Source organism: Triplophysa dalaica, chromosome 20 (genome assembly GCF_015846415.1).
Source record: "Triplophysa dalaica isolate WHDGS20190420 chromosome 20, ASM1584641v1, whole genome shotgun sequence".
Taxonomy (NCBI): domain Eukaryota; kingdom Metazoa; phylum Chordata; class Actinopteri; order Cypriniformes; family Nemacheilidae; genus Triplophysa; species Triplophysa dalaica.
Window position 1 is genome coordinate 13,580,389 of NC_079561.1, and position 66,780 is coordinate 13,647,168.

The 66,780-nt window shown below is 37.4% G+C and overlaps 2 protein-coding genes across 2 annotated transcripts; both read left to right on the forward strand.

Annotated features, from left to right (window-relative positions):
• The first annotated feature begins 4,206 nt into the window (after positions 1–4,206).
• Positions 4,207–24,717, forward strand: LOC130409171 (alpha-2,8-sialyltransferase 8E-like). Its single transcript, XM_056732915.1, has 7 exons — positions 4,207–4,737; positions 18,400–18,471; positions 18,769–18,858; positions 20,826–20,970; positions 21,662–21,774; positions 22,110–22,190; positions 23,855–24,717. Exons 1-7 carry the CDS (start codon positions 4,637–4,639, stop codon positions 24,315–24,317), a joined length of 1,065 nt encoding a protein of 354 aa, XP_056588893.1. The 5' UTR covers positions 4,207–4,636; the 3' UTR covers positions 24,318–24,717.
• A 10,904-nt stretch (positions 24,718–35,621) lies between these two features.
• On the forward strand, positions 35,622–60,097 carry LOC130409445 (alpha-2,8-sialyltransferase 8F-like). Its single transcript, XM_056733428.1, has 7 exons — positions 35,622–35,842; positions 50,675–50,746; positions 51,366–51,452; positions 53,859–54,003; positions 54,758–54,870; positions 59,217–59,297; positions 59,520–60,097. Exons 1-7 carry the CDS (start codon positions 35,742–35,744, stop codon positions 59,980–59,982), a joined length of 1,062 nt encoding a protein of 353 aa, XP_056589406.1. The 5' UTR covers positions 35,622–35,741; the 3' UTR covers positions 59,983–60,097.
• Positions 60,098–66,780: the final 6,683 nt, after the last annotated feature.

Consider the following 66,780-nt stretch of genomic DNA (forward strand, 5'->3'; position numbering starts at 1 on the left):
ATCAAAACATACCTATCCCAGCATATGCAGTTTTTTTCAAGATGGTGACTTAATATAAGCAAAGAAAATGCTCATTGGGCAGTTTTTTAATAAGCAGCCCAAATTTTGTTAACATCCAAAGCATTTTTCTCCGGTCTAACCCGTTCTAAAGAAGCCAAACACTGGCTGCTGCAACAACGGCTTTCATTATTGTCAAAGTGAATAGGTACATTTATTCTTTTGTTGCATATCGTTGGCTTATCTTTGTCACTTGATATTGAACATATTGTGAGGTGTCTGCATGCAGTCACTAAGCAACTCTCATTATTTCAAATATAGGCTAGGATAAAATATTAAAATAGCATTTCTCACCCAGAAACTTTACACTGGGTGTGAAGTTAGCATTATAGAAACAAATATAAAGCACAGTGAAATCAACTTGAGCCAGTGCTTACCAGTGATTAAAATGTGTGAACAACCATGTTCTATAGCTTGTGATGCTGATGGGCTCCAGCCCTTCTGCCTACAGAGGACATGGGATGGGGAAAGGATAGATGGATGTTAACATCTAATATTTCATTGATATTTTTGCACAATGCATTTATAGACATCAAATGAAAATGAGTATGGCAGAAACCTTTGTAATGTTCAACCAGCTGTTAATGTTCACAAAGTAAATCAGGCCTACTATGAATATTTATCTCAGTTATAATTTTAAATATATTATCTAAATTTATCTAAATTATATTGGATGAATTCAGACAACTAAATCTTAATTCAATGAGATGACCATAGCATGACTTGTCAAATTCAACACATTTTCCAACTAAAAATAATTAGTTCATCTTATTCCTAAATAGTTAAACTCTTTCAGTTGGACTAACATTCAAAAAAACTCAAAAGAACCTTAACAAGTTTCTTATTCTTATCCCTGTCTGTATTGCTTTGTATTTTTTTCACAGGGTGTGCCAGAGGTTGCGATAGACTTTTTATAGGCATGTAAAAAATTGTCACGTCAGCATACTGTTCTTGCGTTTAGGCTACTCTCTGAACTTAATATATTTTAATGAAACTGAATGCCCAATAAAGCCGTTGTTGTTAATTACAGACAAATGTTTATGTTCACATGTCAATTGAGTAACTAATGATCGGATGTTTTTATTTTTTAGATATTCTTTCGAGTCAGTTCGTTCATTTCGTTCATCTGAGCAGAGATAAATGAATGTTTCATCTTAATAGCCAAATTACCCCATAAAGTTCATTTATGCTAGATTTGATCAGATATATAATTAGAAATAACTTATATTGTAGTTAGGGAAAAGTTACGAGAAACAGTACTTCAATTATTTCCTGACAGCCATATAGCTCTGAAATCTGTACATGGTCAACTTGTCAAAAAACTGTTTTCTAACAACTTTTCTTAGTCTCTTATCGGACAATTCTCCCGGAAAAGAACGCGGGATGGCCATACGGCAGCATGGAGAGCAAAAGAGAAAGTGGATGCGCAGACATCACTTTCACTTGTAAACATGAGAGAGAGAGAGAGAGAGAGAGAGAGAGAGAGAGAGAGAGAGAGAGAGCGCGAGAGAGAGAGCTTCCGCTTTAAGCATTTAAATATCTACAACAGTGATGAAAACAAGAAGTATTATAAACTAAACCCTGAGGATGGCGACATTAAGCATAAAGTGGCAGTAGCAGTTTTCACATCCAAGGATGAGAAGTGCAGATGAGATCACAAGAGAAGAAAGGATTCAACAGTAGAAGAGTTCCATCTTTCCAGACAGGATCCCTTGTTTTATGTTGGAGGGAGAATATTTTGGCACCTATTGGTTGCCATACTTTCTCTCGGGTCTTGTCATTGTTCCTGCCCTCTTGTTTCCTAGTTAGAGTTAATAAGTTTATCCCCTGCACCTGTCCCCTCTTGATTTGGTTCCCTGTATATTGACCTTGTGTCTCTTTTCTTGTGCGGGTTCATTGTTTCTGTCTCTTATGTCATGTGGGTGAGTTCCTCTAGTCTAGTTTAGTCTAGTCTAGTCTAGTCTAGTCTAGTCTAGTCTAGTCTAGTCTAGTCTAGTCTAGTCTAGTCTAGTCTAGTGTAATTTAGTTATTTGTAGTTATGTCTTATGTTTAACTTTAGTCTTGTTTAGGTGTAGATAGCCCTTGGCCTGCTGACCAGGAGACTGCATTCATTCATTTATTTATTTATTTATTTAGAAATTAAATGTTATTTATTAGAATGAACTTACTCGTTGTATAAATACCATGCACTGTGCTGTGTTTTAACTTTTCTGTTTTTCCTGTTTGCCCCTGTAAAGCTGCTTTGAAACAATACACATTGTGAAAAGCGCTATATAAATAAACTTGAATTGAATTGAAATTGAATTCCTGTGTCCCTTTACGTTATGTTGTTTAACCCCCTCGTGTGCTTTTGTTTTGTTTTGTCTTGTTATTATTTATTATTAAAGTCTTGCCCTTACCTCCCTGTCTGCACTTGGGCCCTCTGTCTCTCACCTCACCCACCCCGAGAATTCATGACAGAAGAGAAGCTGTTATATTGTATAAGTAAAAAAAGAAATAAACAAAAGACGTCGCCTTTGACACATTACCATAAGAATGCAAAAACTGTGATGAATACTGTTTGTGGAAATTAACTGATCTGTGAGATTATAGAAGAATCTGGTTGAACCTGAACTGGGATGGAATTTAAAATTTAAATAAATAAAAACTATAATCACTTTTTTACACTAGATGCACAAAGGGTGACTAACTTTTTGTTTACTTTTATTAATGATTTAATTACTTCCAATAGTTAATCATAACCCGAAAACTTTTTTTTTTTATAGCAAAACAGGATGCTGACTCACAAGGCTACATCTCTGACGTGAGTCCTATATTTAGAGGTATTGACAGCCCATGAAAGCGCAGTTTAAAGAAAGTGTATAGCTGAGAAGTATTCATTCACAACTTCAAAACACCTTACTCATAAAGGTTAAGAGTTATAAATGTTAGCAAAAGATGAAAAGTGTGCCTTAATATAGTGGATTCATGTTAACCATTTAATACTAAGTTACGAACGTAAGTAACCTGTGAAAATGAAATATACAATAATAAATATTGTATAGTTTGTTATAGTTTAGGTGTAAGCTAACACACCTGTTCCAGCAAACAACCTGTTCAAATTCTTTAGTATTACAAGACCTCCAGGCAGGTGTGGGTTGGAGCTAAAAACCCAGAAGTGGTTTGACACGTGTGATCTACAGAAATGGTATTTTCTTAAGATGATTTTAAACACTTCATATTCATTTTAAATTTCACCACCTATACTAGTATTTACTTTATAAATTTAGCTCACCTCCATAGTTATTTACATTCACAAAATTACAGCAGCAGTTTAGTTGTGATTTGTTATTTTACTGTATGTACGTTTTTGTTTATCAGGAAGGGTTTAGATGCAGTTAATGGCTGGAATACATTACAAAACTTTTTAAAATCTGAACAGATTTTTTTTAAACTAGACATCATACACTTGCAGACTTTTTGAAAGTTTTAAATATAAACACACCAACTGTGTTGGCACAGACTTGGAACTGAAAAATTGTGTAAAAGTCATGTAGTGAAATTTAGCTTTAAGGGAGTGTAATCTGATCTGCCTTTGACTTGTGCTCTTCAACAATGACCTAGGCTTTGCATGTTTTACATTTTTCTTTATGTTCAGTAATCATTCAGATGTAAACCCACTGTGCACCTTGCAACCTACACTTCTTTCTGTATAAAGACAGACCCTAGCAAATCGTGTTAATCTTTAATCTTTATGGCCCACTAATTTCAATGTTCATTTCAAACCAGAAAAATATGTCAAATCATTGGCAAGATAAACCTACAATCACGGCCATGTAAATCTATGTAAATATCTGTAAATCTGATGACAAATAGAAAACTTTAGGACACACAGTAACTAAACAGAGTAATTAATTTTCCATACATGGCTGATTTGCATGTATTAATTGCCACAATATTACAAAAAACACTGACTTCTGTCTTGGTGTGGAGAAATATTTGTAAAAAATGTAGGGCTACTCCTCTAAGTCCCCGGTTGATCACCCTTCTCTACTTCTGATTGGCTGATACTCCTACTGCCTGCTCTCTGATTGGTTCACATTGCAAAAGCCTTACCCCTAACAAGAAACCCCCAACCACATTATAGAGAATTACGGCGTAGAGGGTTGAACAAGGAGAAAAACTAACCGTTTCATATTTTTCGGTCGTATGGAATTCTGAAGTCAGTTAATACGAATCATACGTGAATTTAATGATCATTGTCGTACCTGTTAAGTGTTCGATTTTCAAGCAAATTATCATAATGTTGCGGCGGCGTTAAGGAGAAGCCTATTAGACACTCCTTACGTTACCGTGTTCTTCAGGAAATCCAGCCATGGGTGATTAATTTTGGATTGTATCACCCATCTCAATTCCATACGGACAAGAACAAACAGTAGTGCACGTTTAACACTGGCATAGCTGTTGCGTCGCTCCGCCTATCTTCTTTTCCGGTCGCTCTAGTGATATCCCCTCAACCCTATAAACGGACTCGTAAGTCATAGAAGAAACTCTGCTATTCTGTATCAGTGTCCACCAATTCCTCACTGCAACGTTTCAGATGGACCAGAGGTGTCTTAAACGGTTCTTGGTACTGCTCTCACTTTTAATAACCTTTACAAGTCTATATTTCGTCTACTTCGAAATAAACACGACCACAAGGTAAGAGATAAATTCATTATGTAGCCTATGTCATACTTATTCGTTCAATATTCGGGCAATGTGGTCGATGTAGCACAGAAATAACAGGGAATGAAATGCTTGTCAAATACTTGAAATGACCATCAGTGAGAGCCAGGTGCGTCAGTGAATATTCGGGGCTTAGCCAAGAGATATGTGTCAAAATACACAATACACTGGCTAAGTGGCTTTATTTTCATTATTTTATTTTTTGATTACAGAAAATATCATAGTAGAGAATAAAGTAATTTATAAAGCATCTTTACCCTTTAAAGAGCTCTTAAGGTCCAAAATTGTTACGTGTAACGAGAAGGACTTTTAAGAGACTTAAGAACTTCTGACTTGAGCAGCGGAGAAAATAGACATAACACGAAAAGTGAGAAGAATTGTGGTTTAATGCATGACTGTGTCAATATAACTTTTAAGGTTTATCAGATTTAAAAAAAAAGTGTGTGTTTTTTTGTATGTTCAAATGTTCTCTTAAATAAACTTTAAGGGGTTCTTGAACAGTTGTTTTGATGCTATACAAATTGTAAAAGGGCTATAAAATTAAATGAATGAATGACAATGAGTTAATAAGACACAACACATTAGATAATATAATTCTATTTGAGACACGTTCACATGTCCAAAACAGCGCAGAAATGCCATAGCACCAGAAATAGAACAATAGAACATATTTGTCCACTGACGAAATTAAACTATGCAGCAGAGATGATTTGTTTTTTGTCACAACTGTCACAAACTGATCAAACAAACAATTTCAACACTTACAGAAAAAAGTGTTTTATTTTATTTCATGACAAAATATAACATTCAAAACAGGCCCATAAAGCTTTTTTCTGGACATTTTGTATAAGAAACATAATAACTGTCCATCAAATTAATGCTTCTTCACTATAGATTTTTCTGAAAAAAAGTAGCTGATAAACATGGTGTGACCTAAGGCAAATTCTTTGTGCTATAATAGTTCAGCAGCAGTTGAAAAACTTGCTTAGCAGGAACACTTGTTCCCAGCACACAGAGATACCTCTTTGCTTGTTGTGTTAAAAGAGGATGCTCTTCTGCATGCATCTTCCACCAGATTAGTGGGTTTTCAGAGAGTATGACAGGCTTGACTTCCCTGTTCCTTGCCACTTCCTCTATTGCCATTTCAGTTACAGATTTCTTAGAAGCTGTACCTGCTGTTTTGTATGATGTGCAGACATCTTTGGCTTCTTGCTGCTGTGGGGGCTTCTGTATCTCCCACCTCACCTGGCGTTCTGCTGAACAGAAACATTCTCTTCGACCAAGCACTGTCACTTTCTTGCTGCTTAGAGATAAACCAAATAAAAAATAACATTCAAAATATATTAAGAATATCTGATCACAAAGAAAATAAAATTTGCATGTTCTGATCAAAATAAGCGATAAGCACAGTTTTCATTCTATGTTTACATTCTGTATTTTCATTCAGTCCAGACAAACAATCTCCCTCATCAGTCTTGAAAATGTTCTCTCACAGTCCTCTTCAGACTAAAAGGGAAGGGCCTTAAAACGAGGATCTAATGCCGAAGCTATATACAACGTTTCCTTCAGGCCATCCTATCTGAAGGAGATTCAACACATTTCAATTACTTTTTGTCAAATGCAGTTATACATCCATACACAAAATTCTAATTCACATATTAATTTACTTAAAAGTGCCTGCTGATAACATTGTACTTGTTTATTTTTCATCTGTTGTACATTTATTTAATATATGTAATATATATTTAATTTATATAGGGTCTTTAAAATCAACACTACTACAGAATGAAAAAGATCTATAAACATACCTTGAACTAGGTTGTCACGTATAGTGGGTTTTAAGTCCTTGATGATTGTGGAGTCGCATGGTGCAATTCTCATCTCCTGTAACAGTTGTGCATGCAGAGGACTGTTAAAGTTGGTGTGCACTCTGCAGACATGGCTAGTGTGGCAGCTTTCATGGGTTTCAGAGCCTTCACTTCATCTTCTGCTGTAGCTTTCTCAGTCTCCGACAAAGTGAAGAGATCTTTCTCACTTCTGCAAACTTCAGGTGAGAGCAGCCATGCGCATATGGTTAGCTGCTGCTCTAGCATCTCCAATGCGCTGTTCCATCGCGTTGCAACGTCAGACTCCAGCTTATGTGAGGGTAGATCCTGTAGCTTTTGTTTGACGCCATTTGGTCCGGTGTCGTTTCCCTCGCCATAGTAGAAAAAACGTGATCTCTATATAAGATTAACGTTTGCATATGCACAAGGAGACCTCCGTTACACTTCGATCGATCCGCATGTTTTTAATTGATGAAGTAAAGTTGACGCCATTTGATACTGTTTGTTGCTAAAAGCCAAAGCTTATGAATTCAAATGCACTGAAAGGGGAACCGACCAATCATAACAGCTTGAGGAGTGAAACTCGCTAATATTGTATGGGCGGGACATTTTCACACACACTCTAAGCGGGGAACCAATCACGACAGTCCTGGTCAGATTTACCAATCAGAGCGTTTCGTTAGGTGAGACTTTGAAGAAACCAGAAGAAATCCAGTCGTTTCGTGAGAAGGGAGACATCGGTAGAGGATAGACTTGAAATATGTTAAATATAAAGGGTTTATATTGTTATGTTCTGCAATTTTAAAAAACCTATACCTACAGATGCGTTGTGTGTTTATATGTTTGCATTGCGATCTCATTAGGTGTTGCTGTGTTTCGCTGTATGTGTTGTAAAATCAGCTCAAAATATCTAACATGTATTGAAATCCTCTGACTGGAGTCTGCAGATAAAAAATTGATTCTATACCCATCATCAACTACACAACTTTATTTAGAAAAAGTCTGCGTTGACTGTCCAAAATACAAAATGCACCAACTGACGACTAGCCCAGACAGGAAATCTGGGCAAAAATGTGCATAAACGTTGGTTAGTGTATTTCAGGCTTATCTGGTATTGTAGTAGTCATAATGGTTTACAATAAACATTTTTTTTTCAAATATTCCTTTAATAAATCCCAAGGGGGCACATCAGAAATGGGTCTGTAGTGAAGGCTGAACCAAAAGGCTAAACTTAATTCTGCTCAATATTGAATTCATGCCTTTTAAAATGCAGTAAATATCTGATCTGATCTAACTCTTTTATATTTAAAAAAGAAAAACCACCACCACTAATACTTGTCTGCACCTCTACCCTTTGTACATATCACTGGTTATACTGTACATACCAATGTGAAACCATAGGTGTGATATAGCTTTCCTGTAGCTCAGTGGTATGAGGATTGCGTTAACGTTTTACATTTACCCATTTGGCAGACGCTTTTATCCAAAGCGACTTACATTTCATTATCCTATACATTTTTCCTATACATTTTAACATAGGTATGTGCAAATACCTATGTAAAATGTATAGGATAAAGCAATGTTAGTCGCTTTGGATAAAAGTGTCTGCCAAATGCATAAAATGTAAATGTAAAGAATACAGTTCTTAAAATAAAACATTGAAATATTGCAATACGAGTTAATCTTTTGGCATTACAAACAGCTCTCAATTAATTTATATCCATTTTAAGTGATATTTGCATTATTCTGGTTCTCAAATCTGATTGGCGGAGAGCCATGCAATATTTCACCAGTATCACTTTAGTGTGGGGAAGGAACATGTCAGCATTTATCAGCTTGAACACAATTTGACAGGACTTTCTCCTTCATTCTGTTCAATAAGTATTTTGCCACTAGGAGCTCCTCTGACTGCAACTCAATGTTTTAATGTGGGGCAAGAATCTTGAGGGATTCATCATGGAAAATGTGTCTACTATTCAATTAGCACTTTTAGACTCCGTACACTTAAAAAAAAATCCTTTTTGGTCAATGACCTCATCACCAGTAAGAAACTGGACTTCATGTTTCTAAATGAAACTTGGTTAGATGATGTTGTAGTGCTACAATCCTCAATGAATCTGCCCCCCCCCCCCAAACTTTACTTTTATAAATGTTTGCAGAGCTGTTAGGAAAGGTGGAGGAATAGCTGCTCTATTTAAAGATCTCTTTGACTGCAAGCAAGTTTTACTTGGTGACTACCTGTCCTTTGAATACTTGAGTATTGCTTTAAAAGGTGCACCACGCATTCTGTTTACAATTATTTACAGACCTCCCAAATACTCCCCAGTCTTTGTTGATGATTTTTCAGAACTGCTATCAGCTTTTTCCTCAGAATTTGACTGCTTTGTTATTGCTGGGGATTTTAATATTCATGTATACAAGACGCCCTGCGATGGGTTGGCACTCCATCCAGGGTGTATCCTGCCTTGATGCCCGATGACTCCTGAGATAGGCACAGGCTCCCCGTGACCCGAGGTAGTTCGGATAAGCGGTAAAAAATGGAATGGAATGGAATGTAGACAAGACAGAAAACAACACTGCAAATTAACTTTTAAATGTTTTAAACACTTTTGATCTGATCCAGCATGTGCAAGGTCCCACACACAATCGTGGACACACTCTGGATCTGCTCATTAGCAAAGGTCTAAACATTTCATCCACTATTATTAGAGATGTGGCACTGATCATTTTTGTATTTTCTTTGATATATCAATCAGTCCTGCCTCCAGAGGTGGGTAGAGTAGCCAAAAATTGTACTCAAGTAAAAGTACTGTTACTTCAGAATAATATGACTCAAGTAAAAGTAAAAAGTAGTCATCCAAATAATTACTTGAGTAAGAGTAAAAAAGTGCTTGGTTAAAAAACTACTCAAGTACTGAGTAACTGTTGAGGAATGTCTGATTTATTTTTTAACAAGCATTCAATCAGACAGACAAAAATACAAAATAATAATGTTTAAGCAAATTATAGTTCATCAAATCAATAAAATAAATTAAAATTAATTAATTAATTACAAAATAGCTTAAATTAAAATAATCCAGGTAAATTCAAGTACTTAAAAAATAAATAAATAAACACAAGTAAACACAAATTTCCAAACCTTTATACTTTTTTACCAGGCTTTGCAGACAGAACTAGAACAAGGCAGCCCATAAACTCTCATAAACTGTGTGTGTGAGAGAGAGATAGAGTATGTGTGAGTGTGAGAGAGTGCATGTGAGAGAGAGAGAGAGAGAGAGAGAGAGAGAGAGAGAGAGAGAGAGAGCGAAGGAGAGAGAGAGAGAGAGTGTGGTTTTGTGTGTGTGTGACAAAACATATAGAAACAACTACACAACAGCTTCTTTTGAGTGGACTTAAATTGTTAAAATGTGTGTGTGTGTGTGTCTGAGAGAGAGAGCGTGTGTGTGAGAGAGAGCGTATGTATGTGTGAGAGAGAGAGAGTGTGTGTTTGTTTGTGTGTGTGTGTGGCAAAACATGCAGAAACAAACAACTTCACAACAACTTCTTTTGAGTGAACTTAAATTGTTAAAGTGTGTGTGTGTGTGAGTGAGAGAGAGCGTGTGTGTGTGAGAGAGCATGTGTGTGAGAGAGCGTGTGTGTGTGTGTGTGTGTGTGTGTGAGAGAGAGAGAGAGAGAGAGAGAGATTTTTTTTTTATTTTTCAAACATCTTTATTTAACAAAAATAATTGGTCCGATCATAACACACAACTTTTTAAAAGGAGAGTGTAAAATAAAATTATTTTTCATTGACAGAACACAAAGCTCCTCTATGACACCAATTTCCTTCAAAAATGTGTAAGGAGTCCATAGCTTTGTAGAAAGAAAAATCAATTAAAAGCCTTGATTTTACCATAGCTATAAATACCCATTCAACATTATAATCAACTCCTCGCTCAATCTCTTCTGCTAATGTAGATGGCCATTTTGGCTTTACCCAAAATAAAATTAAGCAATTGACATTCATCTTTTCTTTTTTTAACATATTTAAAGCTCCAGTATGTAATAATTTTGTAATAAAATTTCAGAAAATAACTTGCACAGTGTGATATATTTCCTCCAGTTGTGTACTTACAATATTTCAAAAGTCTCTAAAGATTTTTTATTTCAGAGAAATTCCGATTTTAAATAACTGGCCGTCCCGGAAAAGAAATGTCGCCTCTCAGTGACGCAATGTCCGCTCTATACTTTGTTCCGGTGTAGACCAGAATATCACATGGTCAAATGCGGAAGTGGTTGTTATGGATCACGATTACTCTTTGGCGAGTATTGAAGTGCCAGTAAAACGGAAGCGTCCATATTTGGATACACGCAGACTGTGTGACAAACGGAGGAATAAAACCAGGATAAATATCGGCCAGGTGTTTTCGAGATGGAGAGAGCTGCGCGACAATCTTGGACTTGACAGAGACTCTGCTCTCGCGAGTGTATTGATAGACAGGTAAGCAAATCAATTATTTATTTTAGAACGATTGGTTTGAGCACGTTAAACAACACGGCATTAACCATAAACACGTAACACTGCACAACATTAACCCAACAAATCATTTAACAAATAGCTGTAAGTTGTAACGGGATAATATAGCATAACATTTCACGTTCCTTGCAGTTCATTAATTATGATGACATAAAATAATACGATCAGATATACAGGTAATACAGAAACAAATAAATTACCTCATCCGTGATCATGATTCGTTTATCCAATTTAGATACATCGCTATGGCGAAAACGCATTTAAAACGACATCTCCCATCGTCACCTGCTTCATAGCGTCATCAAGCTTCGCCTTTGTTATTGTTGGAAATGCGCCCTCTTGTGGTCAAATACCAAGGTTACATACTGCAGCTTTAAAACCCAAGATAATAGTTTGCATAGAAAAATCTTCATTAAAACATTTAAATAGGTTTTGCAAACCATCAAATAACGGCTTAAGCCTTGTACAATGTAAAAAGGTATGAAAAACAGTCTCTCTTTGAAGACAAAAAGGACATCCATTACTTACATCTGGATTTAAAACAGAAATAAAAGCATTAACGGCGATAATACCATGCAGAATATGCCATTGTAGATCTCCAGCTCTTTTAGTTAACGGTGGCTTGTACAGTGCTCTCCACTCCGGTCTAATATTATTACTCAATTTAAAAACAGTATGCCACGGTGTGTCAACCCTATCATGTAGTCCCTTTTTATTAAGAGATTTTACACAAGCTTTATACAGCGTTTTCCCATTGCTTTCGTCCAAATCCATATCTGACACATTTCCAGATTCCAAGGAAAAAAAAATTGTGCAATCGCCAAAGTTTTGTGAAAGAACCAGATTAGGAAACTGGTCATTCTCATTAGGGATGAATTCCCCTTCATCGTAACCTTGAAGCATTTTTAATTCTTCTATTGTTAACGCAGATTGTAATTTCTTTAGTACTTGTGTAACAATTCGATTTCACTCCTAACCGAACACCTACATCATCGGCATTTCCAAAACTTGGGCCAGCCACTTTGACTAAACATCCAACAGTTAAAATCTAAGCTTTAATTAAAGCTGCAGTCATTGTCCCATATGCACCCAAACAGTCCAAACGTGATCCATAGATCAAGGGTTCCTTCAACAGCCGGAATAGAATTGAACAAGTTCTCTTTTACTCAGTGATGTCACTATTAAGCTTCAACAGTAGTTGGCTCTCAAGGTTCTTGCTGTGAAGTTGTGATCGTTTAGCAGTGAACAGGAGTCCTGCATGACTGAAAAGTCTCTCACAGGCTGCAGATGCAGGAAGACCTGTGTTGAGTTTGAGTGACAGGCTTCTTGATGTGAGGAAAGGAGTGGAGTAGATCCATACCTGCAGGGGACATACATGAAAGGTACCTCTCCAGCACAACATACTAAAGCATTGCAATGCAAACGCAGCCTGCTTCAGAGCTAAAGCGGGACTACAGATTAAGTGTCCTTAAAGAACCCACGTATCTAACAGTAGTTCTGCATTATATTAATTAATTTGAACGCGAGTTTTATTTATTTTTATACCGTGTAAGTTATTCTCTGTGTAAGTTAAATGTATGCACCGAACCGTGACGCCCATACCATTTCGGTTCAATACAAATACATGTACCGTTCCACACATAATATATATAGGAAATGTTTAAAACATATGTTACCTAAAAGACAAACATTTGTCTATCCACAGCAAAAAAAAAAACGATTTTAGAACACTTACCGCTACATATTTCCTCAAGTTAGATGTTGAGTTTTTTAATGCTGAAATGTCCGTTTGTTTTGGGAGACACAGAAGACACCGCATAATGTAGCTGCTGTTTCGCACTTTTACTAAGGCTGCGCAACTACGTTTGATTGGTGAAACACAGTCACATGGTAGAACCTTTGGCAGAAGTCTCACTCTCTGTCAAAATAAAACAATGACGCGTAGAATATCAAAGAGGTCGAAAGAAAAGTAACGAGCTTATTGTAGCCTAATGTTGCGGAGTAAGAGTACAGTTTCTTCTTCACAAATCTACTCAAGTAAAAGTAAAAAGTATAGTGATTTAAAACTACTCCTAGAAGTATATTTTTTTCAAAAACTTACTCAAGTAAATGTAACGGAGTAAATGTAACTCGTTACTACCCACCTCTGCAGACAGACCTGTCTCTATAAAAAAGAGATTCATAAATGAGAACACCAGTGAGCTATTTATGAATGCTATGTCTTTGTCACCGAGTATATCTGCAGACTCTATGGATGTTCTCCTCGATAGCTTTAACGCAAAAGTCAAAAATGCTATCGATGCCAAGTACAAAGTATGAAAAGAACATGCAGAAAAGCATAGCGTATGTGGCGAAAAACCAAACTTGAAGTTCACTATAACATGTATAAAGACTAGAACAAAAGCTAGACAAACTTTTTTCTCTAACATTATAAACTCCAAAATAAATAACACTCGCACCCTTTTTGCTACTGTAGAGAGACTAACAAATACCCCTAGTCAAGTTCCAAGGGAAATGCTGTCTGATGACAAATGCAATGAGTTTGCAACTTTTTTCCTTCAAAAGATCATTAATATCAGAATGGAAATCGCCAAAGCTCCATGCGGCAGTCAGGTCAGTCTGACTTCAGTACATCAGAAATTAGTTACTTTGTCTGAATTTCAGACAAATTGATCTCAAAACCCTGGAGGAAACTGTACAGCATCTTAAGGCATCAACTTGCAGCCTTGACACACTTCCCACATCCTTTTTCAAAAGAGTGTTAAACTGTGTCAGGAACTCTGGTGTGAGACAAGGCGTGAGAACCCAAGTGCAGGCAGACGACAAGGCGGATGAAGGGGTTAACAAATGTATTTATTAAACAAAGACAAAAAGGCAAAACAAAACCCACTATGGGGAAAACAAGACTGGGTAAACTAAAACAACACAAGAACACGGACAAACTCAACTAAGAAAACAAAGACTTGACACAATAAACTAACACTTACTAAGACACGTTGGAAACAGGAAACAGGAAACAGGAAACAGGAAACAGGAAACAGGAAACAGGAAACAGGAAACAGGAAACAGGAAACAGGAAACAGGAAACAGGAACAACAACTTGGCATAACATTAGCAGGAACGAGTACAAGTACATGTACCTCAAACAATGCACGAGCAACGAGAAAAAGAAACATGAGGACTCTTTATAGGGAAGGTAATTAACACAAACTAGGAAACAGGAGGGTTGGGCAATGACGCGACTTCAGGAGAGTATGGAAGACCGCAAGGGTCAAAAATATCTCTCCTCACATGAAACAGAGGATTCTGTATGATTCCACCTCTAAACCAAGAAATACCTGACAAGGAGAGGTGGAACCATGACAAAACTGTTTGGAAGCAGATCTCCTAAAAATAGTTAATACCTCACTGCTCTCAGGAACTTTCCCAGAGTCCCTAAAAAATGCTGTTGTCAAACCTCTACTAAAAAAGGGCAATCTAGACAAAACCTTACTGTCTAACTACAGATCAATATCAAATCTTCCTTTTATAGGCAAGATAATTGAAAAGGTTTTCTTCAATCAGCTGACCAAATTCTTGAACTTAAATGGCTACCTGGACAATTATCAGTCTGGCTTCCGTCTGCATCATAGCACAGAGACAGTGCTCATAAAGATAATTAATGATATTCGATTGACTTCTGATTCAGGCAAAATATCAGTTCTGGTTTTACTAGATCTCAGTGCTGCTTTTGACACGGTAGATCACAACATACTCCTACATAGGATGGAAAACTGGGTAGGGCTTTCTGGATTGGTATTTAAATGGTTTGGGTCATACCTTAAAGGGAGAGGTTACTATGTGAATATAGGCAACCATAAATCTGACTGGACACCCATGACCTGTGGTGTTCCACAGGGCTCAATTCTTGCTCCGCTCCTCTTCAATTTGTATATGCTCCCACTTGGCCAAATAATCAAAAAGTACCAAATTGCCTACCACAGCTATGCAGATGACACTCAGATCTACCTAGCCCTCTCACCCAATGACTACATGCCTATTGACTCTCTTTGCTAATGCATTGATGAAATTAACAGCTGGATGTGTCAAAACTTCCTTCAGTTAAATAAAAACAAAACTGAAGTCATTGTTTTTGGTAACAAGGATGAAACTAACAAGTCAAATACATACCTTGACTTAAGAGGTCTAAAGACACAAAGTAAGGTAAAAAATCTGGAGGTCATTTTAGAGTCTGACCTAAGTTTCAGCAGTCATGTCAGAGCAATAAGCAGATCAGCCTACTACCATCTCAGAAACATAGCCAGAATCAGATGTTTTGTCTCAAGCCAAGATTTAGAGAAAATAGTTCATGCATTCATCACCAGCAGGGTGGATTACTGTAATGGACTCCTTACAGGTCTTCCCAAAAAGACCATCAGACTGCTGCAGCTCATACAGAACGCTGCTGCCAGGATTCTGACCAGAACCAAAAAATCTGAGCATATCACTCCAATCCTCAGGTCCTTACACTGGTTACCAGTTACTTTTAGAATCAACTTCAAAGTATTATTAATTGTCTATAAATGTACTTAATGGTCTAGGACCTAAATACATCTCAGATATGCTCATTGAATATAAACCAAACAGACTTCTCAGATCATCAGGATCAAGTCAGTTAGAGATAACAAGGGTTCACTCAAAACAGGGCGAGTCAGCGTTTAGTCAGTACGCCACCCTTAGCTGGAATCTGCTTCCAGAAGATATCAGACATTCACCAACAGTATAGCTACTTTTAAATCCAGATTAAAAACACACTTGTTTAGCTGTGCATTCACAACCTGAGCACTTGCTGGTTAACATCAACTGCACTTTTATTTCTAGGCTGGGGTAGTATGTGTACGAGTCATAATAATGGGTTCTAATGTGTTTCTAATGTTTTTTTGTGTGGGGTTGCGCCTGCCGCGTCCGGTGTAGCCACAGTGCCACAGAGTTATTTAGGCAAAGGTTCTTTAAAGAACCCTCTCTTTCTTGCCTTTTTATTATCTAAAGAACCTTCTTTCATCACAAATAACTTTTTGTGAAACAGAAAGGTTCTTTAGATGTTAAAGGTGCTTTGTGGAACCAGTTAGACGAAAAAGGTAATTCTATGGCATCGAATAACCTTTGAAGCACCTTTATTTTGAAGAGTGTTGTGTGAAGTGATTAAAAAAAGAAGACAAAAGACCCCTGATTTACAGTATATTGTAACACTCCCATTGGTCCTTAGTCTTGTTTTCCTCGTTTTGTCCCAATGATGTCTTTTTCCCTCGCTCCCTCACGAGTCCCTCATTGAATTTTGCACCTGCACCCCATCATCTAGTTCATCCCCAGCACCTGTTTAGCCCTTTTTATCTGTTCTATTTAAGTTCTCCCCTTAGTTCAGTTTATTGTCATTTATTATTTTTGTCATTTTTTACGTTTTCCGAGTTTCCGAACCGATTTTACCATTTAAACAAAGAAAAAGTCTGTTCATTCAACTTTTATTCATAATTTGTTTGTTCTTTATTCCTTTAGTTTTCTCTCTTTGAGAAGATGTTCAAAGTTTACAGAATGATAACTCAACCTCTGTTCTGTGCTTAAAATTTAAAGAGAGACAGTACACCTTAAATTGAAATCACCATTAAATTTTTTTATGTTTTATAACATTTTATCTATGCCTTAATTATGTTGTATATGGAATAGATGTATACTAGATGCAATATTTGTGTACATCCTTTATGACCTGTAAGTAAAAGCAAACAAATCAGTATAAAAGGAACAGAATACAATACATTTCGGAATTATGCGCGTTTGGGTTGAATAGGTGCATGTGCCTATACTTTAACCGCTTCTGAGGGTAGTGAGGGTCTCAAGTCACTGGCACTGTTATTTTTGGGGTCGGGGATGAAAAGTTTGGGAACCCCTGCTCTAGAAAACACAGAACCGGTGATCCGTGAGGTGCATCATGGGGATGCATTGGAGCAAGCTCTAAATTACAGCGTTGTATCCCAAGCGTGTCCGTTAGCGCCAGTCCCAGCCCCGATTTGATAAAACCCTTCACAAACTCCAGCAGATTACTTCCATGATCTGAATTGCAATCTTCTTCACAATTTTGAAATGCCAGATATGACTGAGTGGACTTTTTTATTTGCACAAAGGGCAAAGACATTAACATGTCCCCATCAAGATAAAAGTACAGAAGTGATTTTATGTCCATAGAAACTGTACTTTACGGTTTCAACTAAGTTTTTGGAGAATGAAATGTCAAAATTTGGTTGAATTAATTATTAATTATTGAATTAATTAACATTGTCATTCTGTGTAACGCATGTACAAATTCAAACAACATGCTTATTCTGACTTGTACATATTTAAATATATACAAGAATAAGGGAGCAGGTTACATTTAATTGTGCGTAAATAGGAGTATAAAATCCTTATTATTGACAAAAAGGCAACGTTCATAGGATGGTGGCAAACTTAAAAAAAATTAAATGACATTTTCATTTTACAGTCTACTGTAAATCGGGGGACAATGTATGACATTTATTTTTTTACTTTTTTAAATAATCACTAGATTGCATTAGGAGTAAGTCAAAATGTGAATTAATCCCTGATTAACTTGATTTAAAATTATAAAATTGTTCAAATATTCAAATAGTCTTACAAATTACTTTAATTAACATATTTTTTTAGCTATTAACAGAATTACACATATTCCAAACATCTGCATACATGTTAAGTGTGCATCATTGTCTTATGTGCTGTCGATGGCATCAAACTGCATCTTTACCTTCACAGCCCCAGTTACATCTTTCCATCGTTTGTTCTTATCTTGTTTTTCGACTGCTCTGATGCACCTGTTACTTATAACTATGTTTTGGGAGTTTTGTCGCCTGCTTGTCCTGAGCTACTTACTTTTCTGAACAAGAACATGACAAACATGTTTAAACATTATAAGTTAACCATATGCACAGTGGAGTGTTTGTGTTTTTTTGTGAGGAAAAAAGTACCTTGTTTTGTACTTCAATAGATGGCAATTTATACGATTACTTTATAAAGAAGATTGTGGAAATCTTAAAGATCGATCATGATATAAAATTGTCAGATTTTCCGCCCCCTATACACCCAATATTTAGTCAAAATTGTGCCAGGATGCTGCATGTTGTAGGGTAAATTGTATAATTGTGTAATGGTTTTTAATTGGTATAATGGTCCTATTCTTTCCTTTATTACTGAAAAATACTGTAGATGTACTTCTGCAGTGAAATACATAAATTTTATGTTTTTATTTTGCAGAGTGTTATATGGCATCCCACAAGTGCACTGCATGGAGCTCCGTCAAAAGTTTTCCGTCATCGCTTCAGATAGGTTTGTGCAATAATACAATAATATGGACATATACACTATATGGACAAAAGTATAGCAACAGTTTGTGCCGGGCCCTTTTCTATTCCAACATGATAATGCCCCTATTTATAAAGCAATATTCTACTTGTTTTAAAAACTGGTCTGCATAAAGCCAAGAGCTACACCCAGCTGAAAATCTTTGTGCCGAACATTCATAAGGGGGAATCCATTGACGAAGAATTATTTCAGATAAAAGCTTATTCATGAAACAAAAGAAAACAAACAAAAGACAGTTAATATATGTCTCTACTGTCTCAGCAACTTTGATATCATGAACTTCACTGAGGATCTTTCATTATTGATGAGATGTCCACCTGTGTCCAACATCACCATTAAAGAGTTACACAGGTTTGTTTTACACCTTACACCTTGTTCCCACAGCATAAAACTGATCAACAATCAAACAAATTATTTTAAAGTTATTATAGTTTTGATTTTTTTTTTAGTTTTATTTAGATTTTAAATTAGATTTTTAGGCTTTTTGTTAATTTTAGTTCAATGCTTTAACAATTTTGCTATATACTTCTGTCATTTAAGAATTTATTGGTTTATTTTTAATGTTGCCATAAGATTAACTCATCTTTTAAGTTTTTTTAATTATAATAATTTTACTTAAACTTTTCAAACAACATTTCAAATTTTAGGTCAATATTTGATTTGATTTCAATGAACAGGAACGCAAACTAACTAACCTCAAGCGTCACATTTAGCCACGCAAAACACATAACCTGTCAGATTAACCTGTGAGAGATATATACAGTATATATATTTTGCTTAATATTCAAAAGTTGCACTATTCAACAAGCTAACGTTAACTAGCTAAGTAACATTCTAATCGCTAACATAGCAGATTCATGGAAAAATACATCGGTAATCAGCATTTTTTTTGCCACAACTAATTTATTAATGTATCAGCATACATTATATACATTTAAAATAATCACTTAGTTTAAAATGAATAAAATAGCCTTCTTAGTGGAGACTTTCTTTCAACAACCACTGCTGAACTGAGCCGCATACATGTGTGTACTAGCGTGGGTGAGATGAACGGGGAAAGCAGGCAGTTGGCCAAATGACTGTGAGGCAGTGGAGGGTGAACTCAACTGTTTCTAAACTTAAAATATTTTTTTGCGTTTGTATTTTTTTTATAATTACACAATTAGTTTAGGTATACATTAATATATTAAGCACAATAGACAGTGTGATTTTTAAGGATTTGGGGGGGACAAACCTCGGATGAAGGGGAACGTGTCCCCCGTCCCCCGGGATTTACGCCCCTGTGTTTGAGTGCAGCTATCGTCAAACACACTAAAACTCCAAAGTCTACCCGGCAACTGGTCAAAATAAAAGTCCCATTAACTTGAATACTTCGACGAAAAAATACTGTAGAATTTGCTAAAGGAAATTGTAGCACCCTTAAAGTAAATGGATAAAATGAGGTAAACTCTGTAGTATACTATAGTAAAGTATCTAGGATTTTTTCTGCAGTTTACTATGGTAGCATATAGTATACTAAAAAAATTTATGTGGACAAATATACCTCTATTGCATAGAAAAAAATGAAATACACAGACTTATTAAACAAATTTATGTAAACTAAAAACGATATTGCCCTAATTTATCCATCTGTGTAAAACATTATTGTCATGTCACAGTTACCTGCCTATTCATGTGATTTTTTTATTGTCGAAAACAGACGTTTTATACTTGTGCTACAACTGTTCGGCCTCTGTAGCACCAGTGTACAGCTCAGACACTAATAATAATTACTGCTTGCCTCTCTCTTTCTTTCCGCATGCTCCTTCTCCCGCTGTCCTTGGTTGACATGTGGGTGTGCTCTTTTTTCTCGCTCTGGCAAATTAACTCGTGGGCGTGCTTTTTTGGGAGAATTGTGGAATAAGGGACTAAGAAAAGTTGTTACGAAACAGATTTTGATGAAATCTTCCGAAACCTATACGAATGCTGGGGCAGTGTAACAAGCACAGAAATACTACATCATATGTCTGACTCGTTTTTTGACAAGTTGACCATGTCAAGCATAAGAAGACAGCAAGTTTAACATTGATAGAATGCATGAAACGCAGTCTCACATCCCCTTTAATTTTCAGTGTATTCAAGATTATTTGAATTATTTGACTATTTCCCCAAGACACAGACAGGTACTCATAGAATTTGTCCCCCAGTGTTCTTCATTTCTTTGGACTTTTTTATTTAGTATCATGTTGCATAATGTTAGCCAACACTAGTAAGTTAAACAATACAAAAAACAGTATTGTGTATATAAATTTACTCACTCGTTTTGACTGTATTTACAGAGTCAGACTGCGTAGCTGTTGTAACGCAACAGGTGTTTTATACTTCACGAAGCAGAATACAGCTGTCAATGACAGTATTCCTTATGAGACTAACTCAAAACGGAGCTACAAAGTAAACACTGAAGTTCACGACATGCTGCCTGAGGTATGAGGTCTGTGTTTGTGTGCATGACAACTTTATCTGTTTTTAAGGATAAATATTGTTAACAAATATAAGTTTAAGTTTAGATGTTTAAGGAAACATAAGGAATTTATAAAGGACTTTATACTAACTAAATTAACAAAAGTTAATCAAAGGATATAAACATTTAGCTTATGACTGATTAAAAAAAGTAATCATCCCTGGTGTAGTAAGATTGAGTTTATGCTTTACAAAATAAGATAGTAATATACAAAATAAGCCACATTCCAGAAAGCAAAACAATAACAAAAGAACAAACAATAAATTATTTTGGTAACACTTTACAATAAGGTTGGATTTGTTATTCTTTTTTTATTTAAGTTAATGTCAATACAGTTAATCAAGTTAGTTCATGGTGCTTTTATGTTAAAAATGTATTAGTAAATGTTAAAATTAACATGAACTAAAACTGAAAAATTAATACTTCTGTACCATTTATTAATCTGCATTACCTAATTGTTTACCAATACAGCCCTTATTGTATAGTGTTACCAAGATACCTATTTCACCATCACTTAGTTGATTGGTAAGAAATATTTAAACTTTTAGTTGTCTTATCTTGTTCTACAGGTTGAACAAAAAATTTGTGTACAGTTGTTAAACATGGCCTGTGCAGTTCTGAAGGTTGAATATCTGTTTTTCTATTCTTTTAAAGGTGTTTCCATGGAGTAAGCGTCCTCTCAGTCATTGTGCTGTGGTGGGCAGTGGAGGGATTCTGAAGAACAGTAGTTGTGGAAGAGAGATTGACAGTGCAGACTATGTCATCAGGTTAAAATATTTCCCATGATGCCACATTATTGTTCATGCTGTGCAAAACCTTCCATAGAACAGAGGCTTTATCCACTAGAGCAGGAAAAATATATATAGGTAATACGGTATGTTTTGTAATAATGTTCTGTTTGATCTTGAGGAAAGAAGACAGAAAAAGATTATAGTGTGGCATATTAGGGCAAGTGAAGATTCTGTATTTTTTATGAGCTTAATGTTCTTGGGTGTGCATGACAAATTCATCCCTCTTCCTATAAAAAGTGTTTACTTAAGCTACGATATACAGTATATACTGTTTATAAATTTTTCTATTTATCTTGCTATTGTTTCCGCAGGTTTAACATGGCTCCCATTAATAACAGTGATGTTGGGTTAAAGACTGATCTGCTCACTGTTAATCCCAGTCAGCTCACACGGTGAGAATTCAATTGCACTGTTTTTTAGGCCTGTCACGACAGTCAATTAATTGACTTGTTGCGCGATATATATACTTGACGTCGGTAGCTTTTGGAGATGCAATATATCGCATTTTATCCGATCGTGCTGTCTCTGTTAGCTTTGCCCATGCAGTGTCTGTGTGTCAAAAGCAGGGCTCGCGAGCGCACACATAGAATCCCAGGGGCGTGCACAGTCACACACATGGACCGGACTGCGGCAGGTGGAAATACGTTACTCAAGGAGTTTTTTCTGATGAATGAAGCCAGTTTGGAATAGTAATCCATTTAGCGTCAAAACCACAATCCTCCCGCTCCGATATGAATACAAAAGAGCGTGTGATCGAGACATACTTTTTGAATGTGGAGGTAATGAAACAGCAACACAACTTACCTAAAACAGTTATCTAAAACAAATGCCGCATTTGTTGGTAACTTTGCAAAGGGGAAACCACACTAAATTGGTCCATTGGCAATTGTATTTTAAATGTCCACGTTATGAGATAGGCTACAGCTGCTCTATCCAGAATTCACATATCAAGGGCTCTGCTCTTCAAAAGGAGTAAATCTAAATTTTTCCTAAACGTATTCATAGAACAGCAATGTTATCATTACGTAATCAGTAGCATAAAATGGCAATAATATCGACTATTATTTCTGATGCAATATGATCTGATGGCGACAGACCTACTGTTTTTAAGAGTAAATGTAAAATAATTTATTTAAAATTTGCATAGAGATATGCAGATACTCAAAGCCTGAATTAAATATTTAAATTGGTTAATTTATACTGAAGAAATTTTCCAACAGAGCGATTCAGTTAGCCAATTTCATGCAACTCAGTTTGTGAAAGCGGATTTAAGAGAGCAGAAGATAAAATGAGTGAGGAGCAGTTTACACAAGATACATTCTTACATTCAGAGGCAGCTGGATGATAGTAAGTGTTGCAAGAAAAAACATACTGAATAACTAATAATAACTGATAAGACTCTGAGTGAACAAACATTTTGCTGTGTACGTCACCATCAATGCCATTAATTGTGCGTCATCAAACTCTTATTCTTGGATATTCTCTCCGGTCAACATCCTTGTTCCTGACAGTGATCATAATTTAGGATTAGGTGTTTTGTGGCTTGTACATATTTTATATCAACTTCATGTTTGCCTTTAGTTTAAGAAGTAGGTTATGATTATGCTGAGGGTTTAGCGATAAAATATGGATATAGTTATAATAGTCGAAAAGTGTATTATACATTTAAATGATTTCTATAAAGTATTACTACTAAGTAGTAATGTAGAAACATCAAACAAAATTATATTTTAAGATACATTTTATTAATGAGTACAGTTTTAGGTTTTGGGTTACAACTTATTTTTTTCGTAATAACTTTTTATTGTTGACCCAGGAACATTACATACTGGATTTAACAAAATCAGAAAACTGTAGAATAACTGGACACGACATTTAAAGATATCCATCTGCATGCGTACAAATACCAACATATATAATCATATGCAGAAATGTTCCCTTAGTTTTACATTTGTGATTAATTTAATAACTGTTAACTGATTAGCATATCATTTAGTTAAAATAAAAAATTGCTTAAGATTATCTTCTTATGTGTTTATTATTTGTGTCTCTACAGCTTTAAAATTGCGAAACTTGGTCCAGATCTATTAGTGCAGCGTTTGAATGTGTACGGTAACTCATCAATCATCATTCCAGCATTTTCATATTCATACAATACTCAGCTGGCCATCAACACGCTCAAAGTGCTGCGGCCAATCATACCTCACCAGCAAATCGTCTTCTTTTCACCAAACTACCTTAAGAAATTGGCTGGTCTCTGGAAGGGGCGTGGCCTGAAAGTGACCCGCCTCTCCACAGGTTTTATGTTAATTAACGTGGCACTAGAGCTGTGCGATCACGTGCATGTTTATGGATTTTGGCCATTTGACATCAATCTGCAACAGCAAGAGGTTCCACATCATTATTATGACAATGTTGGACCAAAACGTGGCGTTCACTCCATGCCAAAAGAGTTTCTTAACTTGCTGCAGCTCCACAGCCAGGGGGCGCTGACACTGCACATACAGCCCTGCTCATAACTGAAGATCTTGTGTGTGTTGCTCATCTGGCGATTGCTCATGATCTTGGATTGTTCGGCTCTTCGATGCTCATCCTGGACTTTTTGTTTTAGCAACAGGTCCGTTTGCTAAAACCTGCTTGGGAGCTGGATTGTTTAATGTAAACAGGATTAGAATGCAACCATGTCAAGTCGGCTTCATTCATACAAAAGCAACTTGTTTTGCGCAAGGCACAGGATTAATAAAAAGAGCTTTGCGAATTTAACATGTAATTAAAGCAATGTTTTGCTTTAAGAACAATATTTATTGTTATTTAATATATTAAGAACAATTTGTGTTTTTATTAAGTGTGAAAAGTCTGCGATGAGGACAGAAATGAATGAATGAATAAATAAATAAAATATATATTTTTTCAAGTGAAGGAGATTTTTGCCATATTAATTTGTTGGACCTTCATATTAAATATATAAAAAAGCTCAGACCCATATATGTTAACATGATGCAGGGATATTTTCTTTTAAATGCAGTCTGTCCTGCCATTTTCAAATTTGTTGTATTACAGTCTCTCAAGACCCATCTTGTTATGCTGTTTTTTCTACCAATAAATAAAAAATAAAAAGGGAACAAGAGATTCTACAGTCATGATCATGTCAATGAGCATTGTAAGTATCTTGATTGATGTCAAAACGCATCATAAGCCTCTGAGGCCTTGGGTTATTTTCTGAAAATAAATTATAATATTTGCAGGTAATATTCATTTGAACATTAGTAATAGTATTAAGCAAAAAGGAATTGAATCAATAAGGAAGCTGACTGATTAAATATCTTAGATGGTGTGTGACCTAATGTTGACCTAAAGATTTACCAGAACTGAAGCAAAATAACATGAATCTGCATGAGTCAACAATCTGAAACTACACTATAAAAAATGTCCCCGTAAATTTACAGTAAAGTACTGGCAGCAGTGGTTCCAGCCATTTACTGTAATTTTAGAGGCTTGCAACTTTTTTCATTTTACAGTTGTGCTGTAATTCCACAGTAAAGTACTGGCAGCTATTACCGCAATTGTATGTTTAAGTACAGTTTTCTGTTTTATGGCAGTACTGTAATTTCACAGTAATGGCTATGTCATTTTATATTTACTCTACTGCCCAGATACCAAATAAATACTTTATTTCTCCCAGAGATGTATAATAATATATTGAATAATTGAAAAAAAAAAAACAGACACCAAGCAAATGCATGTATTGTGTTTAAATGATGCTAACAATAAAATCTACTTAAATGCATTAAAAAATAAATGCAAATGTAAAAAAAAAGAGGTGACAAAAAACAATCAAACTAACATTTAGACAACAGAAAAAGAACAACAAAAACAAAGTCACACAATACAACAGAAACATAAAAATACAATGGGTTAGACAATACAATGGAAAATTCTTAACAAATAATGTCAAACAATATACAAAAAGCAACACATACTCTAAATAGTTACACAATACAAAAAACTGAGCACTAAATTCATATATTAAGGATTAAATTTAAACAATGTAAAATATTTAGTGCATAAAAAATATAATAAAAGAAACCAAGAAACAAACTGAATAAACAAACAAGAGAAAGTAAAGACAAAAAGTATGTTTACAGAGGTGCAAATATATATTTGTCAAATAAGTTATAAACAACACTGTAGAAGATGAAAACAATTAGATGAAACCCAGGTTTAGGAACTTTTTTTGACCTCCAGTTCAGTCATCTGTGCATATGAAGGACTTCTTATTGCCTCTAGAATAAAAGCATACAAATACAGAGTTAAAATGTGATTAAATAAAATGCATAATAATTAGAGACATTTCACACTATAATACACCATCAGGCCTGAGAGTTTTACATTTAATAAATGATTTTTTTTGTAGATTTAAGAGTTCCAGGCTCTTAATGCTTACCAATCACAACAAAATTGGGAATCCTATTTTCCCATGTACAGCACTCCAGTTCACAGTTTTGGCCTGGGTTTTTTATTGCCAGCTTCATTCACCAGTTTACTACAACATGCTTTTGGAACTAATACTAATATTAGGCAAATAACATTACAAGACCAATTAGAAACATATTATTTTCAAATTGTTACACATTCAGTTGAAATTGTACAAAAGTACATTGACCTGTTAGAAAAATGTTAAAGAATTAAATCATTTACAGTCTTACTTTGTTTTCCTTTTTGGTGGCCTCAGGGAGTCCATCTTTGACTGGAGATGAGTCTGCTGTTCAAGATGCGCTACTCTTGTGTTCTTTTTTTTTCATTTTACTCTGTCAACGACATAATTTCAAAAATCAAAACATACACATAGCTTTTAAATGAAGCGTATTAATGAAAATCACTCTTTACCCAGATTAAGCTCAACATCCACTTCTTTAGTGCCAACAAAGCTGACAATGTTTTCTACAAACAAAACTCAATCATGGATAAACTTTGAAAAAAATTGTTGCATATGAACAGAAAAAACAATCGAGTAGGAAACAAAACCTGTTAGTTTAGATAAAAAAAGTTTCAATTTACCGAACTGTATTGAAGATCAACAAAAAGGCGGTAGAATTTGAACTACGGACTTCTGGTTCTTTTAGTGAGAGGATGCATTCGGGTAAATGAAGTCCTTTTTATAGGCCGCATTTAACACTGTATTCGCAAATCGACAACAACTTCCAAGATGCATGGCAAACTACATCATCGTATCTCCAAAGACATCAGGCTTGCTCTATTTCATGTAGCACTGCGAATACTGCAATACTGGATCAGTGATTAAAAAGCAGTGGAAGCAGTCGGCTCTCAATGATCAAACTATACCATTTAGTCTCAAAAAACACCAATACAAATAATATAAAAAGATAATATAAAATCTTTTCATGATATAATTTTTTGTTTAATATAACATCACATAAATATTTCCCTTCTTAAAATTAGCTGTTGTATTCCTGATTTGATATAAATGGTTTTTGATGCGTCTGCCTAGAGTTTTCATAATAGTATCATATTATTAATATATAATATTTATTAGAATGATCTTGCTTGTTCTATAAACACCGTGTTTTACCTTTGTGTTTTTCGTTTTTTCCTGTTTGCTTCTGTAAAGCATTGGAACAATGCACATTGTGAAAAGCTCTATATAAATAAACTTGAATTGAATTGAACATGTGGGCCTGTAAAAGTTAAGGGGTTTTAAATATACTAATTTCTCTTTGAAGATAAGTTGCACATTGTTACATTCCACCCCATCAATACGGACAAAAGTAACACACCTATATAAGCTAGATCATTTTTAACTGAATGTGACATTTTTAATATGTAACTGCAAACATATTTTGTCCTTTATCTTTTCAAACAAATATTAAATTACATTTTAATTTAAAATTTCTGTTTCATCAAATGTTTTAAAAGAAACCTGACAGTTCAAACTTTAATTGTTTGGAATACATTTTTATTTACAATCTCGATATAAAAAAAAAAAAAAATTAACCTTTTTTCACTAATATAGTGATTTATAAATTAACTTAATTAGAATATAAACCTCAAATGTACAGGGGGAAGTGGTGACATACAGAAATATGAATGTCAGAAATGAATGTCAGACAGAGGTTTAGTCTGAACAAGAAGTTCAGATAAAATTTAACAGGAAAACATAAAACAGGAACTTAACAAAAGATATTATCACATAGGCGCTCATTATCACGTAGTTGTGACGGATATAATTTTCTGCACCCTCAGTGCATGCCTCATGTTACCAGAGCCTGCAAAAGAGACACTGGACCCACACTTCCCCAGGCAAAGATGAGTTGAATGTTTCCCCACATACAAGACATTCCTCATCCTTATGCCGGGAAACTGTGGGTGCAGAGTATTCGATATTGAGGAGCCTTTTCTTTTGTGCGGAATCCTTTTTGTGGATCCTCTTCTGTTGCTCTTCCTCCAGAGCAGCCCTCACCGGAGAGTCAGTAAGGATTGCCGTTGACCTGTAAGACCTGTAGAAAAACTGTTATTACATTATATATAAATTTACAGGAAGTTATTGCATGCTACTCAGGACAAAGCGAAAACCAAACACCACTCTCCTCCTTTTGCCTTTTCGTTTAGTGTCCTTTCTCGGACCAGCCTTTGGAAAGGGACGTACAACCGCTGGATTGAATTTCTGGACGGACGCCTTAGAACTCAGGTCTGGTGTAGTGTGCCTGTCGGTCTGCCCTGGAGCATCAAGAAGACTTCTTCCCCCTTTTTTTCCGCTGGGACAGCTTAGTCAGTGGACACAAAAACTATATGAATATTATTTGCAGTTCTATTTTAGTCATTATTTGACTCAAATGTTTTTGGATTAACCAAGTTCTTGTTTTATTTTACCTGAATAGACAGCTTGGTGGTCAGGGATGGCAGACTCTAAACATGCATCCCTGGTTGGACCACCTGGAGACCCTGGCAGCAGCCCTCCCTCAGACTGGTTCTGGTTGGGTGGGTGTATGTTGGAATTTGGTGTTTCACCATTTGGTACCAGTGAAGTAACAGGGTGGTCAGTGACATAGGCAAGTCTTTCTCCTTAAAAATATCTGCGTTAAATGGGCAGATGCCAGTTCACACAAAACCAGATGTTATGTTGCTGGGTGTTGCTGCCCGTGGCAGAGATGTGGCCACTAGTCCTGGAACATCACAGATGCTCAAATGTTTTTCCAAGGTGTGTGTACGTCCAGTCATCTGCTGCTTTGTTTATGTATTGCTTAAGTGGACTGAAGACGCTCCTATCGAGTGGCTGGAGACGATGTGAGCAGTGGGATGGGAAAGAAAGTAGGACTATGCTGTTAGAACAGAAAAAAGTCAATTGCTTCCACAGAAAGGTGTGACCAATGATTGTTTAGGAGCAGCAAGCACCTTCGACTCCAAGGTCACAAGAGTATATCTGACAAAGTACTGGAGAAAGGCCAGGAAGTCTACGTCCTGCATCCACCCTGAGCTATTTGCATAACCAGCAGAGCTGATGTGACCACTCCTCACAAAGAGGTTACTGCACCAGCTTGCCGCTTTACCTTGGTGGCGATGATTTTACCTGGCACTAGGACCGTTGTGGTACCTGAAAATTAAATAAGAACTTTGATGAGCTTTCATGAACATTTTTAGGTGTTTGTACACCTGTATTTATTAAAAATGTATTTTATTTATTTGTATATCAGATGTCTGCAGCCATATTTACCGGCCAATTCATATGCAAATTTGCTCAACTTAAAACATAACAAATAGATTTTTTTATTATACGAGTAAGGTAAAATGGGAATTTTATATGTTGCTACAACTTCAGAGATCCTGGACAAAGTAAACAAGATTTAGAACGATTTTTAGTGCACACTGACCTAGGAGACAGGCCAAAATAAATATCAGCTGCCCTCTTAATCTAAGCCTGCAGCGTCCTCTCTTGGTCCACAGAGAAGACCTTTTAATGTGATCTGTACCCTGTAGGTCTAGTCTTCTCCCTACTGGTCTTTCCCCATCTCTTGCAGTATCTGAGAAAAGTGCGCTTTGCAAAATGCCCTGAGATAGATGTTCCTCAATGATATGTCCAGAAACGCTCTCTCATAAACGTGTTGGTGAATCAGACCCCTGTCTGTCTGTCTGATCCTAACTCTTGGCATATTCTGTTTTTAGGTGATGACACAAAAAACGTGTTTTAATAATACTGCCATATTAGCAGCGGCACAAAAGTAACTGGTGTTGCTTCCATTCCGACAGGAACTCCTGCCCTTTAAACACAAAATGCTATTTCAATGAAAAACTCTGACAATGCAAACTTCAATATGTATTACACGACTAAATAACCTGTAAATTGATCATCACTATTATACATGAAACGAGAAAAACACCTTGTAGTTGGAAAAAAAGGCATTGTTTCAAAAATTTACTCTCCGTGCTCCAGAACAGTTTTACGAACCAAACCGGGGTGACACAATGACGAAATCACGTGATATTCGGAAGCAAAATATTAAAGCTTGGAATTCAAATGTTGCCAGGGCTCCGAGTAAATCGTAATATTACTTTTGTTCCACGTTACTTTCGTCCCTGCTTTCCCCCAATTTGTATGTGTTTCTTGTTCACACACATTTTTAATTTGTGATACTGACATAAATAGGTGACTCTTTGTCATAACTTATTCCATTTGTGTTGGGACAACCTGAATCATTTTCATTGACTAACTGAAACTACACAGTGGACTGAGTTCCCAGCATGCATCACCCTTATGACTGGATTTAGGTAGTAAATTTCAAAATTAAATGTTATTTATCTGTGTTTTTGCGCAGGACGAAAGACAAAGTATCTTGTTAGTGTCTACTGTTCTGTAGTGTTAAAATTTATATGATTTTCTGTTGTCTGTGATTTTCGAGGGGTAACCATAGTGGTGAAGGGTCAAGATTTTACTAAGGTTGGGGACAAGCACATTTATGCCATTTTTGCATGTATGCAGCTTTACTCGGTGAGTAAATAAAATAAACTATCTGGTGCTTCCTGCTCGCACCATTAATTAGATCTTGCTTACATCACTGAAGCATTTCAATTTTATTGGCTCAACTCGAAGTTGTTACATTCAGCTGAAAGTAAACAAAATAAGTTGATGAACTTAAACTGGGTGAATTATGCGGTCAAGTAAATCTTGAATTCAAATAAATCAATTCAATTGTGTGGAAATGGGTGTCATAATAAAATTAAGATAATCCAACAACAACGAGGGTGTATTTTGTCATGTCGCGTCGCACCTGTCGAGTCCGCTGTAGACACGGTGATAGACAGTGACTTTATTTTGTAGTTGGGTTCTCAGAGACATTCAGAAGTTTTACATAATTAATATTGCTTATAGAAATGTATTGTCTGTTTAATATTTGAACTGTGTTTCTCTCTCCTTTATCTTAAATGTGTGCTTTCACTGTGAGGGAGTGCGTGTGTGTGTTCTTGTTTGTACAGGTAAATGACGTTAGTTTTTTTGCTTATAGTCGATATGTCTCATGTACAGATTCTTTGTAACAATGGAAATTGTAAAAAGCCCTGTATAAATAAATTTGAGTTGAGAGCCATTACACTTTTCAAAAATATGAATTTAAATAGATGTATAAAAACGAATTACAAATAACTAAACCTGAGGCAAATCAGCTGAATGAACATCAGTAGACCTACTGTTCCTCGTATTACTCTTTCATCCATAGGGCTTCTCACACTGATTACACAGTGTCATTTCTTTGAAAAGCAGAATGGACACGATCCATAAAGTTTGTACTGTACTGGTTTAGACACCATTACAAGAGAAAGGTATAAACAAAATCACAACATATGTTGTTTGTGATCCTTTCATATATGTTATGAAGAGGAGAAGTTTTTTCTGCTGAATTGAAATACTTCCTGCCCTCCATCAGTTTTGATGTGCTACAGCAACAAAGTGATCTCACGTTGTGTGCAAACATTATTTACAGGTTTTATGATTTCATTGTGTGCATTGGAAATGTTTCTGTTTGCATATTTGTGGGAAGAAAAACTTATTGAACTCATTAGAATGATCAAGCTAAACAAATAATAAAATGCAAAATTCAATACGAAAATTGAAGTTTATTACTGTCATGATTCAGCCATATCATGTCATGTTTCTCTTGGTCTAGTGGCAGGATCTCATGTTCAATGTGGAGAGAAGCTTTCATGGCCATTATGGCTTGCCATACACTCTCTCCGATCTCGTCTCGGTTCCCGCCCGATCAATATGCTATTGATCATATTTTTCCCTAGTGAATTGTAATGCCATTGAGTTCTCCTCTTTTTTGTGTAGTTTTACATAATACACCAACACTTTTACCTGTTCCCAAGAAAGTGGTGGCTGAAATATGTGCAGTAAGTGGACATTTCTAACTTTACATCAAAAGGAAAGAAAGTGCAACACTTTATAATACCCATTTTTATTTTGCACAGGACAGTGAAGAAACCCTCTCAGATTACTGTATTTGGAGGAAGTACTTGTAAGTGCTCAAATAACTTTATTTAATTTGTAGGTGTGTACATATTATTTCTGATTGCAATATGAGTTACAGGAGGAAACGCCTACTGACAGGCCTACAGCACAAAGTGATACAGAGGTGGGCAGTCTACTTTTCCGTTTTCTGTTGCATGAGGCTTGTGTTTTTTTTTTTTATGGCACAGGGGGATATCCTTACCCTATATAAACAGAATCTTCAACAGAAAATTGAGTATTTTGCTCTTAAAAAACAGGGAAGAAATTGAACTTGACACCTTAAAGAAGAAAAAAACTGGCACTAGAGATTGAGCTGCTTCAAAAGGAGCTTCAGAGTGCTAAAACACTATTTTTCACAAAGGGCACTATTGCTGCCCTTGGATAACAATATATCTTATTGCAGGCAAAAGATGACCATCACTGGCTTTTCTTGAGAAACAATAATTGAAATAAAACTTCATGAACTAAGCATGGTGTCTTGTCTTCTATTATTAATTTAATGAAGGTTTATGTGTAAAAAAAAAGAATTCAAAAATGGTATTCCACAATTCTGTCCCGTGCAGCTCTGCCACTAGGTTGGTCCAAGTGCACTGGCTGGAGGTCATCATCAGGCTGCACCTCCACCACAGGGGTCCTCTCCTTTCTGATGGTGGCAATATTGTGGAGGATGGCACATGCAACAATAATGTCACAGGCCCTGTCAGGTGGAACCCTCAGACCCTCAAGACACTGAAATCTTCCCTTTAGTTGGCCAAAGGTCATTTCAATGCGTACCCTTGTCCTGGCTAGAGCTGCATTGTAACAGGTTTGTGGTCCAGGGTTTGGGTAAGGGAATGGCGTCATGAAGTACTGCCTGCAGGCATAGCCCCTGTCACCAAGCAAGATCCCATCGTAAGCACCTGGAAAAATGCAGTTTTGTTAGGCTCAGAATAAAATTATGTAAAACAGTGAGTTTTATTTTTTTCCTTACCACGTTCAAATAATGTGCATAAACGTGACTCTCTGAAAATCCTGGAGTCATGCACAGAACCAGGCCATGTGGCTTTCACATTTGTGATGTGGAACATGGAGTCAAACACAATCTAAAATATTTGTAATCAGTCAACTGCATACTTTCTGATTACATTACATTTATTTATTTTTTAATTGTTTTGCTAATCTGGAATATTAATAATCGTAATAGTAATTTACTTTAGACTGTGAAATCCCTTTCGGTTCACAAAATCCCCTTCATTGGGGCCAGGTGGGGCCTAGGCTACATTTTGGCATGATCATGATTGCATGATCTTCATTAACAATTATAATGTACCTGTAATGGCAAAAAAAATCTGCTTCACAGCCTGTGGTCTTAAGTGGCTTGGAAATACCACAAAGCCAAATCAAACAATCCAAGATCATGCCAAATCGTCAACAATCAAATCCAGCTAAATTAGTTAGCGACGTACGAAGAACGGGCCCCTGGTTTGTATTGCTCTGTTATTTAGTTTAGTTAGTTGTAGTTTATGCCTAGTGTTAGATTTAGTGTCTAGTCTAGTGTAGTTAGTCTATGTTCCTGTTCATCCATCTTGTTTTTACCCTCGTTCTTTGTATTTTACCCCCTCGTGGGTTTTTGTTTTCTCATTTTGTAATAAAATGTCTGTTAGCCCCTTACACACTGTGTGAGCCTGGGTCCTCTGTCCTTGTTCCCTCACTGATCCTAACAATTCCATAGCAACTTGACATTAAGAAATAAATTGTTAGTGTAGTTGAAATAGCCAAAACCTAACATTCAAATATACACTATCAATCAAATATACACTCCCTTCACACCCTGCCCCCCTTCCCCTCTCTTGCCCCATGCACCACTGAACTCTGACCTCATCCGCAGGTCCTTCCACTCCTATAACCCCCCCTCCAAAACACACACTGACCCGCACTAGTCACTTTATGCAGCATTGGACTGCTCACTACCTTGTTCAGCATCGGTCTGCCCCTCTTAAACAACCTCTTCTGACAGGTTATACAAGCCTGCTCTCTTTGTCACTTTAAACAGACTATAATAAGCTCTTTGCACCACACCTGCCCTGTTGTATATTTCACTGGTTTGCACTCTCCATTACCTATCTTCTTTTTATTTTATTTTAAATATTACTGCTTTTTAAAGTTGTATTTTACATATATATATAACAACATCTTTCTCTTTTTTGTATTCTGTTTAGTGTTATTTGTATGCACCATGGGTCTGAGAGTTACAAAATTTCAATCCTCTATATGTGTGTACTGTACATGTGGCAGAATTGAAAATAAAGCAGAATTCGACTTGATTTATATGACTATATACAGTCGCTGCAGTAGTCAATGAATAGACCTTATGGTGGTTTTTCTAAGTATATTACTGAGTTTTCTTTATATTACTGAGTTTCTTATATAAAAGACTACATTTAAAGTTTCTAAATATATTACATTTTGTACTTATATAAAAGCATACATTTAAGATAGTTATAGAAGTTTATGTACTTTTTAAGAAAGGCTATAGGCCTCATAGGATGGGCACCAAGCAGAAATGGACCTCACATCTGCTTAGCATCACACACACTTTTGAAGACACTACTTGGTACAAGTCACAGACGAACACAGTATACACTATTATATTGATTAAGGCACCAGTTTACCCTTTAAATGCACAAACACAAAGCCAGGTGTAGTAAATGACAACGTGACATATAGCTGCATTTTAAGGATGGATGTATGTGCATTTCTTTTTAAGATGGATGTATGTGCATTTCTTTTTTTAAACTTTTAAAAGGTTTTGCCACAGTTAAATACGGATATATGGAGCTTGACATTTAACCGTGGAAGGGTAAAAGGATGAAAAGGATGGACTAACAAAAATAGGTGATGTCATGTGAAACCTTATTGGTTTAAACGGTGATAACAACGTGAGAACAAGCTATGATGGAGTCAGATATGTATTGGTCAGACATCTTCAGATGAACTCTGTATGTCTCTCTTTGACTTGTTCGAACAAAGATTGAAACCCTTGAAACTTGGCGTCTTGGTTCTTGTGATTTCTCTCAACATTTGATGATCGATTTCGCCACAACAGCCTTGACGTGTTATTTGTTTATCGGATGGTGTTTTGCATATGTAGGCTATGTATGTTAATATGTGAAAGTAAAGTGCATAACTTGTTAGCCTACATATGTGAGCCTGAGTCATTGCCTTTCTTTGATTTCTTTGCAGATCCCATTTTAACGTTTTTGTCTGAAAAAGTATATTTCCGTTTTAATGGATGATCTGTTTCCTAAACAGTAGCTGCACCTGTAGTCAGTTGTTATGTCGCTCCGCCTTTTCTGTCGCATCTTAGCTCTAACATCTCCTCACACATTCAGACGGACAAGAAATACACGGCAATGCACTTTAGTCTGATATTTACAGCAACTTTCCGATGGAGCTGATCTGTCTTAAACGGGTCTTCACACTACTGACAGTTGCGATCATCTTTGCTACTCTTTTTTTCATCTACTTCGAAATTAACACGACAACAAGGTAAGAAAAATTTAACATTGTGTTTTAACATTAAACTTTTGGGCGGTGCGTTCGACTTTGAAGTATGTGCTCAAGGACTCGTTTGTTAAAGATAGATTTAAATGGTCGGGTGACAATCACTAGTTGTTGATAATGTAACTTTTTTCAAGCAGCATTTTCAAGATGCGTTATATATAGTGTCCTTGTTGGCTACTGAATTGGCGCACGAGTTTATATTTTCTAAATCTTGTGTGTTTTATAGTAAAAACAGCTTTGTGACTAAGAATTATTAACAAATACAAAGTTGTCACTTAAATCCTGTTTAGGTGGTTTGATTTATTTTCTTTGATGTAAAAATATCCAATGCAAAATAATGGACCCTGGACTTTCTGTATAGGGTTTGACGTAGGCTATTTCACAGGGTATGCATTGCGTAAAAGCGGAAGTTTCCATGTGTTCTTCTCAGGGCTTTTAAAGTGAGGGAAAGGTTATTTTTCTAACGCTCTAGTGATCGAGCCCTATGCCCTACTCCATTCGAAGGGCTGAGCCCTTAAAGTGAACTTTTTGAAGGGTGTAGCATCACTGTTTCTCGTGTATGCGTTTGGAACTCCTTTCACTAGGGAATGACTGGCCAAATGTTACATTGACTTCTGAAACGGTAGAAACCTGCACATTGGACATAGTAATCGATGAACATCGATTGGTATGTTTATTATATAATTTTTATCTCTGTAAATCTGTATTTTACTCTGAATTTAGCGCTGTCCGAAAAGGCAGAGAGATTCACGTATATTAGTTCCCCACATCTGTGTCTATTATCAAATAAAAAGTATGAATGATCAAGCTTCATATTATATACATATATTAACTGTTACTTGAGCCTCCGAGCTCCCACTATCACGCTCATGCAAAGAACGCTGTCTCATTTCAAGGGTTTGTCTATGTGATGTTGCATTTGTCTGACGCATACATCAAGGAAGTCTGTATGCAAGGAAGTCTGTTTACGCATACATCAAGGAAGTCTGTTTTCAGAAATGTAATCCTTACATCTCTAAATGTGAAAGATATTATAGTAATTTCATCCAGTGTCTGACCGTCCAAGAGGCAAATACAGCCGATTGCCTGGGGCTCCGTTATAAACAAAGGACCTCCTAAACTCAATCTTAAACTTGCAATTTCATCAAACGCGAAGACGCAGTCGTGAAGAGGTGAGCGCAACATGGCAAGCGTAGAAATGTTATTGATCAAAGGGATAGTCCAGCCAAAACTTAAATTTGCCGTTTTTTTGCTCACCCTCGGGCATCCGAGATTTATGTGACATTTTTTCTTGAGTAGAATTATAAAGAAGATAAATCCGTATCCCCCTATATGCTTCATATAATCGAAGCATATGGGTTCCACCGTTCTAAGAGTTCCTAAAGCACATAATTCCTAAAAGTGGGTCCTGGCAACACGTTTCGTGATGAGACTCGCTCGATAATTTCATAAATTTGAACGTCATTTTTAATAATATTAGCCATGTCACCCATGGGCGTAAATCGCCTCAATCAATTAAACTCGCATTTTTTATTGACATAAATATATTTATGTTTACCTAAATTTATTGTGTAATTAGAGGAAAATACAATCTCAAAAAATGTTTTTTAAGTTTAGAAACTTCTTCCCCCTCCCCTGTCTATACCAGTGGTTTGGCCCAATGCCTGCTCTCCCCATTCATCTCACCTGCGCTTTGCGCAACACATTCAAGACAGGTATGCGGCTCACTTCATCACTGGTTGTTCATCAAGAAGGTTATTTTATTCAGTTAAAATGAAGTGATTCTTTTTAATGTAGTTGATGCTGATTCATTAATTAATTAGTTGTTGCAAAAAATCCTGATTACAGATGTTTTTTTCTGCTAACATCTGCAATGTAAGCGATTAAAACATTAGCTAGTAAACGTTAGATTGTTACATAAGAATTCGAACCTCCACAACTAGCCACCGATCCAGCCATTCAGGTCCTGTGTCACACACAGCCGCGCACATACCGGTTATAATTTTGTGACGTTGGCACTATATTTAGCGTCCATAAAAGGTGCTCAGCTTTCATTCAGTTGGAGAAGGTCGTTTTCTCAGCATCTATTTTGTGCAGTATATGTGTGGCAGATAAGCTAAACATTCAGTTTACTGAAATTCAGGCGATTCGAACGAATACAACACAGAATTTAAGAATCTGTCACTGTTACTGACTGTTTGTTTTGGTACACTAACATGAACAAAGTTTGTTGGCGGAGGCAGGGCACTAGTGGAAAATAACAGCCACTCATTAATGTCGATGTACGGTTACTTTGTCAGACGACGTTGCAGTTTAAATGAGGATAACATTTTAAAAGTGTTTAAAAAGTGACTCATGGGTAACATGTAGTATTCATGACCTTCACAACCGAGACAAAAAATACTTCAATGGAAAGAAAGCTTTATTGTTCACTTGTATTACAGTATGTGACAGTTCAGTTATAATATGACTGCAAGTCTGCATCATAAATCTATAAACGTAATGCATATTGTCGCTTTGTGTCATAGTAAGTACAATTTTGACTGTATTAGTTGTGTCACCTTTTTTTCATGTGCATTGTCCCTCCCTACTGTTAATTGAGATTTACACCCATAATCTCACCTACATCTCGGATGGAGTAAATTAAAGGCAAATTGGAGTTTTTGGCTGAACTATCCCTTTACATATGAATCAAAGAAACGGTAAGTTCCCTTTCTGTCGGTCTCTCGACGTTGTGTCGAACCGACAGATGGGGTTTGCCCTTGAGAACCTATCACTTCGACTGGTTTTGAATCAGGCCAATGAAATTGGCGAATAAAATTTGCATGCCGGACTCCGCTCCGGAATTTCGGGTATAAAAGGGAGACGGCGTGCTGCATTCATTCAGCTTTTGTTCTTCGGAGCCTTCACTTATGCTGCAATCCTTCACAGAACTCGATCTACAATCTCAAACTACTGGACTTGTGTTGTAGTTCTGGACAAACTACAATGTGGTGTAGCAGACTGTCCCTTCCTGTACTCTATTGCAGCATCGGAGGGCGATCTGTTTGCATCCGATCCCGCCGAATCCTTGCAGCTCCCTCCCAAGGGAGGACGAGCTCAGGAGGAAGCAGACATGCTATCTCGCTCCTACGTGAGCATTGGGTTGCAGTGCACCGCACTGCCTCTCCCCCAACGCTCGCGGTTGGATGCATGGTACCTGGGGTCTGAGCGCGACTCCAAGCCGCGCCCAGCCCCGGTTCCGTTTTTTTTATGAGGTACATGACGAACTGAATATGACCTGGAACGCCCCTTTTCGGCTTGCTCATGTCAAACCGGTTCGAGTGTCCTCTCTTCCCACGATGGTGGGGCAGCTAGAGGCTACGTTGACGTGCCCCAGGTGGAAGGTGCAGTCCGCGTTGAGCCGGTGTCAGCCCGCGGCTTGCATCGCAACATGTAGAACAGGCAGCCAGTAGGGCGTGTGCCCTACTTTAGGTGGGTCAGTGTGCTACCTAGCCTCCATTCTTTCCCCCACAGGTCGAAGAACAGGCACTCCATCCATCACTAAGCAAGCACCTCCTTCGGGCGGTACCTTGAGTTATCCACATGTAGCTTTATCCGGACCTAGTGCTACCGGACGTTGTAACTCCCCCCATTGGCGGTTCCGTCCGATGTTTCCTCATGTTGGTTCCCACCTTGGCAACCCATGACCTCCCCAGGTGGACCTCCACCTCGCGGTTAACTACATCATTCCGCATATATTTACCATGTACTCTCCCCTGACGGTGAGACCATTAGGGTTTCTCCACCACATTTACATTTTAGATTTATGCATTTGGCAGATGCTTTTATCCAAAGCGACTTACATTTCTTTGTCCTATACATTTTACATTTTGCAATCCCCTGGGATCAAAACCACAACCTTGCGTTGTTAACGCAATGCTCTTACCACGGAGTTAAAGGAAAGCAGTTTCTACAACTCCTCCCGATGGTAGGAAGTGGTCTCTGTAGTGCATCCCCATTTGAGGAGTGCACTTCCCTATTGGCCTTGAGGCACTCTCACTGTTAGAGAAACCAGACCGCCGCCCGTAAGGACCGAAGGTACAGGCTTCCCACCTTTTCTAAAAGCTCTGGGACCCTCTACCCACCTATCCATTGGAAGGTTACAAATTTCACGAAAGCGCTCACGTCTGACACGCCCAGGCTTGTCACAGTCGTTTCAATGAGATTGTAATACGGCACAGTGTTGTGGCGAGTTTTAATAGGAACCCCATCTGTCGGTTTAACACAACGTCGAGAGACCGACAGACATCTTGGTTACGGATGTAACCTCAGTTCCCTGATGGAGGGAACGAGACGTTGTGTCAAACCGACAGTCATTTATAACTGTTGCGTATGCACAAAACATGCCCTGAAAGAGGCATACACCACTTCCCAGGCAAAAGAAGAGATTAAAAAAAAAAAACTTGACGGAAAATTTGAACACCTGCATGTAAACTCTGCCCGATGTGTACGAATATTTTGGAGGCAGTGCAGTTTGGCGATACCGATTGTGAGTATGTGAACTCAAGTTATATTGCAGAAAGTAAGTGTGATAAAAACGATTATAAGCATTAATGCCTCACAGACAATTAATTTAACCTTAAAGATCCACATTATTTCAAGTTATTTGCGCTTGTATTGAGTGATAGTTGTTTCATGCCCCTTCTTGTAAATTACAACTCAAATCTTAAATAAAAAATGTAATCTAAATATTTGTATCATGCTGTCTCACCATTATGAGCCAAAAACGATAACTCTAGAACACTAATAAATACTAAATATATTTTCCTTAAATACTGTGCATAATCATCAAATGTCAATATTTGGAAATACAGCCATTTAGCTCTCATTAAGCAATCGTTTTTCTTTATGTCCTTGTTATCAGTCCTAGGAATAATAAGGAAGAATCATTCTTCTTTAACAATTATGTCTCCAAATTTGAACTCGGATGAAGAACATCGCCAAGTAATGATGTGATTTTAATGGGGTATTAATGATCAGTCTAAATGCTGTAAACATTTAAATGCTGCAGATATCTTCTTTGGCTTGAATTTAATTTAATTATAATAATATTAATTATTAATAATTACAACAATTATTAATTAGTGAATCTCATGTGTGTCCATATGTGATTTTGTTACGGAGATAAAGGATGGGATGTTTATTTTGTTGCAGTTTTACATAGTTTTTCGTAATTTTTCTATGGCGTCTGATAGCAGTTGGACCTGGAAACGGTATACGTCCATTATGGTGCGTGACGTCAGGCTTAACAAGCGGATTGGATGCCAGGCTTGTGAATATACGAATCAGCGTTCATGAGGTGCTTTGCATTGACTATTTATGGGTATAAATGGGCGTGAACAGGTCGAGATATGAGGCTGATTGATGTACGGACACTTGCAGGTGATCTGTGATTTATAAGGGGAAATAATGCTTACAGGTATGCTGAAAGGTCTGGTGCGTGCCATGAAGATTAAGTGCACAAAGTTCAGAGCAGTTGAAAAGAACAGGCAAGACTGGTTACACAGGACATTTCTAAATTATGTTTGAAAAGTGTATTGTATACTTAGGTATTGATTTGCATCAGAGGCTTAATCACTGTCTGAAGAAATTGTGCCCATGGAATTTCTAGTCAGTCTGATAATTTGGTATAACATTTGGGCTGAAAATACACATGTAAGCAAGGCACTACAAGCAGTAGATGTGTCTTTTGACAGCCGTTTTGCTGGTTAGTCCTCTGAAAGACTTCTTGGTTTAGTACAGAAATTAGGGGTTTAAGAAATCCTATATTGATAGCATGCAGGATGACAGCTGTCACGGTTCTGCCTATCTTGTTTGATTTATTCCTGGTCTTGAGGCAGAACCGAAACAGAATCCTCTGTTCCATGTGGGGAGAGACGTTTGTTGACCTTTTGGCCTTCCATACTCTCCCCGAGTCTCGTCTGTGTTCCCGCCCTTTCCGTCTCATTAGCTTCCCCTTAGTGTTTGATCTGTTTTCCCTGGCCCCTAATCAATTATCCATTGTTTTGTCTCCCTATTTATAGTCCTCATGTTTCATTGTCCTTTGCTCGTTCATTGTACTTGTACGTGTACGTCTTGCCTTGCTCATGTCCTGTACCCTGCCGTTATGCCATTTGGATGTTTCCTGTTACCTTGTTCCTGTTCCCTCGTCTTAGTAAGTGTTAGTTTAGTGTTTTGTTCCAAGTGTTTGTTTTCTTAGTTTAGTGAGTCAGTGTCCTTGTCCTTATTTATATTTATTACCCTGTCTTGTTTTCCCCCTTGTGGGATTTGTTTTGCCTTTTTAGTCTTGTTATATATATAATAAATTACCTGTGTTACCCCTACCCTGAGTCTGCCTGCAATTGGGTTCTTGCCACGAGTCCCGTGACAACAGCGGAATTAAATTAAAAGACGACAAACAGAAACAAGTCCACGATGAAACCTTCAGTTACAATGTAGTTGAAGTCATTGAGACGCATTTTAGGTGCAGGGTTTTTAATGTCATTGTTGACACAGCTGTCCAGGAAGTTATAGTGGCAGATTTAAAAATATTGGCAGTGTCTCTAACAAATTCATTTTTTTAATCAAGATGGAAACCATGACAAAAGAGGAACTGGAGGAATCCGTAACGAGTTATGCACTTACAACAAATGACATTTCAAGAGACATCATTCAAGAAATCTATCAAAGGGCATAAAAAATCAACAAGCCATCAACAAGCTTAAATTTATTTTGCGGAAAAACCTAGACAATTCTTTCCTAAATTTGACAATAGCATTAAGAGTGTTTCCAACAATGCCACTGACAGTTGCCTTTGCTGAAAGATCTTTCAGCAAGCTGAAACTTATAAAAACATACCTTTGTTCAACTATTGTATATTTACAACTGTTTTATCGTAGAAATGTTAGGGTCACTTCGCATGTAAAAACACCCTCTTTTTCCCTTTTTTAAACAGTGTCTCCTGTAGCGTAAGGTGTTAAGTCAGTATAGTTTTGGCACTGGAGACTGGGGTTCTAACCCACTTATCATTGAAAAGTTCTTACCTTTTTCAATCACATTACTTATCATAAAGGCATTTGTTTTCAACAAAATTAATTTAAGACTTTAAATTCAGTTTTTATAGATTAGATAGCCCCGGATATCTACTCACCCTTGAACCACCCCTAGTCCTTCGTATATTTTAATACATTTATTTTGTTCCAGTAAGTATCTGTAAGTAAGTGTGTTAGATGACAATATACAATATAAGACAAGTTACTGTGAATAAAAAAATAATAATAATAACTATGGACAAGTTGAGATAGTTTTACCTTTCAAGAGAAAACTTAACTTGAAACTGGTTACCAAAATCAACCAAAATTCATACTCCCCTGCTTCTGATTGGTTCCTATTCCAAAAGCTCATGTACAAACTATGACTTAACCTATACTTGAAAAATATTAAAAAAAAATGTTTTGTTGAACATGAGATATTGACAATGAGATATTTTGAAGAAAGGAGTTGTGAGGCATCATTGATTGCAATAGTAGAAAAAAATTAAATGGTAGTCAAAGGTGCCTCAGAACTGTTTTCTTCAAATTATCTCATTTTATGTTCAACGACTATGGTAGTGTGAATGATTTCAAATATCTTTATCTGTGTTCAACAGAACAAAGTCATTTATACAGGTTATGAACAACTTGATGGTAAGTAAATGATTCACCTGTGCACGTCTGGCTTACCTAGAATATAGGCTGGATATGCAACATTGGGGGCATACATCCGACTGTAACATCACAGTCGGTGTAATGTTGGGATTGGCTTCTTCTGCATGCACAAGATTTACACAAGAAGGAGAAAACAATAGTGTTTGAGGCTCACGATATGTCATCCATATACGGACCTCTTATTATTCATCTAAGCCTAGGCAAATACAGTTCCCATTCTATGGCACCTTTAAAGTAACCATGAAATAAAAACTATTGTATGGGATATTACAGTGTTTATTATAAATGATTTATCTGTGTGTGTCATGTGCCCTCATAATTTGTGATTATCTTAAAATGCAAAAATGGCATTATGATAAAAATGATTGTAATACATCTCAATAAAATGGAAGGAAGGAGGCGGGAACCAGCAAACATTTAAAACATTTAATAAAGTAATATAACAGCCGGCCCCTCACGGACGACCGCCGGCGAACAAAACATAAATACAAACATAACAAAAGTTCGGGCCCGGTCCTCTCTCTTCGACGGTCCGGTCGCTCGATCCTTTTATATGCTCCCGATCTCCTACGTGATTCGAGCCCGGTGTGCGCACAGCTGGCGCTAATTCACAATTACTCACCGGACTCGAACCACGGTCTCGCCCCGCCTACTCTACTACATACCCCCATCACCCCTCACAGGCCGGGGGGTACCCCCGCGACTGTGCAAGCTCCCTCCCTCGGGGGGGGTGGGGCGGGGGGTATGCAGCGACGAGACGAGACAACGGAGCCCTCGAAGTGAACGGAAAGAGAGAGGGGAGAGAGGGAAAAAAAAATTATAGTCCGGTTCCCCGACATGCTGCCGCTCGTTCCTCAACCAGCCGGGGTACTCTCCTTTGCGGTGCCTTGCGGTGGCCCTCGGGCTTCGGTGGACGGCTCGACTGTCCGCCCCCTGGTGGCCGGCGGTGGCTCCTCCCTTATCTGGGAGTCGGGACGGACGGACGCAGGCTCCGGCCTCTGGCAGGTGGTGGCCGCATTCAGCACTTCCGCCCCCTGCTCCTCCCCCTCGGGGGATGGACGCAGGCTCCGGCCTCTGGCGGACGGCGGCAACTCCCCCGCTCCCGCTTGAACGAAAGCCACCCCTACTCGACCCAGGGGCGCGGCAGCAAAGGTCGCCGATCCACCGAAGCTTTGACGGTGGCCGCACTGTGCACTTCCGTTTACCCAGAGCCACCGCGTCGGGCAGCCACTTGCAGACGCCCTTCGTCCACGCTGCCCGAACTCTCCGGCACCGCGAGGCCCCTCGGCGGCGAGGACTCTCCGACAGCATGCCTCTCCTTCCTCCCGGGTTTCGGCACCAAAAGGCGGGGACTCGCCACGCCTACTCTACTACAATGATCAACCAAGGCTAATTCAAATAATTCATCCCACCCCAAAGCCCACCGTACAAATGAGATAAATCCTTACAATTGATCTCATACAGCATAAATCCATACAAATTAGCCACCTTGTAAAACAGTTATGAATCGCCATGTGTTGCATGCCCTTGGTAGGACTGTTTATTTTAAAGTATATAAGCTGCGGTCAGTCTGGAAGTGATGTTCTTCCTCTGCAATTGCTTTGCACAGACTAAACAAAACGTGTTGTTCCTGGTTTTGTTCTGCCTTACTGCAGGTTGATACTTAAAAGCAAACCCAGTCATGATTCTTTTGTGTTTTTTTTGTCATGTGGGGTCTTTCACCAGGAAGTTTTCTTTGTTAATAAAGTTTACTTTCTTTAAATGAGATTAACATTACCAAGGTTACTGAGCCATGCCTTGATGGCATAGATTTTGAAATGTTGTCACTGGGAAAAGATTGTTATAGTTAAAGGCTGTAGGTACTGCTAAGATTGTGTGGCAGGTAGCTTACAAATAACAGTTTTTTGTCTGCGAAGTTCATTTGAGCGGGTGTCCTGTAGGCTACTCGAGGGGGGGGGGGGTGGAGGGGGGGGTAAGGTGCATTGAACACTGTGTAGAAACCCTGCCAATTGCAATGCAGCCTTTACCCATAAAATTCATACCCCCATGCTTCTGATTGGTTCCTATTCCAAAAGCTCATCTGCAAACTATGACTCAACCTAAATTTGTTTTGGTAATGTTACGTGGTTACAGGTGTGAAATCAATAAAACATATGTGTATTATTTTATCATCAATGTTGTAGTTATCAAGTGTTTATCAAGACATACTCTTTTTTCTTATTATTATGTGGTGGTGGCTTTGAGGAGCACTACACCGACACGACGACTGCTTGGTTCTGCCAATAACGTAGATGTATTAACTCAGCATATAGAACCACTAGCTCAGAAAGCATTTATTGAAATGGACTTTGGAACCAAGACCTATACTGATACAAAACTTGCTACATAATGTGTTACTGACATATACATAAACCATAATCCAAACCACCAGTCTGTAGGGAGTCAGATAATAAAATGATCCGCATGGCAATTCAATGTGAGAAGATAAATTTAACCTAAAAAAATTAACCTTTTAAATCCAGCTTTTGTGAGGTGATTTTGTTTCTTTGAGGTATGTGTTTTTAGATTAGATTCAACTTTATTGTCATTACACATATACAGGTACAGTGTAACGAAATGTAGTTTAGGTCTAACCAGAAGTGCAATTAGCAAGTGCAGATATACAGTGTGAATAAATACAGAATACAATATTAGGAAAATAATTTACGTTGGGCATGTACTATGAAAATATGACAATCGGTATGTACTATGAACAATATATACAGAAGGCTATATACTGTGAACATTAATGTACAGGAGGTTATGAACAGATAACAATATAGACTATACAATAGTGCAAGTGACTTGAGTGTGCATTAGTTACAGACATTAGCTATTAAAGTTACAGTGCAGTAGATGAGTTAATGTGGTTATTAAAGGTACGGTGCAATACATGAGTAGATGCAGATATACAGTTACAGTGCAGTAGATGAGTTAATGCAGTTATTAAAGTTACAGTGCAGTAGATGAGTTAATGTGGTTATTAAAGGTACGGTGCAATACATGAGTAGATGCAGATATACAGTCACAGTGCAGTAGATGAGTTAATGCAGTTATTGAAGTTATAGTGCAATAGATGAGTAGATGCAGTTTGTTATGCGATAGATGCAATAATGCAATAGATGAGTTACAGTGCAGTAGGTGAGTTAGTGCAGTTATTAAAGTTACAGTGCAGTAGATGAGTTAATGCAGTTATTAAGGTTACAGTGAAGTAGATGAGTTAATGCAGTTATGAAAGTTACAGTGCAGTAGATGAGTTAATGCAGTTATGAGAGTAGTCCATTAGTGCAAATGAGCATTCAGTGTAATGTTCCTGGTGTGCAAGTGAGCAGTATAGAGTGCAAATGATGCGTGTAAACAGTCCGGTAGAGCAGATACATGAAGTACTGGTGTGTACAGTTCCGTCATGCATGGCAGCCCTGTAGTGCAATGTAAACATTATAATAGCAGCATTAAGTTAAAGTTATGAGAGGTAGTGAAATCAGTGGGGAGCAGAGTTCAATAATGAAACAGCTCTGGGAAAAAAGCTGTTTCCTAGTCTGCTGGTTCTTGCCCGGAGGCACCTGAAGCGCCTACCGGAAGGCAGGAGAGTAAACAGTCTATGAGCGGGGTGAGAGGAGTCCTTGAGAATGCTGCGAGCTCGACGCAGACAGCGTTTCTTCTGGATGTCCTCAATGGAAGGGAGTGTAGTTCCTGTGATGCGCTGGGCTGTTTTCACCACCCGCTGCAGTGCCTTGCGCTCAGCAACAGAACAGTTCCCGTACCAGACTGTGACACAGTTGGTCAGGATGCTCTCTATCGTGCAGCGATAGAAGTTCACCAGGATAGTTGAAGACAGTTGGTTCTTCTTCAGTGTCCTCAGAAAGAAGAGACGCTGGTGAGCCTTCTTGACCAGGCATGAGGTGTTGGTGGTCCAGGACAGGTCCTCCGAAATGTGGGTCCCCAGGAACTTAAAACTGGAAACACGTTCAACAGCCGTCCCGTTAATGTGGATGGGGTCATGTGTGCCTCCTTTCGCCTTCCTGAAGTCCACGATGATCTCCTTTGTCTTTGAAGTGTTAAGGAGCAGGTTGTTGTTTGAGCACCATGTGGCCAGGTGCCGTACCTCCTCCCTGTAAGCAGTCTCATCGTTGTTGCTGATGAGACCAATCACTGTTGTATCGTCTGCAAACTTGATGAGGGAGTTAGATCCATTCACAGGCCTGCAGTCGAGTGTGAAAAGGGAGTAGAGAAAGGGGCTCAGTACGCAGCCCTGTGGTACACCAGTGTTGAGGGTGGTTGTGGTGGAGCAGATGTTGCCTAGCCTAACAAGCTGAGGCCTGTTCGTCAGGAAATCCATAATCCAGTTGCAGGTTGTATTGTTAATGCCTAGGTTTCCAAGTTTGATGATTAGCTTGGAAGGGATTACGGTATTGAATGCAGAGCTGAAGTCTACAAACAGCATGCGTGCATAAGTGTCCTTATTGTCCAGGTGTGTGAGCACGGAGTGCAGCGCCATGGACACTGCATCATCTGTGCTCCTATTGCTACGGTAGGCAAATTGGTATGGGTCCAGTGTGGATGGTAGAGAGTCTTTTAGGTGTGACAGGACCAGCCGCTCAAAGCACTTCATTACAATGGGTGTGAGTGCTACAGGGCGGTAGTCGTTCAGGCAGGTCGGGCTGGAATGTTTTGGAATGGGCACAATGGAGGTGGATTTGAAACATGCTGGAACCACTGCTTGGGCGAGGGACAGGTTGAAGATGTCCGTGAAGACCCCAGCGAGCTGCTCCGCACATGCCCGGAGTACGCGACCAGGGATGCCGTCAGGGCCAGCAGCCTTGCGCGCATTTATCCGGCTTAGTTCAGTGAAAACATCTGTGGAATTTACTGTGATGATTGGGTGGTCGGTGGAAGGTGTGAGCCTGGTGGCGGGTTCCTTATTGTCTCTCTCAAAGCGTGCATAAAAGTCATTAAGCTCGTTCAGAAAGGCAGCATCTGTGGTTATGGGGATGGAGTGGTTGGGTTTATAGTCACTAATGGCCTGGATGCCCTGCCACATGCGTCGAGGGTCAGAATTGGTAAAATGCTCCTCTAGCTTCAACTTGTAGCAGTGCTTGGCCTTTTTGATGCCCCTCTTCAGATTTGCCCTGGAAGTACTATAGGCCTGTGCATCACCTGATCTGAAGGCGGTGTTGCGTGCTTTCAACAGGAGGCGCACTTCCTTGTTCATCCATGGCTTCTGATTAGGGTATATGGTGATCTGCTTTTGAGTTGTGACACTATCAATGGTGGTATTGATGTAGTCCAATACAGAGGAGGTGTAGCTGTCTATATCCGTGTGAGAGCCACTGGTGGCCTGAGAAGCAAACATACTCCAGTCTGTGTGTAGAAACCTTTCCTGGAGTGTGAAGTCTGCCCCCGCAGGCCACACCTTGATGGTCTTCATTGATGGCTTCACACGATTAATGAGAGGTGAATACTTGGGGGTGAGGAACAAAGAAAGGTGATCAGATTGACCCAGGTGGGGGAGGGGGGTTGCGGTGTAAGCTTCAGCCATGTTTGTATAGACATGGTCTAAAGTTTTGTTTCCTCTTGTGTGGCAGGAAACATGCTGATGAAATTTAGGGAGCACTGTCTTTAAGTTTGAGTGATTAAAATCTCCCGCAACAATAAATGCAGCCTCCGGGTGAGCAGTCTGTTGTTTACTGATGGCTGCATGAAGTTCTTTCATAGCAAGCTTGGCATTAGCATCCGGTGGAATATAAGCTGCCGTTATAATGGTTGAAGTGAATTCCCGTGGCAGATAAAACGGTCTACATTTAACCATGAGAAACTCAAGGTTAGCCGAACAGTGTCTCCCGACAATAAAAGAGTTCGTGCACCAAGCTTTATTGACATAAATGCACAGTCCACCTCCTCTTGTCTTACCGGATTCCTCTGCCGTTCTATCCGCGCGGTGTGTGTTGTAGCCCGCTAACTCAATAGCGTTGTCCGGTATGCCGCTGTGTAGCCATGTTTCCGTGAAGATTATGACATTGCAGTTCAAAAGTCTTTTGTTGTTGATGATGCGGAGTCGAATCTCATCCATTTTGTTCACTAATGATCGTACATTAGCAAGGAAAATGCTGGGTAAAGAGGGTAATTTTTAGTAATTGCCTCACACACCACCATCAACAAACTAAACAAAACAGTGGGTGCGGCAGTCTTTTTCTTTCCATTGACACAAGGAACAATGATAAGAACTTCAAATTGTCTGTGGATTTCATGCAAAACTTAATTCTTTAGAAGTTTCGAATGAGGAGTGGAGTTGTTGTTGTACTGGTTGTACAGCTTTCGTGGCTGTTGATGTATTTGCATCTGCAAATATTTTTTACTCATCTTAAGTGAAATGCCCACACATGTAGCATGAAATCACCACTGTAGTTCTGTTAAAGACAACTTCACAGTAAAATCTTATCATCATGCTGCACAATATTATTGCATGTTAAATATGTTGTGTTTTTCTAGATTTCTGTCATTTAGAAAGTGTGAATCTATATGAATATAAACAAATCTTTAAAAGCATACGTCAAATTATTTAAAGTAGTATGATTTGCTTTCGTGCCAGTGATATAAGGATTGGGCCGGGGTTAGGGGTGCATCTTCAGTGTTGCCTTTTCTGGTAACCATACATTTCTGTACGATTCACAATGTACATCTGAATAAGCCACCTCCTAAAACAGTTATGAATTCCTGGGAGATCTGGTGGTCAAAATACAACCTTCCTGGCTAGAAGTAGCTAATGAAATTGGAAAAATATATTCAAGGAGTTTAACCTTTCATTCATTATTCTTTTTGTATGGTGATTAAAAATTGAATTTGGAAAAATGTATTAAGTATTGGGATAAATGGATTGTGTACACATACCATTGACTACAAATAGTGTATGGAAATTGTATTGGCGTGACTTAGCAATGCTCACGGCGACATTTAGTAGTTTAGTTTAATATATAGTAAAAGTAAAAAAGAAAGTGTAATAACTGAGAAATTGATGCTGTAATATATGTAAACCAGTTTTTTTATTCTTCAGAGTTTTAGATACCTTCCTACCAGTGTACTGCATGAAGCTCCGTCACAGGTTTTCCAAAATCACTTCAAACAGGTTTGTGCAATGACAGAATCAACCACATTAAAAGTTACGTATATGTAACTTATATGAACATCAGTAATGGATTATAAATAAATTACCTAATGTACCTCTTTAATTACGTTTCAACTTATTTTACATATTGCATGAACATTAATGGGTAACATTATTAAGGTGTTCATAAGACTGATATGACACCTTCATAATCATGATATGACATATGTCATGATTATTAAGGTGTTCATAAGGCTGATATGACACCTTCATAATCATGACATGACATATGTCATGAATATGAAGAAGATTTTATGGATGTTTATGACAACTGTCAGAAAGTGTCATTCACTGATTTATGTCATTTTTATGTCAAAGACACTGACAAGGACATAATGTAGAGCTTTATGTCAAGTTGTCATAACAAAGACAGCTCAAACTATTTCATCTTTGCATTTAAAATGACATAAATCAGCGTTCGAGTCTTATAAACATGCATGAATTCTTCTTCTTATTCATGACATGTGTCATCTCATAAAAATAAACACAGCCATCAAAACATATTTTAATTGATTTTTATCATTGGTTTAACACCACAGGAAACAAAAAAGAATCTTAAAAATTTATTTTACTGTCTCAGAATTGATATCCAAAGCTTCACTAAGGATCTTTCAGCATTGATGAACTGTCCACCCCTGTCCAACATCACCATGAAGGAGTTACACAGGTTTGTGTCTCACTTGACACTCTTTCCTACAGCATGAAACACATTTACATCAATTGAATTAGATAAGAAGTATGATTTATTATAAGATTTTACACCACTCGAGTACAGGGATGGTTTAAAACGTGTGCAAACTAAACCCAAACATAACATGGTACTGGTATCTACTGAATTCAGGTTCATGCAATAGGCCTCAGGCATGAACAAATAACCTGTAACACTACACATTACTGAAACAGCTTTTGTGCAGGTCGGACACAACTTTTTTTCTAGGTATTTCTGGTTCTGACCTTTTATGAAGTAAATATTTTTGAGTGTGTTGCAATAAGTACAAAATAATATTGCTTACTTTCAAATCTTTTGAATGCTTTGCTCCTCACTATTTCTGTAACCTGCTTCTCTTTTACATACCAACTCAATCATTTAATTCCTCTGACTGTGGCTTTCTCTCTGTCCCTAGGTTTCTCCTCTCCTAATGTGGTTATCTTATTCAGTGTTGTGGGACCTAAACTCTGGACTACTCTTCCCCAGCCACTCAATATTTTTCTCAGTTGTTTTCGGAATGCTTCCCTGGCATGTAATGTTGTGTACCTTTTCTTTGTGCTTGAATATATGATGCAATGTGTTGAATATTCTACCGTCTGTTATGTTTTTGCATCTGTAATGTTAAGTGTCCTTAAAGGGATAATTCACCCAAAAATGAAAATTCTGTCATTATTTACTCACCTTCGAGTTGTTCCAAATCAGTATAAATTTCTTTGTTCTGATGGAAACAGCGAACGACATTTGGATGAATGCTTATAACCAAACAGAAATTGGCCCCCCCATTGACTACAATGGATGGACTAGGTTCGGTGGCTTTTGGTCGAGGTCACTGAGTGCAGAAATTACACGTCAGAGGAGATCTGGCCCTACCGGCTGAGCCTGGTTTCTCCCGAGTTCCTCGCAACAGCAGGGCGGTATTGGCTTGCTCACCAGGAGACTGCATTTATTTATTTATTTATTTATTGGATATTATTTATTAGAATGATCTTGCTTGGTCTATACACCATGCACTGAGCTATGTTTTACCTTTCTGTGTTTTTCTGTATTTCTTATTTGCTACTGTAAAGCTGCTTTGGAACAATGCACATTGTGAAAAGTGCTATATAAAATAAATTGAATTGAATAGAATAGAAAAATTATTTTGAACACAAAAGAAGACATTTTGAAGAATGTAGGAAAGCAAACAGTTCTGGGTAACTTTTGACTACCATTATTTTTCCTACTATGGTAGTTAATGGGGGCAAAATCTGTCTGGTTTTAAGCATTCTTCCAAATAACTTTCTCTGTGTTAATCAGAAAACTACAGATTTGGACCAACTCTAAGGTCTGTAAATTATGACAGAATTTTACTTTTGGGTGAAGTATCCCTTAAAATATTTAAAGGCTCTAGATAATCTAATTACTGTTATTATTATGGGTTACAATTAAAAACCAGTTTACAATTTTATTTATTAAAGATTGAAATGCTCTGATCTAGATGTTGCAACCTACCTTTTAATTAAAACGTGTATAGGTGTATAAGAATTTCATCACTGAACCACGGTATTACCAAGTATGACTGTCAGTTCTTGTTCATCTGGTTTCAAATGCAAATATAAAACAAGTTTTAGGGAGAGGTTTAAGATCCTTAAATAATTCGGATTCCATTGATGGTTTGAGCCAGATGGGCTCAGCATATTTGCGTTTACCCCACCTCCACCTTGCTGGGGTCTGAGTCTAGTGGAGCTTTGTGTTCGTCTCTGATCCAGCCATGGGCCCATCCATCTGGTCCGTCAAGAGTCACTCTTGTCTCATCAGTCCATAAAACCCTCTGAAAGAGTTTTAAAAAAAATTGACTTTTAAGAGTTAGTTAGATCAATTTTTTGGCCCATTTTGCCTGAGGAAAAGAAGCTGCCTAATAATTATGGACACCTTGATATACGGTGTTTATCTCCTTAGGCCAAAATCTCCCTCATTACACAAATACATATGACCTGGTAATGCTTAAATCCAATAAGCATACAAGTTTATATAGCTTGGAGTTGGAAAATATGCATAAAAATGAAGATATGGTCAAAATACTCACTTGACTAAAGATTCTGCACACAGTGTGTAGACTAGAATATGCCGGCACTGCAGCTCTCCCTTGTGTCTTCTATAGAGATATGCAATCATTGCGATGATCTGATCAAACAATCATGGTGAGACGATTATTATAACTGTGACAGCCCAAGCTAAGACAAGTAACATCAATTATAAAAATGGATACATGTTGGATCATCTTGAACACTAGTTTGTTAAACAATACAATGTGAAAGTAATATTCTAATTCTACTTAAAAAAAATATATTCATTTTCTCTCGCTCTTTTCGACTGTATTTACAGAGTCAGACTGCGTTCCTGTTGTAATGCAACGGGTGTTTTATATCTGACAAAACAGAACACAGCTGTCGATGAGGGAATTCCCTTTGAAGTTAACTCAAAACGGAGCTACAAAATAAATGCTGCACTTCATGACATGCTGCCTGAGGTACGTGTGTGACAACTTCATCTGTTTATAAAGGTAAATACATTATTATAAAGTAAAATAAGACAAAAACATGCTGCAACTTTCATTTCTGCCTCTTAAACGACTATGATGTTTAAAAAATGGCTGATTAAACATTTGAAACACATGTGAGACAGCAGCTGCCCACATTCAGTCGTCCACAGTAGCTATTTGTTTGTGCTATAGGCAAAATATCAGATATTAACAATCTGTCCACAATGATTTTGCTGGTCATCTAAAGAATTTACGAATAAAATATTTTGTAATTGTGTGATCAATTGATTCAATGTCTTTTGATGAACCAAAATAGGTTTAAAATTGCTGGCAGATCAAATATTTTGAAGCCTGAAGTTTACAGTTGTAAAAAGACGACCTGTTCATTTTTGAAGGTTGAAGATCTGTTTAACTTTTTAGGTAACACTTAACTTAAAGCCTTTAGGTACAATGCATGATAAAGCGTCATTAAAGGATATAATGCATGATAATTGTTCAGATGCATTTGTGTAATACATTTAATGTTGTTGTTAAGGATTATAACCAAATAAAAAATGCAAAGAGTAAGCATGAATTGATAAGTGTTGTAATGTATTCACTCAAAATGTAGTTACAATTATTCATAAGACATTACAATTCATTAAAAGGTGCATTACAAGGACTAATTAATATATTAAAACTACTTTTATAATGCATTATACATAAATGCTTTGAGTAAAGTGTTAGCACTTTTTCTTTACAGGAGTTTCCCTGGAGTAAGCGTCCTCTCAGTCATTGTGCTGTGGTGGGCAGTGGAGGGATTCTGAAGAACAGTAGTTGTGGAAGAGAGATTGACAGTGCAGACTATGTCATCAGGTAAAAAAATCCCATGATGCCACATTATTGTTCATGCTGTGAAAATGTAAAGAACAGCCTGAGGTTTAAGTCACTATTTGTATAAGGTATAGAACATCTTTCATAACCAGATGTTTGAAGAGAAGGAAATCTTTAAATTTTTTGGTCACAGCATGCTTTTAGTCAGGCACGTAGCCGGAGAGGGGGTTTGGGTGGTTCGAACGAGCCACACCTCACTGTCAAAGGTCCAGAATCTCTTTAGATTTTTTTGTCCTTGTCCTTGTGTCCTTTTAAATAAAAACTGCCAATAATTAGGATCAAGCTTTGGAAGAAAAAATGTGAGTGCATAAATGAAACTATTTTATCATCTTAATTTATAATTATATATCTTCTACATTTTCACATCACATATCATATCGTACAGGCATTTATGTTTCAACAAAATGAAGTAAATATTTGAAAAATGGCTTACAGGTGTTTAATAATAAGGTTGGTATGGTTACATTCACACTCTTTTATCCAAAGCGAATAAAAAAAAAAAGAGATTAGGGAGCAATAAGCGATATGTCATACAGAAGCAATAATACAATAGGTGCCAATACAAAGTTACTGGTATACTGTATAAAGGTCTTAATATTATTGTCCAATCAGCAGCCTGAAAATCACTTTCCAGCCAGTAGCCCTGCTGCCCCCTTGGGGCGATTTTAGTCAGATTGAAAATTGCCCCAGGCGCTCTCATAGACTTACATGTTGAGATTCATGATTTCATGTTGATATTCTACAATGCATACCTTTGGGCTCAGGGAGGGCTCTCCCCATGTGGTTTAGTCATACGCATTGATGCATGCTCGGAAGACACGCACAGCACGCAAAAGCGTAGTGAGACAGCAAGATCTACATGCCTAGCAACAGCAACTCCATTATTTAATTGAGGGAATTACCGTTCAAAATTTTAATACAAGTAATGAGTAGGTGTGTTATTAAATGGTGAGTTGTGTTATGCTGTACTCTCCAAATGTTGAATATAAATAGTTGTATTGATTGCATATTGCCAGGCAAATATATACTGAATATGTTCTGGTAAGGGTTTTGATGATAGTATTATATGTTTTGATTTGATTATCGCTAATGGCATCCATGATGGCTATAAATTGTAGACTGTGCAGTGATTTAACTAGTAGATGACAATGTATCAGTTGATGGCCAAGGTGGAAGTGTTTAATAGTGGAACCCAATTTATTGTATTTGAGATTTAAATTGATATAGCTTTACAAAAATACTGTAAAGTATGTATAATTCATGTCTGGTTTTGACATCCAGTAGTTGAACAGGAAAACCAAATAAACAATGCAATGTAACACTGTCAAGTTAGCTATCTGACTTTTATTTATTATTATTTGACCCATTGAACGATCATTCTAGCCATAATTGCAAAAGTTGCCCCCCTGAGAAATTGGTCAGGAGCCGCCACTGGTTTTAAGTAGTTTTTTAAATGTTGTTTGAGATGTGGTCGACCGGACCGAGTTAGGATTAAGAATGTTCCACCAGGAAGGAGTTGAATGAGAATGAGTGGGAGTCTGATTAGGGGTAATAGGGAGGTCTTTTGTCCCAATTAGTTGGCATCCATTTAATAATTTTAATAAAGTGGGGAGCTGCGTATGGGAACATTTTCGTTTCAATTTCGAAGCATGACCTCACAGAATGCCATTTTCAACATAAGTAATATAAAATAATTTCCCAAACCAAAATTGTGGACGTTGATAATGCTGGGTGGCTAGTTTAACAGAGACAAGCGAGAGAGAGCTGTACAAGTAAACTTGAGTCCCCGATGTCAAGGATTGCTCTATCGACAGGCACTTAGCCTCCTTGTTAGAAAGACCCGACTTCAATACCAGACTGACGCTGGTTTGAGACCTGTTCGGAGCGGGTAGAGTAGGACCAGTTGGTCATTTTGGAAAATCACTAGCCACAGTATCAAGCCTTATTTATAGGTGTAAGTTTATCATTTGTAAACTTTATTATTGATTATAGTAATTAAAGTTGATTGATTTATAGAATTTATTGGTAATATTAGGTATAATTATTAACACCCCACCAGAGACCACACTAATTTTCAAATTTTCGTTTTGTGCCACATCAAATCTTAAGAGGTGTGAAAAGGTCCCCACAGTAACAGACCGGTGTATATTCATAAACGTGTAAAAAGCAAACAGCAACAAAATGATTATTAGTTTATGCCATGAACCTCGCATACTTTTAAGAATTAAGTGTTTAGTCGATCGTGATGAATTCTTATAGAAACAGGAAATCCTGTGAAATTCAGCCAATCAGATGATGACTTAGAACATGCTGAAGTGTTTCCAGAAAAGTGTGCCTGATGCATCAGATGATTGGCCAACGGTCCATGGGCGTGACATCTGAGGCTGAGTCTATCAAACAGGGCCAACCTTAGCTGATACTTGAGTCATGAGGATTCATGTGTTAAAACTGCCCCGGTTAACCACATGTTAGTGTATGTTTGTTAGTTAATGTATTACTCAACACCTGAAAGAAAAACATACCAAATGGACCCTTAATAAGAGCAAGGTGTTCTTCTAAGTAGCTGGATCCGTAGAGGTCCTCCGATTACACATTGGTATGGAGAGTGGGGCATTCACATAAACAGTGCAGTTCGAGCATAGATGTATTTGAACCTCATAATTTTTTTTTGTGTGTTTGAAAAATAACCACCCCTTCCACAAGGATAGCTACAGTCCTGACAGTGAATTGGAAAAGAGCCAAGTTAATCTTTTTGAAAACCTATTTTGTGTACCAAAGTCAAATGTATTTGAATGTGAGTAAATTATTTGGGACTAACTTTAGTAAAGATTTATTTAATAAGACCCATTCTTTGAAACGTGCCATGAATTAAAACCACAATTAAAAACCACTGAGCTTTTGTTATATGTGAGGGAATCGTATTCACGTTAACATTATGTTAGTGTCAGAACTGAAAACACACTTGTTACTGAGATTACATCTGTTATTGACACCAGGCCCTGTGAACGGCAGGTCGGGGAATGCATCTATGATAGGTTGAACACTGCCTCCACTGAAGAATATCAACGACTACTTCTCTAGCCCCGCCCACTGGTTCGCACATGACAGAACTGAAGTAACACAAGTGGTGCGGAAACAGATATAGCAAGCAAGCAATAAACAAGCATGCCGTTAAAGATCGCAAAATATTGTGCCATCCCTGGTTGTGGAAGAATACAGTCACTGCATAACCTTCCATCGGATTCTGACATAAGTAATGTGTGGTTGAAGTATATTTTTAAAGACGTTCCAGCTCACATGGGAAAAACATTGAACATTGTTCCCTTCATGTCACCGTGGATTCCTTTGTGAACAAGGCACAGGTGGACGCTGGATTAGCGGAGAGACAAAAATTAAAAAGCAGTGCTGTGATTTGATCTGATAGGAATGGTGCAGCAATCTTATGTTAGCACAGGGTTTTTTGTACTATGTATCACTATTGCTTTGTAGGAGATTGCTTGATGTGCCCTGAGCACTATTCGCACAAGATAACATTAACTTGGTGAACGCAAGTCATTGGTAATAATTGCAGAGGTTGTCTGTGATCTTAATCCCATGCGAATCGGCCATGTCTGTAATTTGAAAAATCCCCCACAAATTACCTATTTTGATGAACACCAAGGTCCTGTGATACTATTAGTCCCCTGCGAATCTCTGTGATTTAGTGGGCTCATTTATAATTTTTCAAGGTTTTATCAAGGCTGTTTTGAACTGTTTTGGTATTATTTCGGGTGCTGGGTCATATCCATAATTTACGGGGAGTCTCCCGTCTGTTTATTTATGATGGAAACTCTTGTAACATTTAGACCCGAAATCGCAGTGATCTTCTGTCCGGTTCACGATCACGGGTCTCAAATACGGTTATATATCATTAAACACCATACAACTATAGGCTATACAAACTATGCGGAAAGCCTTGCCATCAAATACGGATAAATAAATCCGTAATTTGAGTAAAATCACAGGCTTCACTTATCCTGTGCGAATGCGCCACATGAAATACAGATATGAGGAGGTCATATCCTACATCACACCAGGTCCCCAGATAATACTAATCCTGTGCGATTAGACCCATTAAAACCAAGCGTTTGTCGAGTCGACCTCAAAACCAAGGCCAGAAAATAACCTATTACTTTTTGATTTTGATGTTTTTGAATGTAAAAACAACTCAAATTCCATAAATAGACCTCCTACAACAGTATAAAACAATAAACAAACCCAGTTCATGACACCTTTAACTTCTGTCTTTACCTGTATACTGAATATTTTCTTTGTCTTTCTTTCTGCAGGTTTAACATGCCTCCTGTTAATGACAGTGATGTTGGGTTAAAAACCGATCTGCTCACTGTTAATCCCAGTCAATTGACACGGTGAATATCCTTTTTTTTTATTTTTGATATATAATTAATGCAATAATAATTTATACCCGTTCTCATTTGGGGAAATACTGTTTGTGTCTCCTACATCATATGCAATTTTTGCAGCAAATTTTGAGCATAGCAAAATAATTTGGCCTGTTTTATTATCTTTAGAAAATATAGAATATTGTTTAAGACAATCTTTGAATATGTCTCTTGTGTGTATCTCTACAGCTTTGGAAACATAAAAGTTAATCCAGATAAATTAGTGCAGCGTTTGAGTTTGTATGGAAACTCATCCATCATCGTTCCAGCCTTTGCATTTTCAGCTTACACTAATGTAGCCATCAACACACTCAAAGTGCTCCGGGCGATCAGACCTCACCAGCGAGTCGTCTTCTTTTCACCAAACTACCTTAAGAAATTGGCTGGTCTCTGGAAGGGGCGTGGCTTGAAGGTCTTCCGCCTCTCCACAGGTTTTATGTTAATCAATGTGGCACTAGAACTGTGCGATCACGTGCACGTTTATGGATTTTGGCCATTTGGGATCAATCTGCAACAGCAAGAGGTTCCACATCATTATTTCGACAATGTTGGACCAAAACGTGGTTTTCACTCCATGCCAAAAGAGTTTCTCAATTTACTGCAGTTCCACAGCCAGGGGGCGCTAACACTGCACCTACAGCCCTGCTCATGACTAAAAGATCTTGGGCCTGATTTATAAATTATATGATAAATTTATTAAAAAAAAAAAAAAATATATATATATATATATATATATATATATGAATAAATTATTCAGTTTGTTCACAGTGTTTGTATTTATTCAAGACATTGTGATGTCTGTTTCAAAAACTGACCACTGAGATGAACCTGTCTTGCAAAGTGCACAGTGCCTGAAAACATAAAATTTCTGGACCTCTGGAAATAAAAGAAATACATAAATAAACAAGTAATCTAACACAGTGCCAGAAAACATAACATTTCTGGAATTCTGGAAATAACAGAAATACATAAATAATGAAAGCAAAAAATAAATAAATACACGTTTCAGTTCTTAACAAACAAGTTCACCATCTGCAGCAGCTCAGGCGACAACAGCACCTCTAGGGTCATCATGGCCACCAAGCCCCCATTGCCTCTGGGTTTGCTAATCTCCTGCAGGGAGTGCTACACATAAAATCATAGCAAAAATAGTGTTATCAGCTTTCCAAAATCTGTATTGTTTTAAACCAATACATATTCATATTTCATGTAGCCCATTCATAAAATCAAAATGCTGAATTAGAGATCAATTTGGCTTAAGAGCTTAAGGAAATTAGTGTAGCCTATATTTGTTTAGTTAAATACAATACACAGCAAACTAACTGCATCAGATTTGCGAACACATAAGACTACATAAAACACATAAGACTAGTGTACTGACCAAATAGTTGATTGTCTATCTGCAATACTCATGCTCTTTCCTGACTGCATCCCAGAGTTTTTTGTTTCCAAGGAACTTCTTGTACACATCTGTGCAGAGAAAGGTGAAATTGACACAAACTTGGAGCTCAGCCTTGACACGGTCCACAACCACACGATTCCTCTCGTTTCTCCATGCATGAGAACCTCCACGTAGGCTGTAAACCTAGAGCACAGCATTTTCAACATCAAAATCCAGGCTGCCTGCCGCATATCTTATTGCATTGTGTAGGATATGGGCTAACCCAGGGGTGTCCAAACTTTTTCTTAAGGGGGCCAGATTGCATGTTGTCAATACACATGGGGGCCAATTACAAACTGATTTATAACAAAATGTATACAATGTGTAGAGAGAAAGTTATATCTCAACGAATTGTGACAAGTAAAAAAATTATAGATTATTATAATTATTAACAATTACCTGCAAACTCAAAGTATCAGAGGTTTTAAACAATAATGTAAACTGCATTAATGTAAAATATGGATGAAATATACTGATGAAAATGCTAAGCTCGAATAAGTGACACTAGAAAAGAATACATTTTAAGTATTCGGTAAACAGGTAACAGTAACACTGTAACAATCATCACCTGAAAACTGAACGAATCATTGCTAAGAGATGCACATCTTTCTCAATTATGGCAAAATCTTTAAAACGCCAGTTCAACTCCGCAAAGAGGGCTTCGATCACCTCTGCGTACTTCCCTACTTGCCCACTTGTTTCTTCTGGGAAACAATCCAATACTTCTTTTAGTGCAGGGAAATGTGAAGTGTTGATTTCACTCTGTGACAGGTGTCTTTCGAACAGTTGAAGTTTAGTTGCACGCCTTGATGTGAGAATACACCCGACTTACCACTGCGCCTTTTCCTTGAAGGTCGACATTTAATGCATTCAGTATGGAAGTATTTTAATGACTTTAATTTTTGAAGAAAAAAGCATGTTGAATTACTACTAATCAAAAAAATCCTGTTGCATTACCAGTGCTTGCATGTTTAGAGTTTGCAATTCAATATGGTTGTACATTTAAGCTGTGAATATTTCAAATTGAAACATTTCACACTCTGTTTCATCGTCTAAAAATTAAATAATCAAAATTCACCTTTTAAATTACATTAAAAAATTCAACTTGGTTTTAAATACAACCTTTAATATTCGACAATTTTCAGTCTATATTATTTCGATTTAAAAATTCGCTTCCACAAATTCAGGGGTTCAAATTCGGCTTGAAATTCAACGTTTCAAAATCCGGGAATCCGAGGAAAAGCAATAGAGCGCCGATTCTACAAATACATGATCTCTTCCTGCTGCCTGACCGCTTCACCAGCAGGTGGTGCAAGTCGGTTCTGACGTAGATCAAAGCAAGAAATGCAGATACTCTTTATGTGTTTGCCACACAGTCCACTCATCTGCTCGATTAAGTGAATTTAGTTGTTCTCATATAAAGCTTCTTATGTATCATCAACATTTTCAGAAATGTTTACTGACGCTTTCACTGTCTGCACAGACACACACTAGGCCTATTATGCTCAGACTTTGACTGCCCTCCTGTTCTGGCTTGAAGGAATTAGGTTATTTTTTACTTCAACACATCATTTTCACATAAATATTATGCATCATCAGCATTGAAAGGACATTTATTGTGTTTAAAGCGGTCAAATACTGAGATCTCAACCAGCATCTGATTGATAACTGCTCCGATTTTAACACGTAGGCGTCACTCCCAGTATGTGCTTCTTTATATGACAAAGCAGCAATCTCTACAGACTTTCTTTTTATTTTCCTAACATTAACTTGTTTTAATTTGCGACTCTCAGAAAATGATGGATGTTGTGGAATTGTGGAAATGTTCAACTTTTTATTTTGTTAATACAAAATAGAAAAACTGATATTTTAGCCAATCGAACTTCTTTAGCAGGACGGATAAAATTACCAGATACAAACAGACTGCATCTGCTTTAGAACCAGACAAGACCCGAAGTGTCTTGTGCAGCCCGCAGCCAAGCAAGATACCTCACGGCATTATGGATCTAACAGCTGAAAGATGGTTTTTGAGCGCAAATATTCAAACTTTTGTTGCATACTGTGTTCATTTCCCAAAATCTGCTTGAGTTGCTGTCTGTTAATGAAATGCAAAAATGTCAATAACTCACAGGATTATCCTAATCATGTCTTGCAAAGTTTGGTGTAACAACTATTTGTTGTTTACATAACAATTCAACTGATTTAATTTGTGTCTTTCGAGTCGATTCGAGAAAGCACATTATTTTTTATTTACCAGGGACAACATGCCATACTGAATATCCGCAACATGCACTGTGGGATGGTGGAACAAAAACGTTATAAGCTAGTACGGTTTGCTAAGTGCTTGTACTCTATCCCTTTAGCGTCCACGGACCACGCCATCATGGCCGGTGTACCTTGCTAAAATGCTTAATGTTGCTTTATCTTCAGACCAGAGGACCAAAATTAGTATAGCCTACAGCTTTTTAATAAAGCGTATGCGGAAGAGCCATGAATATGAACGCAAAAAGCACAAAATGGCACAATAAGACTTTTAGGATGTCCAGGCGTATTTCTCACATAGGCTGAAAACATAACTAGGAGGGAAAACAATGACGCGAGTTATGTAGGTGTCTTTATTATTGCAGTATTTCATTTTTTATTTATTTATTCGTTCATTTAGCCTAATAGACTAAAATTGGCTTTATTTTTTGTTCTGACCTCAGAGATTTTTGATGAAAAGTAGGCATAATTATTTCCATTGATATGTCTCTTTTAAGTGGTTATTAGTTTGTTTAGGTTTAAGCATTTACATCCTACATTTACAGAATATTTTACAATTATGTTTTTAAGAAAATACTTATTTTAATATGGTATTATATTGTAGATTATTTTACGCTCTGATAAAAATTGTTCATAGCTTGTTCTTATATCTGTTTGCCCTACTATTTCATTTACTACTGTAGTCAGTTTTAAATGGATATTTATTGCTTTTTCTTATTTAGTTTTATACCAAAATAAAATGTTTCATTATGAACCTAATGTAATGCTTTCAAATCTTGTTGTATTGTTTTCTGGCACATTTAATCATATACCATTGCATCTGTCATTCAAATAGCTTTATGAAATTAACTTATTTTATTTTAAAAACTCAATACACAGTATGATTCAGTAAAGCACTGTTATATATCCATTTTTTTCTCATCCCCGAAACTCAAACCATTATTTGATGACTTAAGATAGTACTTTTCAATTGCCCACATTTTTATGTTTGTATTTGGCAAGCTACAGAAATTATTTAAAGTAATTTACCTACACGATCTTAACCAATATTGTTTTGCATCTGTATGACATATCGCTTTATTGCTCCCTGAACTCTTCTTATGTTCATTTGAATAAAAATGCTATATGCTGCAAAATGACTTAATGTTAATATATCATATGCAGGTAAAAAGCAATGGATGCATATAAATAGCAAGCCAAATACAAACATGAACTCGTACTCTAGATAGGCAGCACAAGGAAATCGTGTAGAATATTTATATAATTAAATTAATATTATAAATGTATGAGTAGTCCAATGATTCCAGGCCACCTGGAATTGTCCCCGTGCTCCAAGTCCTTTCCAGGGCTGATAGAGGTGAGCTAAGCTGCCAGTACAAACGTCAATACATTTCTTCTTGATGATACATAAGAAGCTATACATGAAAACAACTAAATTCACTTAATCGAGAAGGTGAGTGGACTCTGTGGCAAACACATAAAGAGTATCTGCATTTCTTGCTTTGATCTACGTCAGAACCGACTTGCACCACCTGCTGGTGAAGCGGTCAGGCAGCAGGAAGAGATCATGTATTTGTAGAATCGGCGCTCTATTGCTTTTCCCTGGGATTCCCGGATGTTGAAACGTTGAATTTCATGCCGAATTTGAACCACTGAATTTGTGGAAGCGAATTTTTAAATCGAAATAATACGGACTGAAAATTATCTGTCGAATATTAAAGGTTGTATTTAAAACCAAGTTGAATTTTTAATGTAATTTAAAAGGTGAATTTTGATTATTTAATTTTTAGACGATGAAACGGAGTGTGAAATGTTTCAATTTGAAATATTCACAGCTTAAATGTACAACCATATTGAATTGCAAACTCTAAACATGCAAGCACTGGTAATGCAACAGGATTTTTTTGATTAGTAGTAATTCAACATGCTTTTTTCTTCAAAAACTAAAGTCATTAAAATACTTCCATAATTCAGGTGTTTGTTAATGTCAATTACGAACGCAAGGTCTGCGAGTTCTTTCATTGCATGTCCCTTTTCGTCCGGGTTTCATGTCATCAACTGCTTCAGACACACACTGCATTAAATCCAAACCTCGTGTCTGGCCCTTATACTTTTGAGCTCCAGCAGATCTTCTGCACATGTGATGTTCATGTCCTCATCGATTCCTCTCAAAAAAATGAGCAGCTGGGCAGTGTCTGAAAAATCACCACTCTCATCATATGCCAAAGTAAAATGATCGAAATTATGCCCGCGTTCTGTCACTTGTCTTTTGATGTCGGATGATATTTCTTCAATTCTCCGTACGATAGTGTTGCGAGCGAGGCAAAGATTCGCAAACTCTTGCTTCTTTTCAGGACAGATGATTTCTGCGATTTTCATTACACATTCTTGAACAAACTCACCCTCAGAGAAAAGTTTTCCACGTTTAGCGATAAGGATTGCCACCTCGTAGCTTGCTTTGGAAATGTTTTTATTAGACTCCTTTGCTCTGATAAACAACTAGAGAGGCTTCCAGCTGTTTCATTTGATCCTCTCGTTCGCTGCTGGAGAATCTCTGATATGAGTTTGCGTGCTTTGTCTCGTAATACCTCTTCACGTTGTATTCTTTCATTAACGATATAGTCTCATTGCATATTAGGCAAATGCAATTATTTCGACTCTCTGTGAAAAAATACTCCGCTTTCCAGCGCTCATTAAATCGACGGACCTCCTTATCAACTTTGCGTTTTTTGTACGTGGCCATTGTGGCATCCTAACGGTTCAACTGTCCCTCACTCGGTCTCTCACATCAACAATTGGCCCTAAAATCAAGTGCTGCCACCTTCTGTTGACTTTGTAAAATTTGCATGATTTGATTTTCGGGCCGCCTTAAATGAAATTGAATAGAAACGCTGCGGGCCGTTTAAAATTCATCCCCGGGCCGTGATTGGCTGGACACCCCAACCAGTTTGCATGTAGCACATCCTTTTGAGGATACATAAACACTTGTGTTTTCGATATGTAACCCTGACATCTTATTAGAGATGAAGGGGACTCAACACAAAGCACAAACCACAGTCTGTTTCTCTGCACAAATGTATTTATTCGACAATAATAAGAATAGCTCAAGGACAGGGCCGGATTGGGACTCATTTTCAGCCCTGGAGTTTCATGCCTTAGACCGGCCCACTTTAGTTTACGACTGACTATATTAAAATAATGATAATTATCCCTTTCACACTTCCTTAGGTGTCCCTAGACTTGAGTGCACCTATATTTAATCACAATAAAAGCATTCTATAATCTTTAACATATTTGACATGAAAAGCACGTTCAAATGAAATTAAATCAAATCAAAGCAAATTAAAATTTCCCAATGTCAAAATATGCAGGCTTAATTCATATGACTTTTATTCTATTCCCTTTCAATTGTGGGCTTTGTAACTATCGTTTGATTAAAAACATAATGGGTCACTAGTAACACTTGGGCATAGAGAGTTGTTATATTGTAACTAATGTGATCACTGCAAATAATAATAAAAAATGCTTTTCTTACTTGGTATTTTTGTCTCGTTTCCAGTCCAAATATCAAAAAAATCTTAAATCAAGATATATTTACAAAACAAGTAAAATGGCATAAGAAATTATGTCTTGTTTTCTGAAAAAAAAAACTCAAAATTAGGTGATTTTTTGCTTAAAACAAGCTAGCCTACATTATCTGCCAATGGGGAAGAAAAATAATTGTGTTCCCGTTTGAATTAAGATTTA

What these genes read in the sequence shown, in the direction of transcription:
- LOC130409171 (XM_056732915.1), top strand. Translation starts at nt 4,637, where the DNA reads ATGGACCAGAGGTGTCTTAAACGGTTCTTGGTACTGCTCTCACTTTTA. An exon ending in TCCGTCATCGCTTCAGATAG is followed by an intron (nt 18,472 to 18,768) that starts GTTTGTGCAATA and finishes CTACTGTCTCAG; the next exon opens with CAACTTTGATATCATGAACT. An exon ending in TTCACGACATGCTGCCTGAG is followed by an intron (nt 20,971 to 21,661) that starts GTATGAGGTCTG and finishes ATTCTTTTAAAG; the next exon opens with GTGTTTCCATGGAGTAAGCG.
- LOC130409445 (XM_056733428.1), top strand. Translation starts at nt 35,742, where the DNA reads ATGGAGCTGATCTGTCTTAAACGGGTCTTCACACTACTGACAGTTGCG. An exon ending in ACCATGAAGGAGTTACACAG is followed by an intron (nt 51,453 to 53,858) that starts GTTTGTGTCTCA and finishes CTGTATTTACAG; the next exon opens with AGTCAGACTGCGTTCCTGTT. An exon ending in AATCCCAGTCAATTGACACG is followed by an intron (nt 59,298 to 59,519) that starts GTGAATATCCTT and finishes GTATCTCTACAG; the next exon opens with CTTTGGAAACATAAAAGTTA.